Source organism: Octopus sinensis, linkage group LG15 (assembly GCF_006345805.1).
Source record: "Octopus sinensis linkage group LG15, ASM634580v1, whole genome shotgun sequence".
Classification (NCBI taxonomy): domain Eukaryota; kingdom Metazoa; phylum Mollusca; class Cephalopoda; order Octopoda; family Octopodidae; genus Octopus; species Octopus sinensis.
Window position 1 is genome coordinate 54,702,597 of NC_043011.1, and position 72,089 is coordinate 54,774,685.

General features: G+C 39.1%; 6 protein-coding genes across 9 annotated transcripts in view; 4 read left to right on the forward strand and 2 right to left on the reverse strand.

The window, feature by feature from the left end:
• Positions 1 to 2,136: 2,136 nt before the first annotated feature.
• LOC115219693 lies at positions 2,137 to 3,550 on the forward strand. The gene is made up of 2 exons (XM_029789869.1): positions 2,137 to 2,907; positions 3,020 to 3,550. The coding sequence occupies exons 1-2, from the start codon at positions 2,137 to 2,139 to the stop codon at positions 3,548 to 3,550; spliced, it is 1,302 nt and encodes a 433-aa protein (XP_029645729.1).
• Positions 3,551 to 5,355: 1,805 nt separating this feature from the next.
• Positions 5,356 to 37,757, reverse strand: LOC115219761 (helicase POLQ-like). 2 transcript variants are annotated; one of them, XM_029790004.2, is made up of 20 exons: positions 37,511 to 37,757; positions 35,548 to 35,935; positions 32,936 to 33,544; positions 31,221 to 31,539; positions 29,182 to 29,360; positions 28,089 to 28,289; positions 27,084 to 27,159; positions 24,996 to 25,093; positions 23,273 to 23,374; positions 21,491 to 21,645; positions 20,244 to 20,483; positions 18,972 to 19,113; positions 18,011 to 18,115; positions 15,922 to 16,174; positions 14,400 to 14,557; positions 13,123 to 13,221; positions 11,506 to 11,679; positions 9,044 to 9,157; positions 7,183 to 7,317; positions 5,356 to 5,973 (listed from the first exon to the last, which is right to left on the reverse strand). In XM_029790004.2, exons 2-20 carry the CDS (start codon positions 35,887 to 35,889, stop codon positions 5,749 to 5,751), a joined length of 3,726 nt encoding a protein of 1,241 aa, XP_029645864.1. In that variant the 5' UTR covers positions 35,890 to 35,935; positions 37,511 to 37,757; the 3' UTR covers positions 5,356 to 5,748. The 2 variants fall into 2 exon arrangements, with proteins under 2 accessions (XP_029645864.1, XP_036365646.1); XM_036509753.1 differs by lacking the exon at positions 32,936 to 33,544.
• Positions 36,836 to 47,329, forward strand: LOC115219763. Of its 3 annotated transcripts, XM_036509755.1 has the most exons (6): positions 36,836 to 36,989; positions 37,238 to 37,608; positions 40,810 to 40,979; positions 43,865 to 44,080; positions 45,595 to 45,673; positions 46,744 to 47,329. In XM_036509755.1, the coding sequence occupies exons 4-6, from the start codon at positions 43,926 to 43,928 to the stop codon at positions 47,305 to 47,307; spliced, it is 798 nt and encodes a 265-aa protein (XP_036365648.1). In that variant the 5' UTR covers positions 36,836 to 36,989; positions 37,238 to 37,608; positions 40,810 to 40,979; positions 43,865 to 43,925; the 3' UTR covers positions 47,308 to 47,329. The 3 variants fall into 3 exon arrangements, with proteins under 3 accessions (XP_036365648.1, XP_036365647.1, XP_029645867.1); XM_036509754.1 differs by lacking the exons at positions 36,836 to 36,989; positions 37,238 to 37,608 and adding an exon at positions 37,853 to 37,955; XM_029790007.2 differs by lacking the exons at positions 36,836 to 36,989; positions 37,238 to 37,608 and adding an exon at positions 37,853 to 37,955 and having other exon boundaries at positions 40,810 to 40,939.
• A 1,681-nt stretch (positions 47,330 to 49,010) lies between these two features.
• LOC115219762 (zinc finger protein 726-like) lies at positions 49,011 to 50,258 on the reverse strand. Its single transcript, XM_029790006.2, has one exon. It carries the CDS (start codon positions 50,256 to 50,258, stop codon positions 49,011 to 49,013), a length of 1,248 nt encoding a protein of 415 aa, XP_029645866.1.
• A 2,153-nt stretch (positions 50,259 to 52,411) lies between these two features.
• LOC115219899 lies at positions 52,412 to 58,407 on the forward strand. The gene is made up of 2 exons (XM_029790206.2): positions 52,412 to 53,203; positions 58,099 to 58,407. Exons 1-2 carry the CDS (start codon positions 52,504 to 52,506, stop codon positions 58,383 to 58,385), a joined length of 987 nt encoding a protein of 328 aa, XP_029646066.1. The 5' UTR covers positions 52,412 to 52,503; the 3' UTR covers positions 58,386 to 58,407.
• Positions 58,408 to 65,467: 7,060 nt separating this feature from the next.
• Positions 65,468 to 72,089, forward strand: part of LOC115219695 (zinc finger protein 239-like) — a 53,618-nt gene continuing 46,996 nt past the window's right edge. Inside the window, exons 1-2 of the mRNA XM_029789870.2 lie at positions 65,468 to 66,053; positions 66,727 to 66,897. Coding sequence (XP_029645730.2) covers positions 65,468 to 66,053; positions 66,727 to 66,897 — 757 coding nt within the window. The remainder of the gene's footprint in view (positions 66,054 to 66,726; positions 66,898 to 72,089) is intronic.

The window sequence follows — 72,089 nt, forward strand, 5'->3', positions numbered from 1 at the left end:
TCCTGTCGACGCATTTAGAATTTCTGCGAAACGCCGAAACAATGCTATTAAGTATGGCAAGAGTTACGTCCCTTATAATTGAAACTTAATGCACGAATCTCTGGCAAGACGAGTCGGTGCCAGACCACTTAACTCGCTAGAAATAGCAATGGCACCAATGAGACATTAGGTAAAGTAGTCCTACGTATTCCTAAGAGGGCGGATAATCATGACTAAAATGTTTTTGGTCACAAGTCTGCTGAATTAGGATTGACCTGAAGTTTCATAACAGTAGAGATGGAAGGTTGAGGTTATTCAAATTTAAAGCAGCCCAACGAATTTAACTCGATATTAAAGATAGTTTATATATATATATATATATATATATAATATATATATATATAATTATAACAATGATTAAGGGCTTAGCAACAAGTTGCTTCACCACATACCGAAAATTTAGAAATAGCAGCCAAAGGACCGCTATTTATTTTTCTACAAAATATGTCTCCACAGATAATATTTGTAACTCACATAGGTAAAAAGAAGAAAAATAATGAAATCAAACAGTCTTCGATATGTATATATATTTATAATTAATTATTTATATTTTTGTAGAAACATGAACTTTGTACTTCGTTATCCAAATTGTAATTTCGTTTTTTCACCATCGAATTTCAGAGACATCTCAGCTTTCGCGTGTAGTTTTAGAATGGGAGTTACCTCCCTTGAATCCTTCACCCACTGTTCTGAGAATTTGTATGAAGAATTTGTATGAAGAATTTGAGCATAAGCAGTATCTGAAGTCGCTAAAGATGCAATAAATTGAATTTCTCTTGATTTAGTTTGTTAGTGATATGAAAACGTGGTTAAATTAGAGCTGGTCCCCAAAGTGTTTGTTGTAGCTGTAATTGTTGTTGTAGAATTGGCTGCAGCCCCGATCATCGGCTGTGGGTTGAATTAAGAAGGGGCTGATGCTGGGTCAGTTGTTGTTGTGGTGGTGGTGGTGGTCGTCGTCGTCGTGGTGGCGACGGCAGCGGTGGTGCTGGTGATTGTTGTTGCTGTTGAAAAGTATGTGAAGAATTGTTGCTGTAGTTAGAGATTTGTGGTTATAAACGCATCACTACACATGTATCTATATGAACAGAGACGGACATTAAAAAGTCATTTTATTTCTACTAATCAGAGAGGATTATTATTATTCGCGAAAAAGGAAAGAAAATTTTTGAAATTTCCCAAAATATACATTCAGAAAGGATTTTTCTGGTGAGAACTTTCACTGAATAAATTTTCCTATTCTTTGAACAAAGTTTATACAGAAATTATTTTGTGTTTTAAAAAAAAAAGCATAACTTTGAAGAAATTGAAAAACAAAATTGCTTGAACTGAAATCTCTTACGAGTTTAATTTTAAAATACATAGATTTTAAGAAATTGTTACTCTTACTACGGTATTATACCTTAGAATTAATTATTGCGAATATCAGTGCCCAAAAATAACGAATCACTACCGAAAAAGAGAACTGAAGCAATCATTGCTGAATTTCCAATCTGATTCATCTAATAATGCTAAGCAGAAGAGAATTGCAAACGAAGTTTCACAGCTCAAGGCAGGTCTTGCAAAGTCTTTGACACCCTCATTGCATGATCTAGGATAGGTCTACTGCCAACCAGTGCAGCCAGTTCTAGCAAAGTTTGATCCAAAACTTTATGGAAATCAGAGACGTGACTTCTCGTCAAGTTGGTATACTGGTCATCCATGGTTAGAGTATTCTCTTTCAAAGAAAGTCTTGTTTTGTTTTGCTTGTCAGCACTTTAATACTTCTGCTCAAGCTGATACTTGTTTTATTAAGAATGGATATTCTAATTGGCATCATGCAAAAGAAAAAAACAAAGGTTTAAATAAGCACGCAAACTCTGCATCCCATATCCAAGCTATGGTAACATGGAAGGAACGCCAACAGCGTTTATCCACAACTACATCCGTGTCTTCAATCTTGCAAAACGATCAGTTGAGCAAAAACTGTTATTATATCAGTTCCATTGTTGATATTGTTTTCATTTTCTTTGTGCACACGAATTGCCTTTTCGAGGAAACGAAAATGAAGCTTTTCAGGATCTTTATTTGGAAGATGACACGCAGCCTTGTGGTCTTTTTATGAAATTATTCCAGTACACATCAGAGAAAGACTCTAAGCTACTGGAATATTACAGCACGATTCCAAAAAATGCGACCTCCACCTCAGCAGCAATGCATAACGAAATCATCGAATTGTTGAAAAGACACGCTGTCAGCCTCGTGGTCGATGAAATAAAATGTTTCGATGTTCCTAATTTTACGCTGAAATGTGACAGAACGCATGATTTGAGTAATACTGAAAATCTTGCAATTGTTATTAGGTACTTGCAAAACGGCAGGATTCTGGAAAAGTTAGTTGCCATGCCAACTACTCAACATTATGATGCTGAAACATTGGCCGACTTGATGATTAAGGAATTAACCAACCTTTGCAGTGACCCAAAGCGTATGTTGTTACAATGCTTTGATGATGCTTCTGTGATGTCTGGCAAAATAGGTGGCGCTCAAAGAAAGATTCAGAATCGACTTGAGGAATATATACCTTATGTTCATTGTCTTAATCATCAGTTGCATCTTGTTGTGGTTAACACAATAAAGCGGATTCCGGAGTTAGCTACGTTCTTTGACACCATTAATATTCTGCATAATTTTATTAAACGGCCAAAGATAGCTAGTCTCTGGAAAGGATTGAAGTTGCCACGTCTTATGGAGCATAGGTGGTTGGGTCATTTCACTGCCATAGAAAATCACTCCAAAATTGTTGGTTTGCTAACCGAATGCACAGATTCGTCAGATTCAAAAACGTGTATAGAGGCAACTGGAATTTTACATCAAGTTCGTTCCCCCAAGGTTTGTTTTTCTAGCCCTTGTTCTTAGCAAATTTCTGCACATAAATATAGCAGTAGACAAACAGCTTCAGAGTCACAAATGTGATATATACCATGGCCTTGGGCTTCTTAAGATTGCCAAGAGTGAAATAACCAAACCGAGAAACTCTTTAATATTTGATGAGATTCTGAAACAAATGAGTCAGTTTAATGTTATTGAGGAACGCATGTGTCGAAAAGTTGCGGGTCCCAACGTTTTTCAGATTATGTTGCTGAAGCCCTGGTACCATCACGACTGGATAACTTTTCATCACAAAATTTATTTCGCCATCATCGATGAAAGCTTGGGAGAGCTAGATAATAGATTTTCAGAGCAAAGCGATAGTCTATATTCTTCCTTGGCAAGTCTACTACCAACGTCCGAGACATTTTTGGATTTTGATGCTTTAAAACCTTTGAGCAATTTAGTTAATTGTGATAAATCTGCCTTACTTTCTGAACTTACTGTGGCAAAAGCATACATTTCCAAACAAATTATGATGACACTGCTCGATAGTTTGGGATCTTTACGTATTGCAAAGGATGCCTTACCAAATGTTTATCTTTTGTATGGTGCAGCATTAACATTGGATCTAGCACAGCTACATGTGAATCATCATTTTTGACACTAACTCGAATTATGACACCCTTTCGATGAAATATGAAACACCAGCGAAAACCAAACCTCGTGAAACTTGCTTCTCTTAATAAATACAAATCAAGTACAGAGAAGGACGATTTTCTTAAATTTTTTGCCTTGCGTTGCCGTAGATTGCAGTTGTATTAAATAAATATAACCTGATTTTATTTAATGTTCTGAATTTTTTTGAGAGACTTGGGTCATACAGTTCTCATACGACATAATAAAATAAAACATTAAGTCCGTTTAAGAGATAGTACTAGATGCTTGTATTCTCACTGGTACTACTCAAACTCCCGAGTCGACACATTGCTCATGAGCTGTCGGGTCCGTCAACCCATTGGCATTACTCCACCATATCCTGGTGGACTAATCCATCCATTCTACCTTGGGGCTGTTCTATTTCCACACAACAGAGACATAATTAAATTTTATAAACAGTATGGTTTTTAGAGTTCTGTTCAGCGGATGTATTACAAAAGACCCTTAGGAAAAAAGCTCCATTACACCAAAGCACATGATGAATAAAAAATAATCCAAATAAAGCTTTATTTCATTACTTATATGTTATATGTTTTAATAAATTGACACTAAATATTCGTAGCATGGCAACAAAATTACAAAAGCAAAACAAGGGTTTTTTTTTTTCATATATATATATAATCCATTGTTTGTTCAATTAATATTTATGTTCAGCCAAACACACACACTGTCAGTTCTAATTATGAATATTTCAACTATTTGACCAACCAAACTATCAACTTGTATTAACAGGTACTTCCTACCAAACTTCTTGTACCAACATGTATGTAAAGAGTGAGACATGGACCCTTAAGGCTGACAGTGTATAACAAGGCTGGCTTTTTGAATTACAGGGCCCAAATGAGAGGATCTCCATTCAAATTTCTGCCTCCCTAATTTCACTCAGAATGCTCGTGTCAAACCAAGGCTTTTGGTATTTTCTCAAGAAGCTTTTGAAGTCAGATCAAACCCAGTACACGATGATTGCAAAGTGAATTTCTTAAGCATCCGACCATGACTGCAATTTTGTGTACCTCATCGTCATGGACATCATCATCATCATCCTTTTACATCCATTTTACTTCTCAGCATGGATTCAATGGGTCACTTTAGATGGGTCACTTCAATGGGTCGCTTTAGATGGGTCAGAGAAACACGTGCATTATTTAGATGTGTCAATACATACATGTGTCTGTGTATGTACGTGTGTGTATGTGTGTATATGTGTGTGTGTATATGTATGTATGTGTGTGTGTGTATGTGTACATATATGTATGTGTGTGTGGATGTGTATGTATTTGTGTGTGTATGTGTGTATATGTGCATGTATGTGTGTGTGTGATGTCTGTGTTATTAAGAAGATCACTTTGCAACCATGTTGATCCAGGTTCAGTCCCACTGCACAGCACCTTAGACAAATGTGTTCTGTTAAAGCTCAGGGCCAACCAAAGCTGTGAGTGGATTTTCCAGGCAAAAACTGAAAAGAAGCCAGTTGTGTAACTATATACATGTATGTATGTATATGCATGTGTCAGTGTGTGTGTGTCTTAGTCAGGGTGTATATTCCAGGTGTGCTAGGTGCCATTGCAAATGGCAAATTCATTATACTCATTAATTTAATCATAAATCTTACTGGTAAACTTTTGTTATACCCCTGCTTGAAATTTGGTGGCACAATAACCATCATACGTCACTGGTCTCAGTGTGTGTGTGTGTGGTGTGTGTGTGTGTGTTTGTCTGGACAATGAGAAACACTCAGAGTCAATTTTAAAACTAATAAAACATCATAAAAGCAGTGTCATTTGTTTGCAGTCTTCCAAGAAAATGTCTGAAGGGAGGAAGAGAAGGGGAGGAGAATATTACCATGCTTGGGACCAGGTGGGGTGGGGTTGGCAACAGGAAGAGCATCCAGCCAGAAAAAAATCTGGCAACAAAATCTGACTGATGCAAACATGGAAAAACAGACATTAAAACAATGACAATGATGATGATGATGATGATATTGATGATATATACAAAACATACATATATATACATATATAGATGTAAATGAGATATGTGTGTGTGTGTTCATATGTATACATATGGAGTGTCAAACATGGAAATAGAAACAGGAGATAAAAAAATAAATATTTCTCTGTGATATTTGAAAGAAAAAAAATTCTACAAAACATAATCATCTAGAAGAGAATCAGGAATTTCATTTTGGATTTCATCAAAATCACTGCCAGACAATACTGTTGGCGATGTTTCGTTGGAGTCCTTGTTTTTAACGTTCGAGGTTTCTTCGCTAAGTTTCTGTTCAGTTTGTTGGTTGGCAAATTCAGGAATGGTGACCAGTTGTTCAATTTCTTCTAACAAAGCTTCTCTCTTTTCATCTAGAAGCAGCTACAAGACAAAGCAATAAACAATAATTAGATACACTGAACCCTTTTGATACCAATTCACCCAAGATCATCCTTCATTCTTATTTCTTTATTGCTCACAAGGGGCTAAACATAGAAGGGACAAACAAGGACAGACAAATGGTTAAAGTTGATTACATCGACCCCAGTGCGTAACTGGTATTTAATTTATCAACCCTGAAAGGATGAAAGGCAAAGTCGACCTTGGCAGAGTTTGAACTCAGAACATAAAGACAGACGAAATACCTATTTCTTTACTACCTGCAAGGGACTAAACATAGAGGGGACAAATAAGGACAGACAATGGTATTAAGTCGATTATATCGACCCCAGTGTGTAACTGGTACTTAATTTATCGACCCCGAAAGGATGAAAGGCAAAGTCGACCTCGGCTGAATTTGAACTCAGAACGTAAAGACAGACGAAATACCGCTAAGCATTTTGCCCGGTATCCTAACGTTTCTTATTTCTTTACTACCCACAAGGGGCTAAACATAGAGGGGACAAACAAGGGAGGCAAACGGATTAAGTCAATTATATCGACCCCAGTGCGTAACTGGTACTTAATTTATCGACCCCGAAAGGATGAAAGGCAAAGTCAACCTCGGTGGAGTTTGAACTCAGAACGTAAAGACAGACGAAATACCGCTAAGCATTTTGCCCGACATGCTAACGAGTCTGCCAGCTCGCTGCCCCGAGACCACCCTTCATTCTGTGATATCTAGGATATAAGCTTTGTTTTTTTAAGCTGAACAAAACTAAAAGCTTCCATCAAAATTCCAAGTTACTTTACGTCCTGAACATCAGATGAATAATGACAAAGTTATACGAATAAGTTCTTCATTTTTTTCAAAATAAATTGAAACAAAACAATGCATTTTAACAGAAATGGACTGAAATATCTGAGGAAATATAAAAGCCGTACCAATTTATTACAATAAAGCATAGGAATAGTTAGGTAGTGGTAGCTATAGTGGTATGAAAACAGATGTAGAAATGTTGTAGTTTATGTCATAGTATATAGTAGTGATAAAGAGGCGTGGTAGTGCTTATAGTGGTGTGATAATAGACTGGATGAAAGCTGGACGATGGAACCAATAGGATAAGAAGATAAAGCACAAAGAATGAGTGAGAGTAAGAGAAAGAGCGAGAAAAAAAAGATCATGTTGTGGTCATTTGGTAACTTATTTACCTGCGCTGAAGCGATAATCTGTCGAGCAAGTTTCTTGGACATGTGTTCTATATCTTTCACCAAATCCTTCACGCTAGCTTTGGCTACGAGTGCCAACGTTTTATAGCCAGCATTATACAGCTGGTGAGCACGGCCCTGAAACAGAAACAAAGCAAAGATATTGGTCAGTTAATGAGAGCACTTACATAGGCGTAGGAGTGGCTGTGTGGTAAGTAGCTTGCTTACCAACCACATGGTTCCGGGTTCAGTCCCACTGCATAGCACCTTGGGCAAGTGTCTTCTACTATAGCCTCGGGCCGACCAAAGCCTTGTGAGTGGATTTGGTAGACGGAAACTGAAAGAAGCCCGTCGTATATATATATATATGTATATGTGTGTGTATGTGTTTGTGTGTCTGTGTTTGTACCCCCAGCATTGCTTGACAACCGATGCTGGTGTGTTTACATTCCCGTAACTTAGTGGTTCGGCAAAAGATGCCGATAGAATAAGTACAAGGCTGACAAAGAATAAGTCCTGGGGTTGATTTGCTTGACTAAAGGTGATGCTCCAGCATGGCCGCAGTCAAAATGACTGAAACAAGTAACAGAGTACAGAGTATATAAACACACATATATACATTTAGTGTTAGGAAGGGCATCCAGCCGTAGAAACCATGCCAAATCAGATGAAATAAACGAGGACTCCATTCAAGTCTATGTTCTTTTCTTTCTTAATATTGATGTGCTCTTTATATTATGTTGCAGCCCTCCTCAGGATGCATAGGATCTTATATGATCACACAACGGTGAGTGTTTAATCCTTTAGCATTTAATCCAGCCATATCTGGCCCAAATATTCTACTAGCTTTTTTATGCTAAAACTGGCTTGATCCCACCTCTCACACCTACCCTACTATGTCATTCTAAAAATTTTACAAGTACACCATTGAAATCTAGAAGCTCTAAGATACTCTTTACTCTTTCCTTGTTTCAGTCATTTGACTGTGGCCATGCTGGAGCACCATCTTTAGTCAAGCAAATCGACCCCCAGGACTTATTCTTTGTAAGCCTGGTACTTATTCTATTGGTCTCTTTTGCCAAACTGCTAAGTTACGGGGACGTAAACACACCAGTATCGGTTGTCAAGCGATGTTGGGGGAACAAACACAGACACACAAACATATACACACAGACATACATATATATATACATATATACAACAGGCTTCTTTCAGTTTCCATCTACCAAATCCACTCACAAGGCTTTGGACACTTGCCCAAGATGTCACGCAGTGGGACTGAACCTGGAATCATGTGGTTCGTAAGCAAGCTACTTACCACACAGCCACTCCTACGTCTATGATTAATTCAAAACAATGTGAATAACTAGGATTACATTTGACAAAAGAAATCAGAATGCTAAAGGGTTAACGTGATTAACAGCAATATGAGGTGAAACCTGAAGGGTAAAATCTTTTCATACTGAGCACAACCATTCCTCTGTGTGTGTGTGCGTGTGTGCATGTGTGTGTGTGTGTGTGTGTGTGTGTGTTTATGTGTGCGCTACTGTCTTCTTGCTTTGATATTTTGTGATAGTTGTAAGCAACTGTCAACCTCATTCAAACAGTGTCTTTCATTTCCAACCTTCTGTGAGATGTCTGGTTGGGGAGATGGGAGGGGCGCTGATATTACCTTGCCTGGAAACAGGTGAATGTTGTTGGTGACAGGAAGCAAATTCCATCAGAAGCAATGATACAGAGAAACGGGGACATTAAACAATGACGATGGTGATGACGACGAAGAACTATCATCATGACCACCTCTATGTCAACTGACGATAAAACTTAACCCAGACAACAGACAACAAGATGAGATGATGCTTACCTTTTTCACTCCAGGTATCTCTATCAGTGGAATAAGATCAAGAATGGTGCTGTATGACAGTTGCTGAATGAATGGCTCAAATAAGGCACTGAGGCCCCAGAATTCTTTCATTTCCTGCAATATTTACAAAGATTCTTTCACAATATGTCAACAACACATTATTATCTACATTATTTACATTTGATGGATATTTGTCCTCATCTTGTTTGTTGTTAACACAACGTTTCGGCTGTTATATCCTCCAGCCTTCTTCAGGTGTCTTGAGGAAATTTCGAACCTGGGTTCTCATTCCTAGGGTATTTTTCGATGTTATCATTATTATTATTATTATTATTATTATTATTAGTGTTCAGGTCACTGCTTGGAATTGAACTCGGAATCTTGGGGTTAGTAGCCCGCACTCTTAACCACTACGCCATATGCCGTGGGTCAGGTTCAAAATTTCCCCCAAGACTCCTGAATAAGGCTGGAGAGTATATCAGCTGAAACGTTGTGTTAGCAACAAACAAGATGAAGACAAATATCCATGAAATGTAAATAATGTAAATAATGTACATAATTCCTCATCTCTTAAATACAGAACTACATTATTATTTGTTTTATAAATTACAAAATTCTAACTGATTAGCATTTTGATTACACCGTCAAATGTAATGCTTATTATTTCCATTGTTTTTAATTAATAATTCATTATCCCATAGCTTTAAGATTTCAATGTTGTGATTACTTTTAGAATGATATCGTCCATGCCAGTGTCACATAAAAAGCACCCGCTACTCTCTCGGAGTGGTTGGCATCAGGAAGGGCGTCCAGCCATAGAAACCATGCCAAACCAGATTGGAACCTGGTGCCACTCTCCAGCTTACCAGTTTCAGTCAAATTGCCCAACCCATTCCAGCATGGAAAGCAGACGCTAAATGATGATGGTGATGGTGATGGTGATGGTGGTGATGATGATGATGATGATGATGATGATGATGATGATGATAAAGATGATGATGATGATGGTGATGATGATGATGATGATGATTATGATGGTGATGATGATGGTGGTGATGATGATGGTGGTGATGATGATGATGATGATGATGATGATGATGATGATGATGATGATGGTGGTGGTGATGGTGATGATGTTGATGATGATGATGATGATAATGATTGTAGGGTAGCAAAGTTAGATCTGGCCAGTTTGAACATAAGACAGGAAAGATATTTTGACCAGATGTGGTCAGTTTACATACTGCTAAAGTGTTAAACCAGTGGTTCTCAATTTGGGGTGTCCATATGATCCCTAAATTACTACTGTGGATCCCCATCATTGTCGTTTAATGTCCGCTTTCCATGCTGGCATGGGTTGCATGGTTTGACTAAGGGCTGGCAAGCTACAAGGCTGCGCCAGGCTCCAATCCGATCTGGCAAAGTTTCTACAGCTGGATGGTCTTCCTAACGCCAACCACTCCCACTACACTCATGGAGTGTTTGGTGTTAGGAAAGGCATCCAGCTGTAAAAACTCTGCCAGATTGGATTGGAGCCTGGCGGTGCCTTCTAGCTTGCCAGCCTTCAGTCAAACCGTCCAACCCATGCCAGTATGGAAAGCAGACATTAAACGATGTTGGGGATCCACAGTAGTAATTTAAGGGTCCATGAAAAAATGTTACATTGGATGTATTTACAGCAAGAAACAACAAGGGTTTCTTTCTCTGACTTTTTACAGAGTTCAACTTATTTTGGGTGTTAAACAAAATAAGAATTTTGAAAGAAGAATCTATAAAACTAGTTTTTAAAAATCAAATGGCTTTAGGGGTCCAACAGAATAGAATAGAAATCAAAGGGGTCCATAGATAAAAAAAATTGGTTGAGAACCCCTGGGTTAAACGAAAAAAAAGAACTAACTTGAAACTTACATTTATGCTTGGTTTTATGTAATTTCAGTGAATCTACATTTTACACATTAACAATTAGCAACGCAGGTTTTTCATTTATGTTATGGACCTGATTTCTTGAGGATTTTAAAAGATGGTAGGTAACCAAACTTGGAATTTAAATCAAGATAATGCCAATAAAAACAATGAAGCAGACATATTATAAAATTTAAAGGCAGCTTCGGGTTTCACAGTTTGTGCAAGAACCACCATGCATATAGAGAAAAAAATGCTCTCCAAATTTCTAATATTTAAACTTTCATACATACTGTTGATACCTTGGCATTAGGAAGGGCATCCAGCCACAGAAAACCATGCCAATTCAAACTGGAGTCTGGTGCAGCATCCCACCATCCCAGCCCAGGCAAACCATTCAACCCATCGCAACATTGGACTATGGATGTTAAATGATGATGATGATGATGATACCAGCATGGAAGGTGGATGTTAAACAATGAAGATGATGATGATGATGATGATGATGATGTGCAAGAATTCAAAGGAACGTTGTTTACGCATATGTAACATGCACAAACCTTGCAGAAGTAAGAAATGCATGTAGCAAAACTCGAAGCACTGCTGACCAGATTCTGCACAAAACCTCTTGGCACTTGGAAGATTTCAGCCACTTCCCAGATGGTCTTCTGTTTCCACACTTCAAACAGCATCAGGGTTAGATAAAATCTGTTCACAGCAAATTCATCAACAGACTACAAGATAAACAACAGAGAAAAAGAAAAATTGTGGCAACGAGTCATACAGTCTTCAGATGCTGAAATTTTGAAAGATATTATTTACATTATTTACATTCGATGAATATTTGTCCTCGTCTTGTTTGCTGTTAAAACGTTTCGGCTGATATACCCTCCAGTCTTCATCAGGTGTCTTGAGGAAATTTCAAACCTGGGTTCTCATTCCTAAGGTATTTTTTGATGTTATTATTATTATTATCATTCAGGTCACTGCCTGGAATCGGATTCAGAATCTTGGGATTAGTAGCCTGCACTCTTAACCACTATGCCATGTGCCCACGTAATGTTCTCTTTCTCACACACACACTACAATGCTTACAGAAGGCTACTGAATTGTAATCTCTATGTTGCTTGAGGGGAAGGTAAAACTTGACAAACTGCTTCTCCCTCTGTTGTTGGACTACAGTGGTGTTTGTTTAAAAGAGAGAGATTATGACTGTGATAAAATAATGAAAGCAATATTTACTAAGCAAGTGAGCACTATTATACAAAGAAATAGACATAAAATATAATTGGGAATCAAATGTGAAAATATTATCAAGAGACTAGCAGAAAACAGCCTGGAGGGCAGTCTTTCTGCTATTTCAATGAATAATTTTTTTACATTAGAATAAACTGTGGGTTTTACAAATAGCAAATTAAAACTTGAAATTAAAACATTGAAATGAATATCTATTAAGTAATTATTAGTGAAAATAGAGGCAAGAGAGAGTGAGAGACTTGTAAATGAATAATATTGTTTATTAAACATTAAAATCTACTCTGCAGTGAATGCAATGAATATTTAAATTTGTGAAAAACTTGTAGTCCAAATATTCAGTAAACTTCAGAAATCAAATTTACCCGGAATTTCTTGGAACATGAATTTATAAAATATTTCCAGACAGTCAAGTCTTTGATAATTGCTTTCTGTTAGTAACTATAACATACCAAATTAATAAGCATCTTTCTCCACTATAATATATATACACACACACACACACACACACACACACACACACATACATATACACTCTCCCAAAATTGTGGAGGCACATGGCCTAGTGGTTAGAGCAGCGGACTTGCAGTCAAGGGATCGTGGGTTCGAATCTCAGACCGGGCGAAGTGTGTGTTTATGAGCGAAACACCTAAACTCCACACAGTTCCGGCAGAAGGTAATGGCGAACTTCTGCTGACTCGTTGGCCAAAACTTTCTCCCACTCTTTCCTCCTGCATCTTACAGCTCACCTACAATGGACCGGCATCCCGTCCAGGTGGGGAACCTATACGCCAAGGAAACCGGGAAACTGGCCCTTATGAGCCAGGCATGGTTCGAGAAGGAACAAACAAACTCTCCCAAAATTGCTGGCCCTGCGCCAAAATTTGAAACCTGTATTAAAATACTTTTTTAACAGTTCTTACCTGTTTCACCACTTGACCAGAAGCTTTCCGAGCTACAAAGTTCACAGTGACCCCCATGTGATTGGCAACAGAGAGTTCATCTGATTTTAGGCTACTCAGCTGAAAATATATACATACAACAGACAGCCATACATTAATACACATATATATACTGTTAAAACTGAGATGTGAATAAACAATTTCTTAGCAAATTCTTTTGGTCATTCCATTGTCTGTGGAATTGCCAACAAAATTCAATTGATATCATCACCATCATCGTCATTTAATGCCCTCTTCCCATGCCGGCTTGTGTTGATCAGTTTGAAAAGAGCTAGCAAGCCAGAGGGGAGTGCCAAGTCCCACTCTCTGCTTTGGCATGGTTTTCTCAGCTGGATACTCTTCCTAACACCAACCACTTTCCAGAGTGTGTTGGATGCTTTGTTTACATGGCACCAGGACCAATGCGGTCACAAAGTAACCCACAATACTACTCCTTCCCGACTCAACTGACATGGGGAATAGTCCTGATGGAGGTGGCTTTGTGCCAGGTGATGAGAGGTTAATGCATGATAGGGGGACAAAAAGAGGTGCCTTGCTGCTTCACTTGGAAGAGAGGGGGTGAGAGAGAGAAACAGGGACAGACAGATAGACCAACAGATACAGAGAAAAGATGGTGGTGAAGATGTGTCAGTGTATGCTCTCAAGGTACGGAAAAAAGGTTAAGGTTACCAAGGTTGCCTTACTGGCACATGTGCCAGTGGCACGTAAAAAAATAACATTTGAGTGTGGTCGTTACCAGTGCCGCTGGACTGGCTCCCATGCAGGTAGCATGTGAAAACACCTTTGAGTGTGGTCGTTGCCAGGACCACCTGACTGGCCCTCATGCCGGTGGCACGTAAAAACACCCACTACACTCTCAGTGTGGTTACTGTTAGGAAGGGCATCCAGCTGTAGAAACACTGCCAGATCTGTCTGGGCCTGGTGCAACCTTCTGGCTCACCAGTCCTCAGTCAAACCGTCTAACAAAGAGACAGATGCAGGGGTCTTTCAACAACAGAGGGGGCATCAAAGGAAGAGATCCAATATCAAATAATGAAAGGTTAGAGTGTAAAAGAGAAATAGAGAGGCAGAAATAGGTGTCTTGCTATAGAGGGGGTACATGGAGAGAGAGAGAGAGAGAGAGAGAGAGAGAGAGAGAGAGAGAGTGGTACAGGAAAGAGGCCAGAAACATGTATAAGTATAATGAAAATATACAAAGTCAGAAACTAAAGAACCTGAGCCCAACTAATAAGCCATACCTGTTTGAAATAAATTATCCAAGAAGGTGTTATTGTAGAGACAATGTCATAGGGCGTTGTAAGGGCCAGCATGTGTAAATAGTTGGACACAACCAACATCTCAGTGGACTTCTTTAAATCATTATACAGCTTGTTACTGATATCAATATCAATGGACCCTGAAATAGAAAGGTTACACAATGTACGTGTATTTAAGGAGAGTAGTGTGAAGCAGGAATAATACTACAATTACACCTACTATTGTACAGGTAACGAGAAAAAGTAAATGAGGCCAATATATATATATATATATATATATATATATATATATATATATATATATATATATCTTTATATATAAAAGAAAGGTTGTGTGTCTGTCTACTCCGATTTAGATTCCTAACTACTCCCACATTTTGCAGTGCAGTTTAACCAAAACCGGGTATCTTATAGTCGTGATTCATATCGAGCCCTTCTGGGTATAAGCGCACGTCTACAATGAGTCTACGATTTTAAAAATAATTTACGATCATTTTTTTCCATTTTAATGCATATTTTTTTAATATAAGGGAAGTAACTCTCTAAAAATGTCTACGATGAGTCAACGATTTAAAAAAAAATCTACCATAATTATTTTTTCCATTTTTAATGCATTTTTTGCTATTTTTTGGCTATAACTCTCTAAAAATGCTTTAAAGTTATTTCCCTTACAAACCCGAGCAAAGCCGGGCGATACTGCTAGTATATATATATATATACATATATATATATATAGTTGAAAAAAGATTAGAGATCTATAGGAATCAAATTTTTATGTATAAAAGATGGAAATGGAAATAGCACAGAAGTAAGTTTAAAACATTTCAATTTAGGAGGGAATTTAATAACCTCCATCTTTTATGTGTGTGTGTGCGTGTGCATGTGTGTGTGTGTTTGCCCCCCCCCCATCACTGCTTGACAATCAATGTTGGTACCATCTACTACCTGTCATTTGCATCTCTTCTCCATTACCGTAAGGCTTTGCTTCCTGATTGTGCTCCAGTCTGGACAATCCGATCCAACCCATTAGACTCGGAGGTCTGACTTGCAGTGGTTCAGTGGGCTAAAGACCGTTGTAGTGACCAGCAAGTTGTTGGTTTTACATTGGAGTGGCCATCTTCAATACCTAAAATACCTCACACGCCTGGAGAGCTCTAACTGGTGTTGCTGGAAGGGTGCCAAAGAGGGTACTGGACCACCTTAGAAACTCCACCCCGTGATCTGCAGCTGAAGGTGACTCCTTCAGCCTTTTCTTTTCTCAAGGCACTCACAAACCAAAGAGGATTTATGCCCAGACTTTCTTCCATAACATGCTAATTTACCCACAGCCAGGACTGGACAAATGTAACTACTCCAGGTCAGTGAAGACCTGGAAACAACAGTGGCCAAGAGATGGTTCCAAACTCCTCAAAACCTTGGAACTCCTGAATCAGGGACCGCTACGGGATGCAGTTTAAAGTTAAACAAAGGACAAATATTGAAAATTAAGTCAGCATTAACCTACCTTTATATACTGCCCTTCCTAAATCACTGATATCCAAATTAAAATTAGCAGAACTGGAACTGTTTTCTGCTTTATCATCAGCATTTTCTACAGGTGAAGCAGTATTTCGTTTCTGTTTAACAAGGCCCAAGTCCAGCAGGGACTGAAGGCAGTTTTTCGTTTGTTCATTCATATCACATTCCAGTTCTTTACTTTGGACACTCAACAAGCTATTAGAGATTATTGCAAAGAGACTTGAAACATCTGTAGCAATCTGTGAAGAGAATCAAAAAAAATTCTTCGATATTTTTATATAAAACTTCCACAAATAGTGTCATACGTTTAAATTGATCGTTATCATCATCATCATATTTTAAAAACGCCCAATGACAATTAGGGTTCAGCTGAATAAAATAGGAATCAAGGGTCCATAGTTACAAGAATTGGTTGAGAACTGTTGTTCTAATTCCACTGCTAATATTTTACTGTGAAACAGTATTCTATTTTCCCTTATACAGGCATACCTTAACTTAGCAACTTCAGTTGTTTTGAGTTATTTCTTTTTTGACTGTCATTTTTTTAATGAAATTAATGGAAAAAAATAAAGGAGTGGCTGTGTGGTAAGTAGCTTGCTTACCAACCACATGGTTCTGGGTTCAGTCCCACTGCATGACACCTTGGGCAAGTGTCTTCTACTATAGCCTCGGGCCAACCAAAGCCTTGTGAGTGGATTTAGTAGACGGAAACTGAAAGAAGCCTGTCGTATATATGTGTATATATATATATATATATATATATATATGTGTGTGTGTGTGTGTGTGTGTGTGTATGTTTGTGTCTGTGTTTATCCCCCCAACATCACTTGACAACCGATGCTGGTGTGTTTACATCCCCGTAACTTAGCAGTTCAGCAAAAGAGACCGATAGAAGAAGTACTAGGCTTACAAAGAATAAGTCCTGGGGTCGATTTGCTCGAGTATAGGCGGTGCCTCAGCATGGCCAGTCAAATGACTGAAACAAGTAAAAGAAATAACAAAAAAGACTCAATTTTCAAAAAGCTTTCTTCATATTATGTTGTTTCTCAAGTAAAGTTCCATGTTTTGGAATCGTTTACCTGTGTAAGCTGAGGTATGCCTGTCCTGCTTTTCGTTCAAAGAGTGAAAGATTTTGATTCCCAGTCAGTTGACAGGTTGTCATCATCATCATTGTTTAATGTCTGCTTTCCGTGCTGGCATGGGTTGGACGGTTTGACTGGGGACTGGCAAGCCAGAAGGCTGTACCAGGCTCCAATCATTGATCTGGCAGTGTTTCTACAGCTGGATGCCCTTCCTAATGCCAACCACTCCAAGAGTATAGTGGGTGCTTTTTACATGTCACTGGCACAGGAGCCAGTCAGGCAGCACTGGCATCTGCCACGTTCAGATGGTGATTTTTACATGCCACTGGCAGAGGAGCCAGTTGGGGCAGGGTGGCTAGTATCAACCATGTTCAGATAGTGCTTTTTACATGCCACTGGCATGGGGAGCCAGTCAGGTGGCACTGGCAACAGCCCACACATGAATGGTGCTCGTTGTGTGCCACCAGCACAAGACCCAGTCAGGTGGCACTGGCATCGGCCACAACTACAATTTCCATTTTAAAAAGCGCTATCCGAATCATGGCCGATGCCAGCCCCGCCTTGACTGGCTTCCGTGCCGGCGGCACGTAAAAAGCACCATCCGAATCGTGGATGATGCCAGTGCCGCCTCGACTGGCTTCCGTGCCGGTGGCACGTAAAATGCACCAATCTGATCATGACCGTTGCCAGCCTCGCCTGGCACCTGTGCAGGTGGCACATAAAAAGCACCCACTACACTCACGGAGTGGTTGGCGTTAGGAAAGGCATCCAGCTGTAGAAACACTGCCAGATCAGACTGGAGTCTGGTGCAGCCTTCTGGCTTCCCAGATCCCCGGTCGAACCGTCCAACCCATGCTAGCATGGAGAACGGACGTTAAACGATGATGATGATGATGATCGTGATTTTAATTTTTGATTTTACTTGTCTCAATTAGAATAAACCAACGGAATGGCAAATCTTTAGCTGAAAGCTTATGGTGGAATTGTGATTACCTGAAGACCAACAAGAGACAGGATTAGCAATCGAATCCCTTTGCCATCATCAAATGCCAGACTGCTGTGGCAACTTTCCATTGGCTTACTGATCAGATCTTTAACCTGAAGGAAGACAAAATAGGAAAAATAAAAACAAAAACAAAAAAAAAAACATTACAGACTTAATAAATGAATTTCATCATCATCGTCATCGTCATCATCATCATTATTGTTTTAATGTCCATTTTCCCACGTTCGTATGGGTCAAATGGAATTTTCTCTAGTTGGATGCCCTTCCTGTCATCAACCCTGACCTGTCTCCAAGCAAGGAGAAACATATCTGGCCCCCGTGTTTCCCACAAAAGACTGGAAGTGTACACCCTCACTTACACGACAATGATACTCATTTATGACCATTACATAATGTCAAGACAAGAATACACACACACACACACATATATATAGATACATACACACACACACTTACACATACATACATACATACACACATGTGTGCGCACACGCAATAGGTCTTTACCAGTTTCATCATTATCATCATCATCATCATCATTTAATATCCGTTTTCCATGCTGGCATGGGTTGGACAGTTTGACTGAGGAATGGTAAGCTAGGGAGCTGCACCAGGTTCCAATCTGATTCGACACGGTTTCTGTTGGAAATGTTCAGCTTTCTTGAAGTCGCATCGATACAACACCCACCCATATATCCTTTCCTACTCTAGGGCACAAGGCCCGAAATTTTGGGGGAGGGGACCAGTCAATTAGATCAACCCCAGTATACAACTGGTACTTAATTTATCAACCCTGAAAGGATGAAAGGCAAAATCGACCCCTTTGTACATATTCACGCCAAAGTAAATTTAAGGTGAACATCTGAATAAATTATGTAAAAATATTTTTTTTACATCTTTAAGAATCCACAGAAATTTAGTTTGCAGAACCTTAACAAAACTCCTTACCTTTTCTTTGTCCCTTGGTGCAACTATCAGAATGCTTTCTCCTGATTCATCAATACCTGCTCTACCGGCTCTTCCAATCATTTGTAAATACCGAGATCTGCTGATGAAGTTCTTACCGATATAAGGGCTGCGCAATATGACTCTAAGCAAAAAAAACAAAAATAAATATTTGAATCTTGTAATAGACGCTGCTCTATAGTAAAAACTTATTAATATATTTAATATAAGGTGGCAACCTGGCAGAATCGTTAGCACGCCAGGGAAAAAGCTTAGCAGTATTTCATCGAGTTCTATATTTAAGAGATGAGGAATTATTTACATTATTTACATTTGACGGATATTTGTCCCCATCTTGTTTGTTGTTAACACAACATTTCAGGTGATATACCCTCCAGCCTTCATCAGGTGTCTTGGGGAAATTTCCAACCTGGGTTCTCATTCCTAAGGTATTTTTCGATGTTGTTGTTATTATTATTATTATTCAGGTCACTGCCTGGAATCAAACTCGGAATCTTGGAGTTTGTAGTCCGTGCTCTTAACCACTACGGGCATATGGCACAGTGGTTAAGAGCACAGGCTACTAACCCCCAAGATTCCGAGTTTGATTCCAGGTAGTGACATGAATGATAATAATAATAATATTGCATAAACCAGTAGATTGAGAGAAAGATGTACAATTATAAATTTACAAAGTAAACTTTAAAATTTCTTACCGTAAATCCTTGAGTATAGTCCGCCCTTGAGTATAATACGCAGGGGGATTTTTAGGGAGATGTACCTCTGAAAAACCTAAACCTTGTGTATAATACGCACCCTTTCTCTAACTTAAGTCGTGCGTAATGAAGCCAGCAGCACCTGATCGAACAAACACTTCCACACATGCGTAATACAATAATGGTGATGTTCTTAACTGTTATATGGGAATGTAAATATGTTTGCAAATTGTTTTTGTTACATGTTATACTGTGTTCTGAATACTTTTATTTTAATAAATGTTGCTTACTGCAAGTTATGGATGATTCTTTTATGACTTCATTGCTTTCAGGCTTAGCTTAAGGTATTTTCATGCCCGACATCACAAAATGCGCCTGAATAAACATTGCCGGACAGCAAATGGAGACTAGGACATTGCTTAGAAAATATTTTTCATTTTTAACCTCGTATATAGTACGCACTAGGGATTTTGACTGTTAAATTTTGGGGAAAAAATGCAGATTATACTCAAGGATTTATGGTACTTTCATTTTGAATGATAAATAATTCAAAACAAACCGTTTAGCAGGAAGATTGACGCCTGCCGCCAATGTTGAGGTACAAGCTAATAAACACAGAATGTTAGATGAGTATGCATCTTCTATCAACCTCCGTTCATCACTTGTAAGCCCGCTGTGGTGGTAAGCAATACCAAAAGGAATTGTTTGTGCTAATACTGGGCACAAATGGCCATTGTTGTCAGCTTTCAAATCTTTCAGCAGTTGCTTTTTTTGAGATTTGTGAATATCTAAGAAGTTCCTGCAAATAGAGATGGCCAAGATATAGAAGAAAGGAAAAGACATTAGCTGCATTTAACAAAAAGATGTTCCATTAACCAATGAGGGAATTTTAGCTGCTTCACTAAAAGGAAGCACCGTCTTTAGAATGAAAACTGCAGGCTTATAGCACCAAACCAGAAGACTAACTTAGCTAGAAATACTAATAAAATGAATCATATGGAAGAGTATGGAAGAGAATGATGGCTGAAATGGGGTTCCTCAAAAGGATCTTTGGAGTAACATTACTTGACAGAGATTGGGGAGCAGCTACTTCTCCACACTGAAAGGTCACAGCTCTGGCACTATGGACACATGATGAGAATATCACAGAAAAGAATTGCAGGATCCTTTTCTGTTTGGCTGCCACTTTTTCAATTTCCTCAATTTCTGTTCCAATTCATTTCATATTAGGTGTAATGGTGTAGTTTTGTATGCTAATCATTGACATATAGTAAATCCAAACAAAACGATGAACAAACACAAAAAAATAACAATGCAAGGACGTGGTACATGTGAAGTATTAGCAGATGCTCAGGGAAGGAAAGAAAGGTGGTTTTATGTTTCGAGTAAAGCTCTTCTTCAGAAACAGAGGAAAGTCCAATAGAAAAGGAAGACAGAGGTAAATATATATATATATATATATATACATGCATATACACATATATACATACACACGCACACACACACATACATATATATAGATATATATCTACACACATGCACATATATACATTTGTGTGTATGTGTATCTTTGTGTTTGTCCCTCCAACATCACTTGAATACCAGTGTTGGTTTGTTTATGTCCCTGTAACTGAACAGTTTGAGAAAAGAGTTTAACTGAATGAGCACCAGACTTTAAAATCAAGCACGGGGGCCAATCTGTTCAACTAAACACTGCAAGGCTGTATCCCAGCATGGCCGCAGTCCAATGACTAAAACAAGCAAAACGTAAAATATAAATCAAAATGATATAAAGACATTGGATACCTTTTATATTTGGCCAACATTTTGGTCAGCATGGTGGCCACATTTTCACAGTTTTTCTTTGTGGAACAAAACACCAGACAGGAGTTGTCAGGAATGACTTCCAATACAAGACCCAGCAGATGGTCAGGATCTATTTTGCACATTTCTTTTTTGTACTGAAATAAGGAAAAATACAAGAATCTTTAACCCTTTAGCATTGAGGTTATTCCGTCAATGTGTAATGCTTATTTATTCATTGCTTTGAAATTTATTATACATCACCTTATAGCTTCAAGATTTCGGTGATGAAGTTGTTTACTTTTAGAATGGCGTTGTAGGGTGGATGCAGGATTCCAGCTCTAGTTGGTTTGGACATAAAACAGGTGGAATGTGGTAGCTGGACATGACCATTTTCAATACTAAAGGGTTGAAAAAAATATCAAGAGGTTCAAGCTGGTCGGCCGAGTTGCTTTCCACCATGATGCTGTGCCTTGAATGGAGTTCACAGAGATTGTCGGGTGCCTGGCAGAGACCAACATATAGGCAAAGGTGTGGCTGTGTGGTAAGAAGCTTGATTCCCAACCACATGGTTCCGGGTTCTGTTCCACCACATGGCACTTTGGGCAGGTGTCTTCTGCTATAGCCTCGGGCCAACCAAATCTGTCTTTTCTGTCTGCTTTAAGGCAGTGAGCTGGCAGAATCGTTAGCATGCCGGGTGAAATGCTTAGCGGTATTTCGTCTGTCGTTACGTTCCGAGTTCAAATTCCGCCACGGTCGACTCTGCCTTTCATCCTTTCAGGGTCAATAAATTAAGTACCAGTTACACACTGGGGGCGATGTAATCAACTTAATTCCTTTGTCTGTCCCCTCTATGTTTAGGCCCTTGTGGGCAATAAAGAAATAAGAAGCTTGCTTCCCAACCACATGGTTCCAGGTTCTGTTCCACTGCATGGCACCTTGGGCAAGTGTGTGTCTTCTACTATAGCCTCAGGCCGACCAAAGCCTTGTGAGTGGATTTGGTAGACGGAAACTGAAAAAATCCTGCCGTATGTGTAGGCATGTATGTATGTATGTCTATCTATGTGTGTGTGATTTTGTGTTTGTGTTGTATTTATCCCCCACCACTGCTTGACAGTCAGTGTTGGTTTGTTTACATCTTCATAACTTAACAGTTAGGCAAAAGAGTCTGACAGAATGAAATACCAGACTTAAACAACAAAACATGTTTACTGCTCTTGTGAAGTAATTGCAAATCTTCATCTCACCCATCAATGCAGAAAAATGAGAAGAAATTCTCATAGGGGTAGGAGTAGCTGCATGTTAAGTAGTTTGCTTATCAACAACATGGTTCGGGGTTCAGTCCCACCATGTAGCACCGAAGGCAAGCGTCTTCTACTATAACCTCAGGCTGACCAGGGCCTTGTGAGTGGATTTGGTAGACGGAAACTGAAAGAAGCCCATCGTATATATGTATATGTATATATATATATGTGTGTGTGTATGTATGTTTGTGTGTCTGTGTTTGTCCCCACAAGGCTGCTTGACAACTGGTGTTTTACATCCCCATAACATAGCAGTTCAGCAAAAGAGACCAATAGAATAAGTACTAGGCTTACAAAGAATAGGTCCTGGGGTCGATTTGCTCAACTAAAAGCAGTGCTCCAGCATGGCTGCAGTCAAATGACTGAAACAAATAAAAGAATAGCCCACCTCTAAAGAGGTCAGAGAAATCATTTAAAATTCAGTTACCAAATTTTTTTTGTTTTAAATGTGTAAAACAAAATACAAAAATTAATAACAAACCTGAAATGTGGCCACTCTGTTATGAACTAGGATCTCTTCGGAAAATTTTGGACACACACGATAGATATTGTCATCAAGCTTGATGTATTCAGTGAGTGTAACCTTTTTTAAAAAACAAAATATAGTAGATCAAAAAATAAATGAGAAAAGATTAAGTTTAGAGACCACTGCTCCTCCACTTCCCCTCTACACGCACACACATAAACAAGAGGTCAAATCTTACCAGTAAAGCCATAGTGGTATGTCCCTGGACAATAATTGGTATGTAACTCAGATTATATTTTCTTAATGTATGTTTAAGCGGCATTGACCGTGGACTCAAATGTGCTGGAGCAATGCTATGTACTGGACTATATGAGAATAAATACTTATTTATCTCACACATGTGCGTACTTTATGTAACCAAAAGAAAGGTAACAACCACTGGGGGATTGGGGAACGAGGAAAGAAGAATTATAAGATTGAGATCTCTCTCAAGGTTTTAAAATGAATAACACAGCTACACACGTTAATCAGATACAGGATAGATTCCATTTTTTCCCTCCCTTTTGAGCTTATTTTATTTTACAGATTTTTTTTTTTCGTAGATTAAGAGCAGGTATGGCTGTGTGGTAAGAAGATTCCTAAACACATGGTTCCAGGTCCAATCCCACTGCGTGGCACCTTGGAGACAAGTGTCTTCTACTATAGTCTTGGCCAACTGAAGATTTGTGAATGGATTTGATAGACAGAAACTGAAAGGAGCCCATCATGTGTGTGAGTGTGAGTGAGTGCTTGTCATCACCCCCACTAACAACCATTTGACAACCAGTGTTAATGTGTTGATATCCCTGTAACCTAGCGGTTCACCAGAAAGGAACCAACAGAATAAGTACCAGGCTTAAAAATTAAAGTAAGCCCTGGGGTCAATTCATTCACCAAAAATTTCAAGACAGTGCCCCAGTGTGGCTGAAACAAGTAAAGGAAAAGATAAAAGCTACTGGAAGCTGGATGTTTGTTGAAATTCTGTTTTCTGGATATGATTATCACTGGAATTATATAAGATTTTCGTAGAGTTTACAATCGTCTGCACCTCTCAAATCAACACCCTTTCCCCATCCTCCCACTCCTCCTCTGCCACCATCCTTGATCGAAATATACATGAGTTCACTCCCTTGGCAACTCATAATGAACTTCCTTCTTAGTATATAAATACAATAAGGCGGCGAGCTGGCAGAACACCAGGTGAAATGCTTAGCAGTATTTCGTCTGCCGTTACGTTCCGAGTTCAAATTCCGCCGAGGTCGACTTAGCCTTTCATCCTTTCAGGGTCGATTAAATAAGTACCAGTTACGCACTGGGGTCGATGTAATCGACTTAATCCCTTTATCTATCTTTGTTTGTCCCCTCTATGTTTAGCCCCCAGTGGGCAATAAAGAAATGAATATACAAATATGATATCTGGGTGTGCCTCTTTCTGCCCCCACATGGGCATATATATGCATGGGAATGGGTACACCTTGCTCAGAGTTGCACTAAACACTAATTGAGATGTTGTAGCCTTGTTTACACGGCCCTAACTTCAGTGGTTTGGCAAAAGGGACCAATACAATAAGCACCAGGCTTAAAATAAATACCAGGATCACTCGTTCAATTAAACCCTTCGTAAACCCTTCAAGGCAGTGCCCCAGTATGGCCAGAGTCTAGTGACGGAAATGAGTAAAAGATGAAAGATATTACTCACAGGTCGAAAATCATTCGTGTAAAGCTCTGCCTTCAGGAACGTCTTCAAGTCACTGATGTTGCTTAATGTGGCGCTCATACCAATTATTTGGCAGGAGTCTGTAAGAAGGAAAACCAACCATCAACAACAACATCAACAACAATATGTAGCAGATGACAAACGACAACAGCAAAATTTCTTTCAACTAGAAACAGTCAAATCATTTTTCCTACTTTGGATGTTTTGCAAACAACTTGCACGTGCAAGTGGTACCAATCGAAAGCCCCGCATACAGGAAGCCAGCATGTGTGTGGGGGTCACCAGGAGAGAATGCATGCTGTTTCAGGGCCTACCTCTCAACAGCATCATTGCGCACTGGTTCCCCTCAGATATGAGGCCCCACTTGCTAGATCAACTGGTTATCAAATAAAGCTCAATAGAGATGCAGGGTTAGTTGTGTGGTAAGTAGCTTGCTTCCCAACCACATGGTTCCGGGTTCAGTCCCACTGCGTGGCACCTTGGGCAAGTGTCTTCTACTATAGCCTTGGGCCGACCAAAGCCTTGTGAGTGGATTTGGTTGACAGAAACTGAAAGAATCCCGTGGTATATATACATATATGTTTGTGTGTGTGACTGTGTTTGTTCACCCAGCATTGCTTGACAACCGATGCTCGTGTACTTACGTTCCCATATCTTAGTGGTTTGGCAAAAGAGTCCGATAGAATAAGTACTAGGCTTACAAAGAATAAGCCCTGGGGTCAATTTGTTTGACTAAAGGTGGTGCTTCAGTAAAAGAATAAAAGGAAAAGAATTCTTCTAGCCATCACTCATCGTCTCTTTTTAACCAAATCCAGTGGCTAGCCTTTTCCACTGTAGTTTGGATATCAGTCATGGTGGTATTTACAATAAAGTTGAGTTAGGCCTAATGATAACAACAGTCACCTCACACTGTGTCAAACAAAACCTCTACATCCGACTTCAATTGGAAAATTTTACACTTTAATCTGTATATATAAAAGGCAGGATGTGGGTGTGTGTGTGTGTGTGTGTACTTGAATGTAATTTATGCACGTCTACAAATTAGCACTATGTTGCTCCAATTTTAGGAGGACATTCGTTATGACCCTAGCTGTATTTTTGTCTACTTATTTTTCCCAGATGCACAAGCGGATAGCAGTAAAAATAAATTTTCAACCAAAACTTTTAAGAATTTTCAAGTCGGAGAAATCACCATTGTTTGCAAACAGGAGTTAAGTCCCCTTCTAGCGACGAGTAAGTTTTCGTTAAGACTTTTGTTGTTTTTTTTTCCATTGAGGAAAAAAGTGTTTTGTTGATATACGGGCAACACACACACATACACACACACGCACAAACATGTATGCAATAGGTGTATGTAATATATATATATATATATATAAACCAATTTAAATGTATTTTGCCCAAATTTGATACTGATGTTACTTAGTTTGGTTTGAAATAAAGAACTTGATAAGCTTAATAATCCTAACTTAATCCCGGACAAAGCCAGGTTATACTGCTAGTATACTCTAAATCATTATCCTGTATTTTATTGTAAGTCAATATTAACAAAATTTAGGACGATGAACTGCTAGAAAGAAGAGTTGACATGTCACAAAAGATGCATTGCACCATTTCTTCAAATTTGACATTTTGAGTTTAAATTCCACCAAAGTCAACTTTGCCTTCCGTCCTTTCGGGGTCGATAAAATAAGTACCAGTTAAGCACTGGGGTCAATGTAATTGACTTACCCCCCCCCCACCAGAAATTACTGGCCTTGTACCAACATTTGAAACCAATATTAAGAAAATTTATAGATCAAAACAATTATGGTGTCAGTGGTGGTGGTGGTGGTGGTGGTGGTGGTGGTGGTGGTGGTGGTATCCAAAAGAAAAGTTCCTACCTGGAATGACAGGCTTTTCTCCTTCGTCACAGTAAATTAATTTATTCTACTTTTGAAATGTTTCTGCTCACTAATTGCTGAAATAGGTCAACACTAGTCTCCTCTGATCCTATTGATCTCCTTAATGTATAATAATGCCATAAAACCATAAGAATGTACTTCAATAGTTCAAGTCGAAGTTACTTACATCCATAACTTAAAGTTTTAATTAAAGTTGCTTCCAGCACAGCACCTCTGCGCCCACCTTCACCCAACATGTGCAGCTGAAACAGAAAGTTGAAATTTTCTTATATTAAATATATTTTACAGAAAATTCTAGATTAAAATCTACATATTTTGAATCAGTGCTTCATTGAGATAGTTGCTACAGTACTTGACAACAAACCAAGAGGTCATTGGTTCATATTTCATCGAACCTGGGTTCTCATTCCCACAGGCATACAGCATAGTGGTTAAGAGTATGGGCTACTAACCCCAAGATTTCAAGTTCAATTCCGGGCAGTGACCTGAATAATAATAATAATAACAACATCATCGAAAAATACCTTAGGAATGAGAACCCAAGTTTGAAATTTCCTCAAGACACCTGATGAAGGCTGGAGGGTATATCAGCCGAAATGTTGTGTTAATAACAAACAAGATGAGGACAAATATCCGTCAAATGTAAATAATATCCATAAGCATGTTTAACTCTTTCATTACCAACCCGGCTAAACCCGGCTCAGGCTCTGAGTACAAATGTCTTGTTTTCATAAGTTTTGAATTAAAATCTTCCACCAAACCTTAGTCACAATTTATGTTCCTAACACTAGCTGAATGATAACTAAGTTATTTTACTAAATTCTTTGTTATATTTAAAGTAATTGAAAGACATACAGAGCATCTCAAAATAAATACAGTAACGGAAGTGTTAAGCATTTTTACATTTTGTCAAATATAATCATGAACATACACATCATAATTACCATTGCTTAACCCCTTACCCAACAATTATTTTGAAAATAAATGTATTTTTTCAGACATATTTTTTAATTGTTTTATTTTACTATGATTTTGGCGAGTCTATCTTTTAACGAGTTAACTCGCCAGAGATAGAAAAAAACGATTTCGGTCAAGACGCATATATTCGTTTCTGCCGGGTAAGGGGTTAAATAAATTTTTTTTTAAAATTAACAACAAACAAAATCCTTACTTCATCAACAACCATCAATCCCAATTTGCCCATTCGATTCAGTTCAATAAATTGATTGATCAAACTGTGGGCTTTCTCAATGGTTGCAATATACAGGGTTCCCTTCTGGTGACGATTAAGTGGTGGGTATCGACCTTTGCTCCCTGCATACTCTTCTACATGGAAGTTCAGTTCAACAGCCAGTTCTGCAATGGTCTTCACCTGGGTTGAAAGACAACAAATGAGGATTATGGACTTATTTCTATCCTTAGATAGCTGAAACAATAGACTTCTAAACTTTAAAAGCATTATTCACAGCAACATCGGGTGCACCCACCTCCTTTGTTTTATTATATTCTATAATAAGTAATAAATTACTAACATGTCTGCATTGGTATTCATAGAATCTTTAAATTAATGCAGATATTAAGCAAGGATAAGTGCATGTGTAGATATGTATATATGCATGTGTACATGAGTGTGTGTGTGTTTGTGTGTTTGTGTGTGTGTGTGTTTGTGTATGTATGCATGTTGTGCGTGTAGTGTGCGCAAGTGTGTGTAGTAAATATAAAGCAAACAAGGTATCATCATCATCATCATCATCGTTTAGCATCCGCTTTCCATGCTGGCATGGGTTGGACGGTTCAACTGATGTCTGGGAAGCCAGAAGGCTGCACCAGGCTCCAGTCTGATTTAGCAATGTTTCTACGGCTGGATGCCCTTCCTAACGCCAACCACTCCGAGAGTGTAGTGAGTACTTTTTACATGCCACTGGCACAGGTACCAGGGGAAGCTCACGATCGGATGGTGCTTTTTACATGCCACCGGCACGGAGGCCAATGATAAAGTGAGGGTCAGTGTATGACACCTAAAATACAAAAGTGATAATGATGATAGTGAAATTATCAGACCACTAGCATACATTGGTGGGGAGGTAGGGGCAGTCCACTCTGGGTGGCACTTTTGGGTCTGGTATAGGCAATATGTGTTTTTTGCGGGATCCAGGAGCAGCAAATGGAAGAGCCACCCCGGGTTGTACACACCCTGGCTACACTAGTGCATTAGACATAATATGGGATGATTTTGATAATAAATATTTGTGGTCAGACTTTACCTTTTCTTGTACGATTGAAACGTAAGGTAGGACTAACATGGCATTTTTCTTCTGGCACAGCAACTGACGAAGAATGAGTATTTCAGCAACAAGAGTCTTGCCACCACTTGTAGGTAAAGAGTAAATGAGATTCTGATTGGTTGATTGTTCAGCCAATGACAAACACTCCTCCTGCCAATCTAAGATGAAGACATAAATAAACTGGTTTTGATAAAAATTGATCGGAATGTACATGGTGTTTACAATTGTTCCTCAACAAAACAGCCAATGGTTTAACAAACACACATGCAATCATAAACACATACACACACACACACACACACATATGCATACTATTTGGTTTCTGTCAACTTTTGGTCAGCCCCTTGCTATTGGTGACACATGAAAAGCACCATTCAAGCATGATCGTTGCCAGCATCCCCTTACCAGCACATGTGCCGGTGGAATGTAGAAAGTAACTTTCGAACGTGGTCCTTGCCAGTGCCACCGAACTGGCTCCCGTGCAGGTAGCACATAAAAACACCTTTTGAGCGTGGTCGTTGCCAGAACCGCCTGACTGGCCCTCATGCCAGTGGCACGTAAAAGCACCCACTACACTCTTGGAGTGGTTGGCATTAGGAAGGGTATCCAGCTCTAGAAACTCTGCCAGATCAGATCGGATTGAGCCTGGTGCAGCCTGTGGCTCACCATTCCTCAGTCAAACTGTCCAACCCATGCCAGCATGGAAAGCAGACGTTAAACGATGATGATGATGATGACTGAAAGAAGGGATAAGTATAGACAAATATAGAAGCAGAGGACATGCAAAGGTTAGAGAAGAATGAGGCTAGTATGCTTCACAGGATGTGTGCATATTCAACAGGGTACTAGCATATTGAGAGAGAAGTTAGGCCCAGGAGGAATTAGATGCTGTGTGCAAGAGAGAAGACTGCACTGGTTTGGTCATGTAAAGCAGATGGATGCTGACAGTTCCATAAAGAAGTGCCAATCCCTCAAAGTAGATGGAACACTTGGAAGTGGAAGACCCAGGAAGACATGGGATGAAGAACGACCTCATGATGCTGAACCTTTCAGGTGAGATAACAAATGACTGAGATACCTGGAACCTTACTGTACTCAAGAAGATCCATATTCTGCAGTAGAAGTGTTAAGGTCAGATTCCCCAGTGGTGAGGATTGACCTGCAAGAGTTCTCTGCTGGTGTCATGTAAAATCACCCATGTGACACCATGTAAAAGTGCCTGTGCAGTGCCACATAAAAGGCCCCATGTGGTGCTATGTAAAAGCACCTGGTGCACTCTGCAAAGTGGCTGGCATTAGGAAGGGCATCCAGCTGTAGAAAGCCTGCCAGATCAGACTGGAGTGTGGTGCAGCTCCCCCACTTGACAGCTCTGGTGAAACCATCCAACCCATGCCAGCATAGACAACGGATGTTAAATGATGGTGATGGTGGTGGTGGTGGTGATAAATAATCATAGAATTCAGTGTTTCATGCATGACATGGCTGTTTGTGTAATGCTAGGATGGAGAAGAGAAATCTAAAGTTTTTCACAAGTTGAATCTGCATCTCAACAAGTCTGTGAGATGAAGATGGCTTTGCTTATGAAGTCTTCAGTATTTCTAGCATTTTTGATAGCATCTGAATGTGCACATGTTGTGTGCGTGTGTATGGATGCATGTGCACATGTGTGTGGGGGGTGGATGTGTGTGTGTGGATGTGTGTGTGTGGATGCATGTGTGTGGATGTGTGTGTATGTATGGATGTGTGTGTGTGTATATGTGTGCGTGCGTGTGTGTGTGTTTGTCTGTCTGTGTCTGTCCCCACAACATCGCTTGACAACCGATGCTGGTGTGTTTATATCGCAGTAACCTAGTGGTTCAGCAAAAGACACCAACAGAATAAGTACTTGGCTTACAAAGAATAAGTCCTGGTGAATATTTGCTCAACTAAAGGTGGTGCTCCAGCATGGCCACAGTCAAATGACTGAAACAAGTAGGAGAGTAAAAGAATAACAGAAAATCAACAGAGTCTTGACTCACCATAAAGTTTCTTGATGCCTCTCTGCTTCTCAAAGAGTTCTTTGACTTTCAAAGGAAGACCATAGAATGGGCCGATATCAAAATTGCCAAGGCCCGTTTCCTTCTCTTTCTGCACAATTTCAAGATCTGCTTCTGCTTCAGCTCGCCTATCATGTTGCATTTTCTCAACGTATTTAGCAATGTTTTGTGAAATGTGTCCCTGAGCATTCTGGAATAGGCGCTGGTGGATGCGTTTCTTTAGAAAAGATGTACCCGTGGTCTTTGGATTTGGAGAAGTTTTGGAATTTATGTCATCTTCCTTAGAAAGGACACTTTCTTCCTAAGCAATTTGAAAACAAAGATTATGATTCAAACACGATAAGGACAAATATCCGTCAAATGTAAATAATGTGCAAATAATATGAGTTGAGAAAAAATATCATCATCATCATCGTTTAATGTCCACTATTCTATGCTTGCAATGGGTCAGATGGAGTTTATTTGAGGCAGATTTTCTTGCAGCTGGATGCCCTTCCTGTTGCCAACCCTTGTCTGTTTCCAAGTAAGGTAAGATTTTCCCATGGCCAGACATCCTTGCAGAATATTGGAACTGAATGTAACTGCTTGAATGAAACTGTCACTTATTTACAACTAAGACAATGTCAAGACAAGGAGACACAAACACATGTGTGTGTGTGTGTGTGTGTGTGTGTATGTATGTGTGTGTGTATGTGTATATGTATGTATGTATGTGTGTGTATGTGTGTATGTATGTATACATGTATGTGTGTATGTATGTATGTATGTATGTATGAGTGTATGTGTGTATGTATGTATGTGTGTATGTGTGTATGTATGTATACATGTATGTATGTATGTATGTATGTATGTATGTATGTGTATGTATGTATGTGTGTATGTATGTATGTATGTATGTATGTATGCATGTATGTATGCATGTATGTATGTGTACATGTATGCATGTATGTATGTATGTATGTGTGCATGCATGCATGCGTGTGTGTCTGTATTTAAAAGTTCTAGCAAAAGAATACTTGATACAGTCATAATGTTTAAAGAAGGATTTTCTTAAAAGTTTTAATTGTTTAAAATAATTTTTTGAGCAACAGTAAAGTGCTGACACACAATACAAAAACTAATTTCCAAAAGGTTTGTGTCGTTTTGCTTTTCAAAAAACATTTTGAAATAATAATTTTCAAGAAACTCTTTCTTAAAATTATATATATACATTTTTTTATTCTTTCTTTCTAGGCGCAGGAGTGGCTGTGTGGTAAGTAGCTTGCTTACGAACCACATGGTTCCGGATTCAGTCCCACTGCATGGCACCTTGGGCAAGTGTCTTCTACTATAGCCTCGGGCCGACCAAAGCCTTGTGAGTGGATTTGGTAGACGGAAACTGAAAGCAGCCCATCATATATATGTATATGTATGTGTGTGTGTATATGTTTGTGTGTCTGTGTTTGACTCCCTAACATCGCTTGACAACCGATGCTGGTGTGTTTACGTCCCAGTAACTTAGAGGTTCAGCAAAAAAGACTGATAGAATAAGTACTAGGCTTACAAAAAATAAGTCCTGGGGTGGATTTGCTCGACTAAAGGTGGTGCTCCAGCATGGCCACAGTCAAATGACTGAAACAAGTAAAAGAGTCAAGGAGTAATGAAGGTAATCACACTAGACACACCTGATAATGCATTTTATAGAAAACCTTTCTCACCTTTGAAGAATTTTTGATTTGTTTCTCCTCCTGATTCTTGAAATGATTCTGTGACTTCTTTTTGATTTCAAAATCATCATTTCCAAAGATTGAATCTAACATTGTTGAGATTGATGAGGAGAAAATATCCCTCTGGGAACTACGAGTTGGTGAAAAATGGTCGGCATCAACCGACTCTTTGGAAAGCTTTCTTCGGAAAGGACTGGATTCTGATACTTTTGCACCACTGGTTTTAGTTGAATCCTTTGCTGGTTTTTGAGGTGGAGACAGACTGAAAAGTTCGGTCGAATAAGTTTTGACCGAGTGAGGAAGATGCTGACCCGAAAAGAGGTCAGCGCTCTCAGGTTGAGCAATAATTTCATCTGGTGGTGTTTCATATAATCCAGGAACTGGTTTATTTCTTTGGAATTCTTCTGTTCTGTCATTACAGAATTTTTTCTGTTGCTGGACGGCATCAGCAGAATGTGTGAGCTGAGCTGTTTGTAGAGCACTTTGCTGCCTGTCATACTGTGTAGTAATTCCAGAAATATCAAGCTCTGCTAGATCAGCATCACTGTTCTCAAATAAATCTCTCTCGTCATCACAATCACCATCGTCTATTAAAATATCCTGAAAATAAAATAAAACGTTCCAAAGAAAAGTATGTAAATATTCCTATATGTTAATTTATATTCTAGTGACTACACTATTAACCGTTTAGCATTTAAACCGGTCATACCTGCCAAAATATTCTTTTCTACTCTAGACACAAGGCCCAAAACTATGGGGGAGGGAACCAGTTAATTAGATTGACTCCAGTACACAACTGGTACTTAATTTATTGACCTCAAAAGGATGAAAGGCAAAGGTGACCTCGGTGGAATTTGAACTCAGAACGTAAAGACAGACAAAATACCACTAAGTATTTCACCCAGTGTGCTAACGTTTCTTATTTCTTTATTGCCCACAAGGGGTTAAACATAGAGGGGACAAACAAGGACAGACAAAGGGATTAAGTCGATTATATCGACCCCAGTGCGTAACTAGTACTTAATTTATCGACCCCGAAAGGATGAAAGGCAAAGTTGACCTCGGCGGAGTTTCGACTTGGAATGTGATGACAGAAGAAATACCGCTAAGCATTTCGTCTGGCGTGCTAACGTTTCTGCCAGCTCACTGTCTGGCCAAAGTATTCTGCCAGATGTATGTTCAAACTGGCCAGATCCAGCCTCTCACACCTACCCAACAGTGACATTCTAACAATAAACAGTTACATCATCAAGCATCTATTTTTCACTGACACAAGAGGCCAAGCAAAAGAAGCTTACCAAGAAGCTCATGATGACCCATTTTTTCGACAGCAAGAACAGCATCTACATCCACAGAGTTTCTACTCACCAGATGTTCAATAAAAAGTACTTTTATGAAGATTTTGAGGGAATTCAGGAAAAGATTTCATTACAAAAGACCAGAGCATCTGAACCAGGACAATGCACCACTCCATGATTCCATCCTAGTAACCAACAACTTGACAGAAATAGGCATCAAATCTGTCCCTCACCCTCCCTCCAGTCCTAACCATGCTCCCTGTAACTTTTGGTCATTTTCCCAAGATGAGGCAGATGAAGGAGGCTGTGACACCTTTAGACACCCTTCGGTTTGGAGGACTTCCATGGGGCCTTCATGAAGTGGCCAGAGCACTACAACAAATGCAATGAAGTCATCATATCTTACTTTGAAGGAGATTAGAGTTTTGTACTTCTTTGAAATTAATAAATTAATTAATTAATTAGGCGTAGGAGTGGCTGTGTGGTAAGTAGCTTGCTTACCAACCACATGGTTCCGGGTTCAGTCCCACTGCGTGGCATCTTGGGCAAGTGTCTTCTACTATAGCCTCGGGCCAACCAAAGCCTTGTGAGTGGATTTGGTAGACGGAAACTGAAAGAAGCCTGTCGTATATGTGTGTGTGTGTGTGTGTGTGTGTTTGTGTGTCTGTGTTTGTCCCCCCAACATCACTTGACAACCGATGCAGTTCAGCAAAAGAGACCGATAGAATAAGTACTAGGCTTACAAAGAATAAGTCCTGCGGTCGATCTGATCAACTAAAGGCGGTGCTCCAGCATGGCCGCAGTCAGATGACTGAAACAAGTAAAAGAGTAAAGAGTAAATGTCACTCCTGGAAAAGTCTCAAAACTTCTGGAATGTAATACAGGTACACTATAAAGCAGTAATAAGTTTGAGGAATCATGTCTTTCGTTTCTCTTGTAGAGAAACCAACTTTAACCCACCTCTAAATGTATATGTTGAACTAGAGGTAAAAATTAATGAAGGTGTAGCGGTCTCTGATATCCTCACTGTTTGAGAGACACGGCAGGAATGATCTCGTTTGAGATTACAGCCATCTTTGGCCGAGTTGTTCCTGTTGTAACCACTGACCTGATTGGTTGACATGTGGCGCGATTTGTCTCTACTTATTTCGTGCCACTGGCCAAAGCCAACCAATCACGGCCTTTGGTTAAGGTCCCTTTTTCCTAGGCTCTGTTGAGCCACCTTACGTATTTCCTACAAAGGTAAATAAATCATATATGATTTTTCACAGTGTCAATAAAGGAAAACTTTTTTTTAAGAAATACCTGAGATAAAGGTGTTGATGACAGTTTTTTAGATTCTTTTCTACGGTAGCCACTTGTTTTTATTGGAGATATCACCTGTTCTGGATTTTGGGGATTCGGGATGTTTGCATAACCTTCCTCCGCAAATGTGCTCTTAAACCAAATTTGTTTCTTTTGAGGGGAAATTTTTGATGGTGAAGCTTTAGTGGCATCTTTTGGTGAACGTTGTGATGAGTTTTCTGTTTGATTATCTTCAGTCTTCCTTCTGCTTGCTGACGGAAACTGAAAGCTATAATGAGACAATGCTCTTTTCTGTACTCTCGCCTTACGGCATGGACCTTCCTCAATAACGTCATCATTCATAGCAGTCCCTATCAAGGGTGCATGAACTAACAGCAGGCAGACAGATCTGAAATAAGTTATGCGCATATATTAGCTAAACCAAAATCAAATCAAATCAAAACAAATCAAATCAAAATAGATGAACATCTTGTGAAGACCTGTTGAGGCAAGTGAAAATCAAAATCAAAATCAAATCAAATCAAATCAAAATAGATGAACATCAATGGAATTTGTATCTTTGTGGTACCAGTGCCGGTGGCATACAAGAAAACCATCCGAACGTGGCCGTAGCCAGTACCGCATCGACTGGCCTCCGTGCTGTGGGCACGTAACAAACACCATCCGATCGTGGCCGTTCGCCAGCCTCACCTGGCACCTGTGTCGGTGGCACATAAAAACACCATCCGAGCGTGGCCGTTTGCCAGCCTCGTCTGGCACCTGTGTCGGTGGCACATAAAATCACCCACTACACTCTTGGAGTGGTTGGCGTTAGGAAGGGCATCCAGCTATAGAAACACTGCCAGATCTGACTGGCCTGGTGCAGCCTTCGGGCTCCTCAGACCCCAGTTGAACCGTCCAACCCATGCTAGCATGGAAAGCGGACGTTAAATGATGATGATGATGATGATGATGATACAAGACAAATGGAATACAATGCAATATTTGCTGTAAACTCTAACAAAAACTATTTTTTGGGTTCAAATTCCATCAGAGGCGACTTCACCTTTCCTCACTGCATCCGTCTGGAAAAGTAACTGTCACTCACAAACTAGTTTCTTTGAGATTTGCCTCTAAACTTTCATCCTGTACTGATCCCTCCTGTTTGAACTTGGAATCGTGGACAGGCTAAAATTATGAAACATGGTAACATTAGCCAAATCACAAGCCCAAATCCTAAGAGAGTATTTTAGAACAGCAAACCAATCCACCCACATATCCCATCCACCCTGATAACCAACACATCTTCTGGCTCGTCTTAACAGTATCATTAACTGTATCAGGTCCTGGGCAAATCAATGCACTGGCCCCTATAATATATATTCACCGACAGCAAGCCACAGAAGATACAAATGAGAATTGAGTCCCTAGATCTGTGTCCCACTACCGGACAGCTGTGTAATGTACCCTTGCCTTAAGAAACTACAAGTTATAAGGCGGCGAGCTGGCAGACACGTTAGCACGCCGGGCGAAATGCGTGGCCGTATTTCGTCTGCCGTTACGTTCTGAGTTCAAATTCTGCCGAGGTCGACTTTGCCTTTCATCCTTTCGGAGTCGATAAATTAAGTACCTGTTACGCACTGGGGTCGATATAATCGACTTAATCCATTTGTCTGTCCTCTCTGTGTTTAGCCCCTTGTAGGTAGTAAAGAAATAGGTACTAGTTATAATCGGAATAAAAGAAGAAAAAAATTAACTGTCTCTCGTTACTTTACTCTTTTTCTGTTTAATTAACTTCGGATTAACATCAAGCACACACAGACACACAAAAAACTCCGGCCAGAAAAGCCGTCAAAACTTTAAACAAGTAAACTATTAATTAAAATATATCTTTAAGAAAACTTTTATAGGAATTTAAAAGAAAAGAATCCAGCAAAAAAACACAACGGACAAATACGATGGCTTGAAATATTAGAAAACTAACCTTTTCTTGTTTTGTTTTCTTTTGTTTTACATCAGAATGTGTTGAATTTGTTTACATTATTAGAATTGTTGGATCACATCAGCCAAAAATTTGAAAATGTAAATAAAAACTTTTTCTGCTGAGGAAAAAATGTTTGTTTCGTTTTTCAACTCTCAAATTAACGCGGGTCACTTATATCAATGACAAAATTAAATTACACTAATTTAAACACTTTTCATTGATGATGTTTATATGTGTACGTTGGACACAATTTGTGTGTGTAGGTGTGTGTAGTGTGTATGTATGTGTGTGTGTGTGTGTGTGTGTGTGTCACACCCATACACACTGATAGGGAGTGAAGGGGTGGGGCGATTTTATTTTTTATTGTTCTAAGCGGTTTCATAGGTGTAAGCAGACCGCGAAACGATTTTTAAGTAAATGTTTCTCTGATTGATGAATCTGTCAGGTAATACGACTTATTTATTGTCTTTACTTTGTTTTTTGCCACCCGGCTCTTCTTCCCTCCCAAGATGACGTCCTAAACAAGAAACAGTTCATTACAATTATCATTAAAAAAAAGCGTACGAACATCACACGATCCTATCTCTTATTGTTATTGTTTAGCACCAGTTCAACCACCCCACCAATAAAAGTTGTTCCAGTCGGTATTATCCAGTGTTTTATTACGACAGTGTATCTAGGAGTATAATCTCCAATGTATCCGCTCTATATTTGTTGGTCGTATTTGACTGTGATCATGCTGGAGCACCATCTTTAGTCGAACAATTCGACCCCAGGACTTATTCGTAGTAAGCCTAGTACTCATTCTATCGGTCTCTTTCGCCAAACTAAGTTACGGGGACACAAACAAACCAGCATCGGTTGTCAAGCATTGTTGGGAGGACAGACACAAACATATATATATGTGTGTGTGTGTGTATATATATATATATATATATATAGGGAGAATTTGCGAAAAAAACACAAGACGAAGACAGGTGGTGTGCAAAACAAACAGATGTATTAGTATAACGCTCAGGAATAGAAAAAGTCTTTTACGTTTCGAGCCTGCGCTCTTCTATATATATATATATATATATATGACGGCGGGCTTCCTCCAGTTTCCGTCTACCAAATCTACTCACAAGGCTTTGGTTGGTCTGAGGCTACAGAAGACACTTGTCCAAGATGCCACGCAGTGGGACTGAACCCAGAACCATGCGGTTGAGAAGCAAACTTCCTACCACACAGCCGCTCCTGTGTTTGAGAATTTGTTTGACAAAAACCCTTCTAGGTTGTGTACGTATATATGTATGTATGATAGTGTCTTATTAAGACAGAAATTCTGATGTAGACATTAAAATGTGGTTGAAGGAAATTTGCTTGCTGTTTACATTTCATCCAGTGATCGTGGAGAGTGGGGGGGGGCACTTAATTTGTTCTTCACAGATTTTAGTTGTTGCAAAACATCAGTATTTGTTATTTTGAACTATTTCATAATGTATTGATATTTCTTGATATGTTTGTTCCTTTCTGTTGTACGTTCTGAGTTCAAATTACGCCGAGGTCAGCTTTCACTTTCATCCTTCCAGGGTCGATGAAATAAGTACCAGATGAACACTGGGGTCAATGATATCCATTTATACCCCCGCCCCAAAATTTCAACCTTTTTACCCCTTCCTTTGAAGTAAGTGTGACACACACCACAGGTACATATGTGATAAAACAAGTTTACATATTTATATTGAGGATAATAATAATAATGATGATGATGTTTTCATATTTTTGGCCCAAGGCCAGCAATTTCATGGGAGTGGGTGAGTTAATTATATTAACCCAATGTGTCACTGGTACTTACTTTATCAACCCTGAAAGGATGAAAAGTAAAGTTGACCTTGATGGAATTTGAACTCAGACCATAAAGATAGGCAAAATGCTTAGCATCATTTTGCCTGACATGCTAATGATTCTGCCAGCTCACCACCTTAATAATAATAATAATAATAATGAGTGACAGTTGCTTAGTAATTAAAAAATTATTAAAAAAAAATTTAATAGAATTTGTCAATGTGGCTTTTCACTACAATACAAGGTCTGATCAATAAGTATCCAGATTGTTGCCATAGTAACAAAGCTAAAGCATGCAGAGTGAAGCCGTTTGACACAGATTGACCTTGGATTTTGGCTTCTGCATGCCCACTAAGTTTTAACATTCTAGCTTACTTCTACTGTTTACAGCAGTGCTTGGAAGGAACAAGTGTAGTGTGTGATTATTGCATTGACCATAACAGAAAGTTGTCATGATGATACCTGCTCAGAGGCCTCTGCAAAGTTGCAGGAAGTGTATGAAGAGAAGGGTATGGGCCACTTGGTCAGAATTATCTTTTACATGGCTCGCAGGATGGCCTGTTGTGCTTGAGGAGACCTATTGTGTCAAGTACATCAACATCAAAATAAAAGTTGTATGGATATTGTAGTTGTGATACCCATGCTGGTGGCACGTTGGGGCTCACAGAGGAAATAACAAAGACCAAGACCTCTGAGATATGCTGTGACTTCGAAGACCCGACAAATGAAGTGAGTTCATGGCTCGCAGGACAGCCTGCTGTGCTAACCTTAGACCGTAGAGTGACCCGCTGTTCTTGAGGAGACCTATTGAGTCAAGTACATCAACATCAAAATAAAAATCAAATGGAAATTGTAGTTAAGCTACCCGTGCCGGTGGCACTTAAAAAGCACCATCCGAACGTGGCTGATGCCAGCGCCGTCTGACTGGCATTCGTGTCGGTGACACGTAAAAAAGCACCAACCAATCATGGCCATTTGCCAGCCTCCTCTGGCCCCTGTAGCGGTGGCACGTAAAACGCACCCACTACACTCACTGAGTGATGATGCAACAAGGAAGGGCATCCAGCTGTAGAAACACTGCCAGATCAGACTGGAGACTGGCGCAGCCTCCTGGCTTCCCAGACCCCAGTCGAACCATCCAACCCATGCTGGCATGGAAAACGGACGTTAAACGATGATGATGATGATATGTCTATTAATCTATCGGTCTCCATTCATTTATATCTTTCTGAGTTGATTTTGTTGTTGTGTATGTCCACTCGTCTGATTTATATATTCCTACTCATACTTTGTCAAGGTCAATCTGTGCTTAGCAGCTTCACTTTATGTGCTTTACCTTCATTACCATGGCAACAGTCCGGATACTTATTGGTCAGACCACATATCTGGTCTATTGACTTGAATAGCTTAATCAGCTTGAACACTAAAGTTCCTAAGAAAAATGATATTTTTATTTTCTACTACTTTGGCAGGCTTTTGTTCCCATCAGAACTCATTTGGGAGTCCAGACTTACAGCATGTGACCCAGTGCAAACACTAATTAGGCCTATCGTGGCGATTGGTTCACTCAGTTGAGGCTGACACAGAACAGCCAGAGATGAGGTAGGTAATTGTTTCTCTGATGGTACCACAAAAGTGGCAGGTAGGATCAGCAAATATTTTTCAGAATGTTACTTTGCTAATTTCTAATTCCCCCCTTCCGTAAACCACCTGTTCTTGTCCCTTTATCATACTTTCACCTTTCTTAATACTATACTCCAATTATTTGCATTATTTACATTTGATGGATATTTGTCCTCATCTCGTTTGTTGTTAACACAATGTTTCAGCTGATATACCCTCCAGCCTTCATCAGGTGTTTTGGGGGAAATTTCGAACCTAGGTTCTTGTTCCTAAGGTATTTTTCGATGTTGTTGTTATTATTATTATTATTATTAAGATAAAGAGCGCGATTCGATTGTAAGATATTTTATTAGTTGAATGATATTTCAACAGTACGTCTGTTTTTGTCAAGTTCAAAATAAGAAGTGATAAAAATTCAAAATTACAGAAATTTAAATGTAAAGTATGAATGAGAGCAACCAGCGTCCACACGTTGATGGAATGACATCATCATTATTATTCAGGTCACTGCCTGGAATCAAACTCGGAATCTTGGGGTTAGTAGCCCATGCTCTTAACCCAAATGTAAATAATAACAACATTGAAAAATACCTTAAGAATGAGAACCCAGGTTCGAAATTTCCCCAAGACACCCGATGAAGTATGGAGGGTATATCAGCCAAAACGTGTTAACAACAAACAAGGTGAGGACAAATATCCGTCAAATGTAAATAATTCTTCATCTCTTAAATATAGAACTGTACTATACTCCAACTCACTTGAGAAGCTCTTGTTTCGCAAGTTACTTGGGGACTTCCCTAGTACTGGTACCATAAAAAAAGCACCCAGTACACGCTGTAAAGTGGTAGATGTTAGGAAGAATATCAAACTGTAGAAACCACACCAAAGCAAGACATTGAAAGTTGGCACAGTCCTCTGGCTCTTTGTTTCCTGTCGATCCATCCAACTGAAACTAGAATGGAAAAAGGGATGTTAACTTATGATGATACACACACACGTTCTTTTATTTGTTTCAGTCATTTGACTGCAGCCATACTGGAGCAACACCTTTAGTCAAACAAATTGACCCCCAGGACTTATTCCTTATGAGCCTAGTACTTATTCTATCAGTCTCTTTCGCCAAACTGCTAAGTTACAGGGACATAAACACACACACACATATATATATGACGGGCTTCTTTCAGTTTCCATCTGCCAAATCCACTCACAAGGCTTTGGTCAGCCTGAGACTATAGTAGTAGACACTTGCCCAACATGCCATGCAGTGGGACTGAACCCAGAACAATGTGGTTGGTAAGCAAGCTACTTACCACACAGCCACTCCTACGCCTATACATAATATACACATGCATTGTGTATGTATGTGCGTGTGTGTTGATAAATGACAAAAGAACAGGTGTTACATAATCACTCTCATTAGCTTACAGCTGTTTCTGCCGTAAGAAATATTGCACGCAGAGCTGCATGCTTATAGCTTTCTTGAAGCCATTTGAAAAGCCATTTATAGTGCAAAGCAATTAGATGCACAGAATTGGTTACATACAGAACAATATATTTAATAATATAATGCAGTTTGAGAGTGAAAAGCCTGTCCAGAGATATACATATACACACACACACACATATATATATATATATATATAATTGAGATTCAGTTGAATTAGGTACTTAAGTTGAAGCACCAAGTCAGTCCGGTACTGCACAGCCCGAAGTAAGGTGAATAAAATCGAAATAAGCAACAGGATATCAAGTAGTGATATCCTGTTGCTTATTTTGATTTTCTATAGATATATATTCTTTTATTCTTTTACTTGTTTCAGTCATTTGACTGCGTCCATGCTGGAGCACCACTTTTAGTCGAACAAATCGATCCCAGGACTTATTCTTTGCAAGCCTATTACTTATTCTATCGGTCTCTTTTGCCGAACTGCTAAGTGATGAGAATGTAAACATACCAACATTGGTTGTCAAGTGATGGTGGTGGGTACACGCACAGACACAAATAACAAACACACACATACATATATATATATATGACAGGCTTCTTTCAGTTTCCGTCTACCAAATCCACTCACAAGGCTTTGGTCGGCCCGAGGCTATAGTAGAAGACACTTGCCCAAAGTGCCACACAGTGGGACTGAACCCAGAACCATGGGGTTGGTAAGCAACCTACTTACCACACAGCCACTCCTGTGCCTTAGTTTGACATATCTTGTCAAATACAGCAAATTGCCATATCAATTTTTTGTGTTGTTATATATATATATATATATATACTAATATAACAACATATATATATATATGCTCGAATATAACAACACAAAAAAACGACCCTTCATTAGTTGTTGACTGTTTTTCTATTCTCGTATGCTAGTCCTTCATAAAAGAAAGATAGAAAAGAAAATATAAGGAAAAGGAATGAGAAAAGGTGTTTGAGGACATAATATATGTACATGTGTATATATATGTATTGAAAGATAGAGGGAAAAACTCACATGCACAAACACACACACGCACGCAAATATACATAAATACATGCAAAAAGCACCATCCGAGCGTGGCCGTTCGCCAGCCTCGTCTGGCACCTGTGTTGGTGGCACATAAAAAGCACCCACTACACTCACGGAGTGGTTGGCGTTAGGAAGGGCATCCAGCTGTAGAAACACCACCCGATCTGACTGGCCTGGTGCAGCCTTCGGGCTTCCCAGACCCCAGTTGAACCGTCCATGGAAAGCGGACATTAAACAATGATGATGATGATGAAATAGATAGACATGTACTTATACAGATATACATCTATGATTTTTTGCAAAGAATCTATATTAAAATATAAAATAATAAACAACTGTTTTTTCTTCATTTTTCCTTTTTTTTTTTTCATTTTGGTTGATTTTGTTCTTTCAGGAACAAACTAAATTCTTAACTTGTTCTATCTTGGGGCCACACCACTAAACATTCCAACACAATGTCGAAGAGGTCTAATAGAAAGCGGAAACTTCCACAGTGGATGCTGTCTTCGGTCAGTTCCAAAACTGAAACTACAAGAGATTCTGATGATGATCAGCTTGATGCCGATTGTGATGTTGAGTCAGAAGATAATGACACAAAAGAGCATTCTAAGTATTGGTTTATCTTTTATTAAATGTTTTTAGTTATCTCTAACCCTGTGCCTGTCCAAAGCATTTTCATAAGTTTGTCTCAAATGTCCATACTTTTTTTCAAGCTTTAGCTTAACCATTGTTTCATACATTCTGATTAATATAAAGCTATCCTTTCTTAAGTCCCAAATTCTAAATGATGAATAATTTTCCAAAGGTGGGAGATCTCTTAGGGTTATTTGCAGAAAGTGGAGCCGCAATTGCCCAGTGGTTAGGGCAGCAGGCTCGCAGTTTCGATTCCCAGACCAGGTGTTGTGAGTGTTTATTAAGCGGAAACACCTAAAGCTCCATGAGGCTGCAACAGCGGGTAGTGGTGAACCCTGCTGTACTCTTTCACGACAACTTTCTTCTTGTTTCTGCTGTACCTGTATTTCAAGGGGCCAGCCTTGTCACACTGAATCTCCTCAAGAACTATGTTAAGGGTACACACATCTGTGGAGTGCTCAGCCACTTGCACTGAGCAGGCTGTTCTGTTGATCGGTTCAATTGGAACTCTTATCACTGTAACCGACAGAGTGCCACGATTTGCAGAAAACCCACAAAACCATGATCACCTTGACCACTAGGACACATGTTGGTGGCTGAAAGAAATCAGGAATGTGTATCATACATGACCTATGGACACTAGGAAAATATGTTCTGTATTTCACATGTAATACTAAGAACAGACAAAGAGTTAAGAATTCATGTCAAACATAAAGATTCAAAGTTTTACAAAACAAATTACCATGTACATTATTTACATTTGATGGATATTTGTCCTCATCTTGTTTGTTGTTAACACAACGTTTCGGCTGATATACCCTCCAGCCCCTTCATCAGGTGTCTTGGGGAGATTTCGAACCTGGGCATTCATTCCTAAGGTATTTTTCAATGTTATTGTTATTATTATTATTATTCATCGTTTAGCATCCGCTTTCCATGCTAGCATGGGTTGGACGATTTTGACTGAGGGCTGGCGAACCAGATGGCTGCACCAGGCTCCAATCTTGATCTGGCAGAGTTTCTACAGCTGGATGCCCTTCCTAACACCAACCACTCCAAGAGTGTATTATTATTATTAGTATTGTTATTATTATTATTATTATTCAGGTCACTGCCTGGAATCGAACACGGAATCTTGGGATTAGTAGCCCGTGCTCTTAACCACTACGCCATATGCCTGTGGATACCTGATGAAGGCTAGAGGGTATATCAGCCAAAACTCTGTGTTAACAACAAACAAAATGAGGACAAATATCCGTCAAATATAAATAATGTACATAATTGCTCATCTCTTAAATATAGAACTAAATTAGCACGTATTAGCCCATGGTTGGGAATCAAGCTTCTTAACCTCACTGCCATGCCTGCACCAAATTTTTCCAAATTGCAGTCGCCATAATTAATTAGTTACATGCTGCCTTATTGCATTATTTTTGATATAATGATTGTTCATTATTAAGAAATGTAGTTGGTTTACCATATTTCCAACAGCCTTGACCGAGCCAACACAGTAATGTATATGATGAGTGAACAAGAGCTGCTACATGTTGCCATGAAAACACTTCATACGGTAAGACTAAAGTTGTATATAATGCTTGTCCTAATTCAGCATGAATCACTATATCCACCACTAATAGGGGTTGGACAATCCCCATATTATCTCACCATTCATTTCACATTGGTCACACGTTTGTTCTTTCTCGAGCCATGCCTGGCTCATAAGGGCCGGTTTCCTTGGCGTATAGGTTCCCCACCTGGATGGGACGCCGGTCCGTCACAAGTGAGCTGCAAGATGCAGGAGGAAAGAGTGAGACAAAGTTGTGGCAGAAGAGTCAGCAGAAGCTCACCATTACCTTCTGCCGGAGCCACGTGGAGCTTAGGTGTTTCGCTCATAAACACACATTTCACCCGTCTGAGATTCGAACCCGCGATCCCTCGAGCGCAAGTCCGCTGCTCTAACCACTAGGCCATGTGCCTCCACACATTGGTCACATACAGCAACTGAGAAAATCTTCCATTTCTAACCATAAATTCCATAAGCCTTCGTATATTTGACCAGCAGTGCTACATAATAGTGAAACGTGTGGAGAGATGTGTGAAGAAATGCCACTCTCAAACAGTTGAAAGAATCCGGGGTAGGGGTAGCCCCAGGAAGACATGGGATGAGGTGGTCAAGCATGACCTTCGAACGTTGGGCTTCACAGATGATTTGTCTGTAAAATTAAGTGCTTTATGGATATGAAACCATTGGTCACTCTCTGACTGGACATAGACTTAACAGCATGTCAGTACATTACAGCTCTAGCCTTTAAAGGGTGTTTCTTTTCTGGATATATGATACACTGATGATATGTATTTTTGTTGGTCTTTTTATATGTGTGTGTGTATAAAAGCACCCATTACACATTACACTCTCAGAGTGGTTGGCATTAGGAAGGGCATCCAGCTGCTGAAAATCATGCCAAATCACACTGGAGTCTGGTGCAGTATGCCAGTATAGATAACAAACATTAAATGATGATAATGATGATGATGAGGGTGATGATGATGATAAGTATGTGTGTGTGTGTGTGTGTGTACACATGACTTTTAATTGCATATATTATCCTTAGTTCTTTCCTATTTTTGATTTGATTTTAGGAAAATGAAGATCTTTGTTCTGATGAAAAACCCACCACAAAACCTACCAAAATATGTTTCAAAAACAAAACTCTTGTTAACTTTCAACCATCCAGTCATCGGAACCAAGTAAATTCTGTTGCTATTAACGATAACAGCATCGATGCTAATGACCATGAAGACAACAGTAGAAGGGTTGACACGAGGAAAGAAATCAACGAAAGTCGTCACACGAAAATTAAATCTCATAAGAAAATTAATGATTCTGTTAAAAACAAAAAATTAAAAACCAAGACACCAAAGACTTCCAGGAAAGATATTGAACCTGTTCCTCCAGATACATTGTCTGGTCACAGCCATAAAAAACCCACAAGGGTTTCAGGTACAATATTGACTAACCGAGATGTTGAGACAGATCAGATAGCAACAGACAAAGACATTCATATTAATAACAAACAGTGGACAGATGAAAATATTCAAAAGGATAAAAATGGACCCACTTTACCCTTCACTATATTCAGCTCCAGAGAAACAATCTCTCGTCAAAAACCCGATTTGTCAATTTTAGATGAAATATTTTTGTAATAAATTTGGAAATCTGATTAAATTTGATTCTTTTCTTCTTTCCTTTTAACTGCTTTTACATCCAGTTTTCCTTTTCCTCATTTTTTCTGGGAGTTGAATAATGAGTCCAAAAATTTAGACACCATTTTGTTTGGTGAATAAGATTGCTTAAAAATAATTAAGTTTCTTTCTTTAGAACTAGAAAATGCATTTTTGCTCTGAACAGTTATAGAATTAAAAACTAAGATGACGAAGACTCTGGTAAATATTAATCAAGAAAGATACCCCTTAGAGTGAATAGCTCAGAAATCAGGGAGGCTGCTTAGCATTGAGGCATCACAACTCTGATACTACAGACGTGATTAGAAATGACAAAGTAAAGAATCATGAGACAAATTCTTTGAGCCAAGCCAACTGCCAAGAGACCTAGGGGTAGACCAAGAACAAGATGGTTGAATAATATCCATAATCTCAGTTAGAGCAGGGATTGCTCTTTTTACTCTTTTGCTTGTTTCAGTCATTTGACAGTGGCCATGCTGGAGCACCGCCTTTAGTCAAGCAAATCGACCCCAGGGCTTATTCTTTGTAAGCCTAGTACTTATTCTATCAGTCTCTTTTGCCGAACCGCTAAGTTACAGGGGACGTAAACACACCACCATCAGTTGTCAAGCGATGTTGGGGGGGACAAACACAGACACACACACATACATATATATATATATATATATATATATATACGGCTGTTCAACCAGGTTTCTGAAAGAGTAATTTTTCCCTAGTTTCAAGTCTATGAGGGTTTTATCCTGTGCTTTTTAGTCAGGATTAACGTGACTGTGTCTCTCAATAAGAAACTTCAATAATAAATAAGAACTGCCAGAATGTATTCACCTGTATAATACACGACAAGAACAATTAGGCTACGATTTCTCAATGATGACTTTTTTTATCCAGTTTGTATTCATCTCGGGACAACACCTATAGACTTTTTTTTTCTCACATTGAATGATACCTTAAATATGTCCCATTTGTATAATTTTTTCATCTGATGTCAAGAGTAAATAATCCAAATAATAATAAGACAAAGAAAATTCTTCAACACAACTTTAATGATTCGTTACAATTGTTTCTGTACCAAGTCTATTCACAACACCAGTTTACACAAATATTGGAAGTGAAAATTTACGTAAAGTTTGTGGTTTTAGACATTAGAGAAGCATTTCATCAGACTTGCAACACACACACACTCATATATATATATATATACACACACAAAATAGATTTCTGTTTAGTTTCTTATTTCTTTACTGCCCACAAAGGGCCAAACAAGGACAGACAAAGGGATTTAGTCGATTACATCGACCCCAGTGCGTAACTGGTACTTATTTAATCGACCCCGAAAGGACGAAAGGCTAAGTCGACCTCAGCGGAATTTGAACTCGGAACCTAGAGGCAGACGAAAAACTGCTAAGCATTTCGCCTGGTGTGCTACCGATTCTGCCAGCTCGTTTAGTTTCTATTACCCAAATTCACACAACATATTGTTTGGCCTGCAGCTACCACAGAAGACACTTGTCCAAGGTGCAGTGCAACAAGACTGAACCTGAAACCACGACTGTAAGGCAAGCTTCTTAACCACACAACCATCACTAATAAATTTCTTGTAATAATTAGTTTGTTTGTTGTACAATAAATTTCAATTTGCAAGAGAAGGGTTTCTCCACCCTTCAGTTTAAGGGTTTCCCTCCAGCATGTATCCGTTCGTGTCTTTTTAAAAGGGTGCTTGTGATAAACGATTTCTCACAGATGTCACAGTGATACGGTTTCTCTCCAGTGTGAACCAGTTTGTGTCGGTTTAAGTCGCTGTTATTGACGAATGATTTCCCACAGACTTCGCAAGGGCAGGGTTTTTCCCCGGTGTGTCTACGTTTGTGACTTATAAGATCAGAATTCCGATTGAACGATTTGCCACACATCTCACAAAGATAGGACTTTTCTCCCGTGTGAATCTGCTTGTGGACGACCAGAGTCGAATTTTTACAGAACGAATTGCCACACACATCACAGCGATACGGCTTTTCTCCCGTATGTATTTGCGTGTGACGTTTTAAATCATGGTTTTTAAGGAAAGCTTTCCCACAGATTTCACAAGGATACGGCTTCACCCCCGTGTGTATTTTTTTGTGTGTGTTCAAGTGGCCGTTGGTGAGGAAGGCCTTGCCACACACTTCACAACAATAAGGTTTCTCACCAGAATGCATGAGTACGTGTATCGCAAGTTGTGAATTCACATAGAACGACTTCCCACACAAATCACAGTGATAAGGTTTTTCTCCAGTGTGAACCCGCTCGTGGCTTTTCAAATCACTACTATTCACAAAAGTCTTCCCGCACAGCTCACAGTGATAGGGCTGTTCTCCCGTGTGTCTACGTATGTGGATGGTAAGCTTGGAATTTTCAATAAAAGACTTTCCACATATTTCGCAATGGAACGGGTTTTCCCCTGTATGGATTCGTTTATGTCTCGTTAGATTACTGCTATCAACAAAACATTTCCCACAAACTCCACAAAGATATGGTTTCTCCCCTGTGTGACTACGTATGTGGATAACAAGAGCTGAATTATTAATAAAAGATTTTCCACAAATTTCACAGTGAAATTGTTTTTCTCCCGTATGGATTCGCTTGTGATTCGTTAAAACACTGTTATACACAAAAGACTTTCCACATATATCACAGTGGTACGGTTTCTTCTTATTGTGTATTTCTTGGTGTGTGAAAAGTTCATGTTCTGAAGAGAATGTTTTCCTACAATTCTCACACTTATATTCCGGAATTTTTCTTTCCACTGAACTTTGATTCGCAAACGTTTTAGTAAGTACAACTTTCTCTCCGCTGCATGTCTGTGTAACTGAACCTACACTGTCGAAAACGGGTGTCTTGTTACAAGACTCCAAGTAATTCACATCCTCCATATTAATTCTAACGGAATTCTTAAAAACTGAGAAATGTCAACGAGCGTAATAATCTGGATCAGCTTCCTCGCCTTGGCATCATAGAGTTGCGTCTACATGTGTAGAAAATATGCAATGTAGATATATTTTCAACTTACCACTAGAACGCTTGTGGATGATTTGGTCCTTTCCAAAATATTGTGATTTGTAAACCAAAATATTGCGATTTCTTGGCTTAAAATTGTGGATATTGTTAACTGGTGCTTTGTGGAGTAAAATAAAATATTTTGTCTATAGTGTGCGCAATCACTCTGGTGAAATGTGTGGGGGTTTTTTCTTTCTTTTTTTATTGACAGTTTAAAACCGATGACTAAGAAAGACAGACTAGTTTACACACAACTCCATATATATATATAGTCTTGTAGTCGTAATAAATGAGGGTTGTTCACAACGTATGGTAGGAAGGTGTACAATGAGTGGGATGATCACAATTCAACAAAATTCTGGATTTCAACTTGAAGGCTGCTGAAGCAGTTTTTTCCATGTTCAGCAAATTGGGGCGAAACCAATTCACGTTGTAATGTAATTTGGGGAGAACCTAAATATATGATTGATGGAACATCGACCGAAAAACATGTTATCCACAAACATTAAAACTCAACTTAACATGAGACGATCATAATAAACGTTAAAGTCTTAATTAATTAGTAATTAAATACAGACGCTTTACAGGCGGTGCCAGTTAGAATTTTCCCCACTCGAATGACACCGGTGGCATATGTTACATGTCCCTATTCGTTATTTAGATTTTGTTTGTTCCTTCTCAAGCCACACCTGGCTAATTAGGGACGGTTTCCCTGTTTCCTTGGCGTATATGTTCCCCACCTGGACGGGACGCCGGTCCGTCGCAGGTGAGCTGCAAGATGCAGGGGTGAGAGAAAGTTGTGGCAAGAGAGTCAGCAGAAGTTCGCCATCACCTTGTGCCGGAGCCGCGTGGAGCTTAGGTGTTTTCGCTCATAAACACACACATCGCCCGGTCGGAGATTCGAACCCGCAATCCTCGACCGCGAGTCTGCTACTCTAACCACAAGGCCATGTGCCTCCACAAATAAATAATAAATGCGCCCTTTTAAAGCCTAGCCAGGCTCATGGGACGGTTTCCAGGTTTCAATGGCATATGTGTTTCCCAGCTGGACGGGATGCCAGTCCATCGCAGCGTTACTCATTTTTGCCAGCTGAAATGAAGTGTTTTGCTCAAGAACACAACGCGTCGCCCGGTCCTGGAATCGAAACCACTCCATCGTTTACTGAACTTATTAAACTCGCAATTTATTCGATTCGCGTTAAAAATAAATGATTCCGGTATATATCGGGAATCGCGAACTGCAAAAAAAAAAACTAAGAATATCGTGGTTTATTTGAAATACGGAAACGAAAACAAAATATTATTTACAATCTTAAACTACAAAAAGAAACAAAAAATATTTTAAAAGAATGGAGAGCAAAACGGCCCATTTTTGGTAATTTAGAGGTACTTAATTAAGAACAACGTTAAAAAACAAACAAATTGTAAGATGATTCGCTGTATAAGTCTGCAGTAATGCAATTATCTTAAGTAACAATGAAAAAAGCAATGATTCTTTCGTTTCGCTATTTCAGGAAAACACGAAGTGTTTATACAATCTCAATTTCTGCTAGACGGGTCGCGATTCTCTCTATTTACCGATATTTCATACTTAAGGCGGCGAGCTGGCAGAAACGTTAGCACGCCGGGCGAAATGTGTAGCCGTATTTCGTCTGCTGCTACGTTCTGAGTTCAAATTCCGCCGAGGTCGACTTTGCCTTTCATCCTTTCGGGGTCGATTAAATAAGTACCAGTTACGCACTGGGGTCGATGTAATTGACTTAATCCCTTTGTCTGTCCTTGTTTGTCCCCTCTATGTTTAGCCCCTTGTGGGCAATAAAGAAATACATACTTAAATTAACTCAATTCAAAAACTAAATACATCTACGATTATTTCAAAGTTTTCGCTGGAGATATTTTAGAAAGGAAATGCACGTCTCTCTTGACAAAAAGTTAAACATACATTACAAGATGTAGAAATGTATGACAGTCAAAATAAATTTCGAATTTAGACGTAAGTATTTCGTTTCAGTTATTCTGTATAGCCAAATTATTTTTGTATATTCCCCATTATTGTTGGTTTCATTTTAATTGACGCCGCTTTTTGCAAGGATTACCATTTTCTTTTAAATTTTTAACATCATGTCACCACGCGGGAGGCGATTAAGCCCCAAAACTTTATGCACCGATATCGTTGACGATGAAAAAACTATTCGCGAGTCTTGGACATTTTGTGAACTCGTTCAACATATTTCGACAAATGATAAAGCAATTGAATGGTTGGCGAAATATAAGCTTATAAGCAATTCTGTTACATGTCCAGCTTGTGGGAACCCGTGTACGATTATCGGCTATAAGCAAGGAATTGACGGGAAACGATGGAGATGCCCGAATCATAATTTCTCTCGATCAATTCGTAAAGGATCCGTGTTCGAGAACAGTCGTCTCTCGCTGACAACATTCACATGGCTTATGTATATGTGGTCGAGGGATTATCTACTTTTCGAAATGGCCCATGAGACGAACGTTTGTATGAAGTCGATTATTGATCTGATCCGACTGGTCCGAGAACTATTAGAACGGTTCCTGGAAGATCATCCGGCAGAATTAGGTGATGTCCCACCCGAGATTGGAGGGTTCGATTTAGAGACAGGTGAACCCAAAATCGTTGAAATAGATGTAACTAAATTTGTTAAATCTAAACGTAATGAAAAGAAACATGCGAAAGAATTTTGGGTTTTTGGTGGAATCGAACGGGGAACTGAGAAATGCTTTCTAGTACCGATTGAGTATCAAAATAAAGAAGCTTTCGAAGCTGCGATTATCCGATGGATTTTACCAGGTATGGTTTATAAAATCCGGTTTCACTTTTATTTGTATTGTCTTCAATCTGCTTTTAAATTTGGCTTCGCAGGGACCATTCTTTACCCCTCCCCTTTAATTATGCCTGTCGTTCTTTAGTTTTAACGCCAATGGTCATCTCTGGCGGGTCGGTACTAAGTACCAACGCACCTGTGATCACCCTTCTAAGATACAAACTTCTTGTTTTAAAGTTATCTAAATTCTTCCATCAAAATCTCTTGATTTATGTTCCATACACCAGCTTAATAATGTTAAGTTTTTTGCTAAATATGATATTTTCGAAATTATTTAAAGCAAAGGCAATTTATTTCCACAGAAATAACAATAGGGTGTTGTGGCATAAGTACAGATTAGTGCCACAACTTTTCGTGTAACTTTCTGAAAAGGGCAATTTTTTAAATGAAACTCTGTAGAAGTATGCTTGGGAGGGTATAAATTACAATTGTTCACACGAAACTATATATTTTATGTATATATGAATGAGTATATATATATATATATATATATATATATACACACACACACACACACATATATGTCTAAATGTATTTATTATATCAGTCTCTTTTGCCGAACCGCTTAGTTACGGGGACGTAAACACACCAGCACTGGTTGTCAAGTGGTGGTAGGGGTCAAACACAAACAAAAAGACACATACATACACGCACATGTATATATATATATATATGGCAGGCTTCTTTCAGTGTCTTCTATCAAATCCACTCCCAATGCTTTGTCAGAGCTGTACAAGCCATGTACAGTGGTGCTGTCAGCCATGAGTACAGTGATGAATTTAGTGTACAGGTAGGCGTTCACCAGGACTCAGTTCTCAGTTCACTCTTATTCGTCATAGTCCACCAGGCCATAACAGAGGAATTCAAAACTGGATGCCCATGGGAACTACTATATGCTGACGACCTTGCTCTTATTGCAGAATTGGAGAAGATATTCCAGGTATGGAAGCAAAACCTGGAATCAAAGGACTTTAAAGTTAACCTGGCAAAGACCTAATTTTTTTGTTTGCAAGAAAGCAGATAAGACTCTCTTTCCATTGGGTAAACAGCCCTGCTCAATATGTAGGAAAGTAGTTGGAAGTAATTCCATTCGCTGCATCCAGTGTAAGCTATGGACACATAAGAGGTGCAGTAGAACCACAGGTAGATTAACAGATAAAGTCATCTTTGTTTGTGGCAGATGTGCGGGAACAATAAGCACTAAGGACACACAGGAATTATACTCTCTCAAATGCCCAAGAGGGCTTTCTTGAGGTTGTAGATAGTTTCTGTTACCTAGGTAACCAAATTAGCAATGGTAGAGGATGTTCTGAAGGTATTGTTTCTAGAATAAGAATAGGATGGAGGAAATTCAGAGAGCCATAACCTCCATTGACAACAAAAGGACTCTCTGGGAGTGAAAGGCAGATTGTACAAACAGCTATACTTTATAGTAGTAAGACATGGGCTCTGAATGCAAAAGACATGCGTAGACTAGAGAGGAATGAAGGTAGTATGCTTTGATGGATGTGCAACATCAGTGTGCATGAACGACGAAGTGCGGATATGTTGAGAGAAAAGTTGGGCATGCAAGAGAAAATACTATGTTGGTTTGGACTTGTGATGCATATGAACGAAGATAACTGTATAATAAAATGCCTATTACTGAAAGTGGATAGCACATGTGGAGGAGGGAAACCGTGGAAGACATGGGATGAAGTGATGAGGACCAATCTCAGGACGTTGGGCCTCACAGAGGAGATGACAATGGAGTTAGATGTCTGACGAGATGTGGTTCTTGAGAAGACCCACCCACTTCAACGAAACTGAATTCTAGTCTCCATTTGTGGGCCTGCATATGTGATTTGAGAGAGATTTGGCTGCTAAATTTAACAAGTCAAGAGACCAAGTAGTGACCTCATTTATTTACGTACATATACACTCACTCTGCGTGTCCACAATATGTCTTAGTTAAAGGACAGACTTGAGAAAACCTGGAATGTTCCGTCCACTATGAGAAAATGTTAAGTCTATATTAAACTAGCAGTATCGCCCGGCGTTGCTCGGGTTTGTAAGGGAAATAACTATATAAGCATTTTTAGAGAGTTATAGCCAAAAATGCATTAAAAATGGAAAAAAAATTATGGTAAATTTTTTTTTAAATCGTTGACTCATCGTAGACATTTTTAGAGAGTTACTTCCCTAAGCGAAAAAATGCATTAAAATGGAAAAAATGATGGTAAATTATTTTTAAAATCGTAGACTCATCGTAGACGCGCGCTAATACCCAGAAGGGCTCGATATGAATCACGACTATAAGATACCCGGTTTTGGTTAAACTGCACCGCAAAATGTGGGAGTAGTTAGGAATCTAAATCGTAGGAGACAGACACACAACTTCTCTTTTATATACAAAGATTTCTAAGTTACCTCCCTTGTTACGAGTTAGCCTCAGCAAACCTTGCTTTTATTTGAAATATTTTGCCTTTTTCTTTTTTCCAAGGAAAAGCTCTGGAACTACTTTTCTGTCCGTTTTTTTGCTTTTTCCAATAGTCATCATCATCATCATCATCGTCATCGTTTAACGTCCGCTTCCCATGCTAGCATGGGTTGGACGATTTGACTGAGGCTGGCGAACCAGATGGCTGCACCAGGCTCCTATTTGATCTGGCAGAGTTTCTACAGCTGGATGCCCTTTCTAACGCCAACCACTCCGAGACTGTAGTGGGTGCCTTTACGTGCCACCGGCACGAGGGCCAGTCAGGAGGTACGACAAATTCAAGCTGAAAGTCAATCACATTGACTTGCAGTGTTTCAGGCTTCAAGAGAAATTCTATGTTTAGACATGGACTCAATGAAAACCAATATTAAAGAAATGACTAATGTTGACTGCGATTGCTGTGTGATAGAAATATATCTTTTATGGGATTGAATCATTTTGCTAAAATAACACTTACACTAACTTCAATATAGCCATGGTGAAGGCATATAGCCTAGTGGTTTGGGTGCTGCATTCATGATTGCTTGATCATGGTTTCAATTCTCTTCTGGGTGGTGCATTGTGTTTTTCAACAAAACAGTTCATTTTACACTGTTCCATCATCATCATCATCATCGTTTAACGTCCGCTTTCTATGCTAGCATGGGTTGGACGATTTTGACTGTGGGCTGGCGAACCAGATGGCTGCACCAGGCTCCAATCTTGATTTGGCAGAGTTTCTACAGCTGAATGCCCTTCCTAACACCAACCACTCTGAGAGTGTAGCGGGTGCTTTTACGTGCCACCTGCACGAGGGCCAGTAAGGCGGTACTGGCAGCAGCCATGCTCAAATGGTGCAAGAAAAAAAATGGGTTCCTTATGACCTTTGGGGGTCCATGTAAGATTTTCTTATTCAAATTTATGTGCAATAAATTGATTATATTTCTGAAATGCGCAAAATAGTTTAACACTTTTTTTTATACAATTGGCGTTAGGAATGGCATCCAACTGAAGAAACCATACCAAATCAGACTGGAACCAGGTGCAGCTCTCCGACTTACCAGTTCCAGTCAAACCGTGCTACCCATGCCAGCATGGAAAGCAGACGCTAAATGATGATGGTGGTGGTGGTGGTGATTATGAATACCTAATGATATTTAATTATAAAATTACAATAGGATTTTTTAAAACACTGAATGGCTATGGGGGTCCACCTGAGTGAAATAGAAATGAAAGGGGGTCCGTAGGTAAAAAATGGTCAAGAACCCCTGCTCTAGTCCAGTCAGCTGTAAACAAGTATCCCTGTGATAGACTGTGTCCTGTTCAAGAAGAATGTTCTGGTTGCATTCAATATGCCATGCTAACTTGGTAACTGATCCTCTGAGACATGGGACTCTAGACAGTAATATCCAAGGGGTTGATGACTGTGAGGAATATCTCCTTTTAGATGCCATGTCCAGAATGTAGGACATTGGCACTCATACCCTGCCATGATTCCGTGTTCTTTGTTTTCTATAAGTTTCATTTCCTGATGGTTAATGCCTGTTTCTTCCAACCAGTTTCTCAACCTTGACATCCCTATCATCCTTCCCCTTTTCCTTGTGTTCCCTTCAGTCTTTCTTGCCATCATTAAATTCTCCAGGCCCTCTTCTTCACCACATGACCAAGGAATCTTAGTTGCTTGGCCCTTGACTCACAAAGCAGTTTCCTACGTACTACAGCCCAGTCTCATCACTTCTTCATTAGACACTGTCTGTACATGCTAACCTCAATATTTCCTTACTGCTAGTAGGGTGCTAAGAGCACCATCCAAGCATGATCGTTGCCAGAGTGGCTAACTGGCTTCCGTGCCAGTGGCATGTAGGAGGCACCATTTGAGCGGGATTGTTACCAGCATCGCCTTACTGGCACCTGTGCCATTGGCATGTGTAAAAAAATTGAGCGAGGTCATTGCCAGTACCGCCTGACTGGCCCCTGTGCCGGTGGCATGTAAAAGCTCCCACTACACTCTCGGAGTGGTTGGCGTTAGGAAGGGCATCCAGCTCTAGAAACTCTTGCCAGATCAAGACTGGAGCCTGGTGCAGCTATCTGGTTCGCCAGCCCACAGTCAAACCGTCCAACCCATGCTTGCATGGAAAGCGGACGTTAAACGATGATGATGATGATGACTACCACATATCCTCTGGATGGGGAATATAGCCATGCCATTCTCCCCATTGTGCAATCCCTATAGTGTTGTAGTGAATGTTAACAGCCAAGTTTATGAGCAAGATTTGATTTTTGTTTTAATCAGAATCCATTTTCTTGGAAAATGTAGGAATGACACAAACCTTCATTTCACGTCCTCTATAAAAATAACGGTTCATGACAGTTTTTTTTTTGTTTTTCTTTTTTGTCTTGTAGGTACCCTCATTGTGTCTGATATTTGGGCAGAATATCTGGAAATCGATCAAATCCAACAAGGCATATATACTCATGAATTAATAGATTATAATGATTCAGAAGACACAGAAATCCACACCAGAAATATAGACAAGTTGTGGATAAGATTAAAGAAACAATTTCAAAGAAAACATATCAAATTTCTATTTCAGTCTTTCTTAACGGAATTTACATGGAGAGCTCACTTTAAAAATACTGACAAATTTGCTGCTTTAATTTATTGTATAAAACATTTGTATAAAGTTTAATAAAGTTCTTGTTTTCTTTTTACTTGTAATTACTTTTAACCCATATATACCTCTGGTTGTGTTTTCGCAACGCAAAACCTGCTCTTACTTGTTTGGACATGAACTCACCAGGAAGCATCTGGCTGAGCTTATGAAATGTTCAGTGGGTGGTCGACACCTGTAGCTAACAGTTGCATACTGTCCTCCTCCTCCAGGTTGTAAAAGCTTACCATAATGTTTAATCCAAATACAGTGAAATTTTAAGACTTCATTTTTTTATGAGCATATATGGGTTCATTGTAGTTAACTATCGAGTCTCAGGTCATTTGTGAGATCTCTGATGAGTGCTACATGTAACATGGGATCCAGTACAATCTGCTACATGATCAACTCACTGGCAACTAAATTGGCACCCCTGTTAAGCTTGCCTGGTGAGGAAGATTGCTAGAACCCCAACAGGATTAAAAACAAGACCTGTCAAAAGGGGTGCTATGTCTTTTCATCTGATGTATTTTTGTGTGATGATTTTTTTGTCCAATTTTAAATAAACTCTTTAGAAAACAAGGTGAAATATCTCTAATGATATATTCGCAGAACTATAACAAGCCTTGTTACAAGATTGTTATTATTGTTCATTTTACTTCTTTTTCTTTCTCTCTCTTAAGTACAGTGCTGTGTATAGAGAGTGCTGCAAATTTTGTGTACACATTTTTAATTTACCCATACCGAAATGACAAAGTTCATAGTATTGACCAAAAGCGAAAGAAAAGTAGTTGATGAAAGTAATTACATCTACAATTTTTATTCATTTAAGTGATCATAATAAATCATTAGTTATATCTTATTACTTTTTAAAATACATTTTTCCACAGTATTTTACTTGAATCCTATCAGTAAAATTCTCAAAATATTTGATTTTCGTGTTCACCTTGTTTTTTAAAGAGTTTATTTAAAATTGGACAAGAAGATGTGGGGAAAGTGACATCGGACGAAAAGTCGGGTCACGGTCGAAAGGACAGATGAAACTGATGTAGGTTCAACAACTGTCTAACAATAGCACCATCCCTCAGAAATTATGGGTCGGTGTTTGACATGGTGGGAGACCACTGGGAGTGAGGCACCCTTTAGCTTTTGTTAAAACATGTCTCCAGAACCCACTTCAAACCCTAGCTTTGTCTGCTCCAATAATCAGTGATAACTTGGTCAGTTAATCCTCTGGTCAACAATCGATGCTAAGATCAGCTGTTACAGATTACATTATCTCAAAGTGTGTATGCACATGATTAGGGACCACACGTGAACTTGTATCCTCACTAAAACTCTAACCCATAGGTTGGAGTTAACTCAACCCACCCCAGGTGAATGCCACAACTAGTGCAAGCAAGATGAACCTCAAAAACAATAGAACCACTGCATGGTACCTTGGGCAAATGTCTTCTGCTGTGGCCCCAGACCATCCAAAACCTTGTGACAGAAACTGAAAGAAGCCGCTTTTACTTGTTTCAGTCATTTGACTGCAGCCATGCTAGAGCACTGCCCTTAGTCAAGCAAATTGACCCCAGAATTTATTCTTTGTAAGCCTAGTACTTATTCTATCGGTCTCTTTTGCCAAACCGCTAAGTTACGGGGGATGTAAACACAGCACCATTGGTTTTCAAGCGATGGTAGGGAGGACAAACATATACACACATATACATACATACATACATATATATATATATATATACGACGGGCTTCTTTCAATTTCCGTCTACAAAATTCACTCACAAGGCTTTGGTCGGCCTGAGGCTATAGTAGAAAACACTTGCCCAAGATGCCACGCAGTGGGAATGAACCCGGAACCATGTGGTTGGTAAGCAAGCTACTTACCACACAGCCACTCGTACACACATTTGCGGAGAATACCGCTGTACTCTGTCCCTGAATGCAAGAGTCGATGTCCCATAAGGCTTTGAAGCAGTTCTGTAGGTGTTTTGACCTTTGCCCCACGACACCAGGGCTGGCTGGGGGCCACCCACTGATATATGACAAAACACTTGCCCAACAGCATGAGCTTTTATTGAGTCAGATGTTGCAGCTCTTTTGTTTAATACCAGGCTATTGAACAACCAGCTGTTTCTATCACCCTCAGTGCTCCTCTTGAGTCAAATGTAGTAGCTTGGTTCCTTGGTGGCTATGGACAATTTTCTAACAATGGTCTTTTCTTTCATTCAAACTTTTAATTGTAATTAACTTTTAAGCTTCAAAAATACCATACCTACTTAAAGAATCTTGGGAAAGTGTCTTATACTATGGCCTTAGGCCAGTCAAAATCTTGTGTCTGAAACTGAACAAAGCCCATTGTATGTGTATATGTGTGGACGTGCATGGCTTAGTGGTTAGGGTGTTGGACTCATGATTGTAAGATTGTGGTTTCGAATCCTGGACTGGATGACACATCGTGTTCTTGGACAAGACACTTCATTTCATGTTGCCCCAATCCACTCCCCTGGCAAAATTGAATAATCCTGCGATGGACCAGTGCCCCATGCAGGTGGGGACAATCAAATGGAAATTGTAGTTGTGGTCCCCATGCTGGTGGCACATAAAAAAGCAAAATTCCGAACATGGTCGATGCCAACCCCTTCACCCCGATGGCTTCTGTGCCGGTGGCACGTAAAATGCACCATCCGAACGTGGCCGATACCAGCACCGCCTTGACTGTTGTCAACCTGCTTTAACTACTAAACTACTCACTACCACTATAGCCTTGTATACTGACTCAATCTACAAATGAAATCTGTAAGGTCAACACTCACCTTTTATTCTTTCGGACTGGACGTTCCAAATCTTTACATTCTGAATTCAAATCCCTTTATGATCTACTTTATCCATTGTTTAATTTGGTGCCTTTAGTGGGGATCTGCTCTATTGCAAGATGTGAGACCAAGTCTCTCGTCTGATCATACCTTCCTCCTTTGTTTTCTCCCTTAGCATTAAATAGCTCAGCAGTGCAAGTATGAATTTTCTGTGATTGAATCCTAAACATTAACTTTACTTGTTTTTGAACAATTTTACTGTAGCATAACCTGTTTTATATATATATATATATATAACCATCCGATTTTCTGAGTACCTCATTTCTTCTAATATATATATATAAATAACTAGCAGTATCGCCCGGCGTTGCTCGGATTTGTAAGGGAAATAACTGTATAAGCATTTTTAAAGAGTTACTTCCCTTATATAAACCGAGCAAAAATCATTAAAAATGCGCAAAAATGATGGTAAATTTTTTTTTAAATCGTAGACTCATCGTAGACGCGCGCTAATACCCAGAAGGGCTCGATATGAATCACGACTATAAGATACCCGCTTTTGGTTAAACTGCACCGCAAAATGTGAGAGTAGTTAGGAATCTAAATCGGAGTAGACAGACACACAACTTCATTTTTATATATAAAGATATACTTCACAGTATGGGAAGCAACGAGCTGGCAAAATGTTCAGTGGCATTTCGTCTGTCTCCATGCTCTGTGTTCAAATTCCACCAGGATCAACTTTACCTTTCATCCCTTCGTGGTCGATAAAATAAGTATCAGTTGAATACTGGATTGTTGTAACCTCCTTATCCCACCCCTAAGATTACTGGTACTACACTCTTGGAGTGGTTGGCGTTAGGAAGGGCATCCAGCTGTAGAAACTCTGCCAGATCAGATTGGAGCCTGGTGCAGCCATCTGGCTCGCCAGTCCTCAGTCAAACCGTCCAACCCATGCCAGCTTGGAAAGCGGACATTAAACGATGATGATGATAATGTGTTACTCTTTTACTCTTTTACTTGTTTCAGCCATCCGGCTGAGGCCATGCTGTGTGCACTTTTCTTGACATCATGTGATTGCTGTAAATGAGTGTCAGCTTCATACATGCGATGTTATTTATTTCCATCTTCTGTGCAAAAAAAAAGGCTCTGGTTATGGGAAAATACCACCTTGCTTGAAAGCAGGTAAGGGCTGACGATTGGAAGGGTATCCAACTGCGTAAAATCTACCTAAATAGATTCCATCTGCTCTATACAAGCATGGAAAAGTGGATGATAAATTATGGTGGTGGTGATACATATGATATTATTTGATAATCTCCAGGTTATAGGGTTTCTTGCTTTGATGGTATCGCCGTTGACTTCCTGAAACAACAAGTAAAGTTAAAGTTTAGAATTTGGTCAGAAAATTCATACTCACACTGCCGGCCGTCTTACTGCTAAGGGAAACAACTCTGTCTGGGCTTAATTGGTAATTTCAATGGTAAAATACTTCGTAATTATAAGAGTATAATTAAAAAAATTCCATGTTCCTGACCCTTAACACAGTTTCTGAGATTGGGACGAAGGTATCATCAAACCAGAGATTTGGTACACACAAATCTTGCAATAGAGCAAACACCGCCACTGGCACCAAATTCAATAATGAATTAAGTAGACTACAATGAGATTTGAACTCAGAATGTAAAGCGTTGGAACATCCGATCCGAAAGGATGAAAGGTGAAGTTGATCTCGGCAGGATTTGGACTCAATGCGAAGAGAGTCGGAACAAACACTGTGAAGTATACTAATTTCAAATTTTGGCACTGGGCCAGCAATTTTAGGGGTAGGGTAAGGAGATTACAACGATCCAGTATTCAACTGGTACTTATTTTATCGACCACGAAGGGATGAAAGGCAATGTTGATCCCGGTGGAATTTGAACACAGAGCATAAAGACAGACGAAATGCCTTCCATACTGTAAAGTATGTTATCCGATGTTTTAATGACTCTGTCAATTTGTCGTCTCTTACGGACGAGAGCAATTGTAATTTCTGCTTTATGCATATTTTCGATAAATCTATGCCCACTCACCCATCAAATCATTCATTCATTCATGCATACATACACACACACATGCATGCATACATACGTACGTACATGCGTGCGTGCATGCATACGAACGTGCGTACGTGCGTGCAGGCGAGCGTGCGTACATACGTGCGTGCGTACGTCTATTGGCAAGAAATCTATATCTATATATATAAAACTGTAGTTGTGTGAGTGTCTGTCCCCTTCGATTTAGATTCCTAACTCCTCCCACATTTTGCGGTGCAGTTTAACCAAATTCGGGTATCTTATAGTCGTGATTCATATCGAGCCCGTCTGACTATTAGCGCGCGTCAACGATGAGTCTACGATTTTAAAAATAATTTAACATCATTTTTTATTCCATTTTAATGCATAAAATGCATCGTATGTCGATGGCGGCGGAGTTGGCGTCCATGGTCACACCTGCACCTGTTTGCTTCTCCCCCTTCCCTCCCTCGTGAAGCTGTGGGGAAGGGAGCGTAAGGAAATCAACGTCGTAATGCGTTGTGAAGGAGACCAGCGTTCTTTTAGAACAACGACTTCATGGCTTGAAGACACCAAAACAGAAATGGCTAAGAAAGCCCGAATTGGCATCTATAAGGGAAGTAACTCTCTAAAAATGCTTATATAGTTATTTCCCTTACAAACCCGAGCAACGCCGGGCGATACTGCTAGTCTTGAAATAAAACTGAACAACGGCATACATGCATTTCGTAAGATTGTGGTTTCGATCCCCCGAGCAGGCGATGCGTTAGGTTCTTGAGCAAAACACTTCATTTCACTTTGATATCTAACGTATGGCATACAGTGCATCTGTGCGGGCAATATCAATCTGGTGGATGTTATTGAATTACAGCTCAAACATTTAATTATTATTATTATAAACCATCTGTGCATGTTGTTGAGCCAGAAGTTGAGGAACTCTCATCTGTCGTTGGAGAGTTCTACATAAATAATGCAGTGAATAATCAGATTGCTGTGATTTTTGGAGGTTTTGTGTGGTTTTTAAAACCCATTTTATAGAATACTGGTTTTGAATTAAAAATAAGCCAAGACAAGACGATGCTGCTTAGTTCCAGATCAGTGTGATGTAACAAGCCTATGATCAGAGGGTTACCAGCCAGTTTCTTTCTTTTCTTTTAAAACATTCCTGCTTTAAGACAGTATGTTGTGATGTGAGGGGATTTGCTCCTTATATTCAGCAGTTCAAGCGACCACATAGACGCATTGTCATGTCTGTAAAAGTTTTTTTCTTTTTGAGGTGAGTTGCTTATTGATTTACTGAAACTGGACATATATTTCTTCATTGCCCACAGGGGGACAAACAAAGAGATTAAGTTGATTACATTGACCCCAGTGCGTAACTGGTACTTTATTTATCGACCCCGAAAGGATGAAAGGCAAAGTCAACCTCAGCGCTGGACATTAATATAAGAAGCAATCTAGTTATTGTTTCCGATTGTATGAAATTTAAATGGGTCACATTACATCTATCACCTGTATCATTCAGGTTGGCAAAAACTGTGAACGGAGCCGCCTTGAAAGCAGCGTGATTAATTTCAATTAGATTAATTAAATATATCCTGTCTAATAATTAACTCATTAAGGTGAGCTTTGATATTTATGGATAGCATGTTGATCTACGAGTTTTAGGGTCTATGTTCCATTGCCTGCGTGTCTTATTTCTTCACTAACTACATTACACCATGAACTGGTTTCGCTCCCTAATTTGCTGAACAAGTTAAAATGTCTTTTAATGATCTTCAAATTGAAACTCAGTATTTGTTGGATTGTGATCACATCTCTCGTTGTACATTTTTCTATCATCCGTTGTGGACGGCCCTGATTTCTTAAGACTACAAACACACACTCACACACGTTTCTTTCTCAGACATCGGTCTTAAACAGTTTATCTTTTACTTTATTTACTCTTGTGCTGAGTGTACCAGATTTCACCAGAACGACTGTTAACAGTCATTACATAGTCTATATTTTTTCTACCTTACCTGGTACCTGTTAACAATATCAACATTCGTTAATATTAGAAATGAAAATATTTTAGTCTACAATACTTGTGCCACCTGGAAAGGACCCCAGGCATTCTAGTAGTAAGTAGAAAACCAATACGTATGGCATATTTTCTACACATGTAAACGTAATCTTGTGATATCAAGATGGCAAGCTGAACCAGACTATGCTCACAGGCATTTCTAAGAATTCCCTTAGAAATAATATGGAGGATGTGAATTACTTGGAGTCTTGTAACAAGACACCCGTTTTCGACAGTGTAGGTTCAGTTACACAGACATGCAGCGGAGAGGAAGATTTACTTGATAAAATGTTTATGAATCAAAGTTCAGTGGAGAAAGAAATTCCTGAATATAACTGTGAGAATTGTATGAAAGTATTCTCTTCAGAACATGAACTTTTCACACACCAAGAAATGCACAATAAGAAGAAACCGTACCACTGTGATATATGTGGAAAGTCTTTTGTGTATAACAGTGTTTTAACGAATCACAAGCGAATCCATACGGGAGAAAAACAATTTCACTGTGAAATTTGTGGAAAACCTTTTATTAATAATTCGGCTCTTGTTATCCACATACGTAGTCACACGGGGGAGAAACCATATCTTTGTGGAGTTTGTGGGAAATGTTTTGTTGATAGCAGTAATTTAACGAGACATAAACGAATCCATACAGGGGAAAACCCGTTCCATTGCGAAATTTGTGGAAAATCTTTTATTAATAATTCGGCTCTTGATATCCACATATGTAGTCACACAGGTGAGAAACCATATCTTTGTGAGATTTGTGGTAAATCGTTTGTTTCTAACAGCTATTTAAAAACACATAGCAGAGTACATACAGGAGTAAAACCCACATCGCTGTGGAATTTGTGGAAAATCTTTTGTACATAATAGTAAATTAACACGACATAATCAAATACACACAGGAGGAAATTTTTTACACTGTGAAATTTGTGGCAAATCTTTCAGGGAGAATTCTAAATTGATAATCCACAGACGTAGTCACACTGGGGAGAAACCCTTTTGTTGTGACTTATGCGGAAAATCTTTTGTTACGAACAATAATTTATTAATTCACAAAAGAAAACACTCTGGTGAGATATTACTCCAGTGTGAAATATGTAAGAAATAATAAATAATAATAATAAAACATTGTGTACAGTGCTCAGGTGCACTACAACTCATCTAAAGTGTATGTATAATCAGGTGTAGTTTCGGCGGATTTCGGAAAGCATGAGGGCCTCAAAGGATGCAGTGTCATGGCAGTCAACAACTGCCGCAGGCAGTTTATTCCATGCTTCAGCAACTCTGAGCGTGAAAAAATGTTCCCGAAAGTCATGGGAGCTGTGTTGTTTTCTGACTTTGTAGGCATGTCCACGTGTGTTAGACACATGGAGATCAAAGAGGTGTTCAGTGTTGTTGTTGGCTTTTGTAAATAACTGGAATCTCCTTGTCCACAGTCGTAGTCACACAGGAGAAAAACCATTCCACTGTGAAATATGGGGAAAATTCTTTGTTCAAAATTGTTGTCTTGTATTCCACAAACGAAAACATATTTCATTGTGAAGTCTGCAGTAAATCTTTTGTCAACAATAGTGATTTAAAAAGACATAAGAAAACACATGATGGAGGTAAACCTTTTAAATGTGAAGCATGAATCCTTTTCCAATCTTTGTGGTCAGCCAATAAGTACAAATTGAAGGTTTATCATGGTGAGATATGTTAGAAATGAGCGATTTGAAATTCTCGTCTTGTGTTCTGTAAATGTGCTCTCATTTTACAGGAACATTTTTACTAAACTATTTAGGAAATTGTTATTTGTGTATTATCAACATCTAGGTGACAATTATATAAACATTAGACAAAAAAAAAAATCATCTATGTAACTGAAATATGTAGGGAGACCATTGTAAAATAAGTCAACGTACGTTGGTCTTATGTCATCTACGAATTCACCCTGGAGTAAGATCTGTTCACTGTTATTTGTTAATGAAATTTCTTAAAGAGAGAAACATTAATTATGACTAATAAAAACACAAATGTAAAATTTTATAATTGTGAAATTAGTTGCAAATTGTTCTTAATTTAAAGCTATGGCATTAACCGTAACACAATACTGCGTAGTTAAAAAGTTTGCTTGTCGACCTCACAGTGTTATCTTACATCTCAACTATATGTATTTCTTAACTACCCACAAGGGGCTAAACACAGAGGGAACAAACAAGGACAGACAAACGGATTAAGACGATTACATCGACCCCAGTGCATAACTGGTACTTAATTTATTGACCCTGAAAGGATGAAAGGCAAAGTCGACCTCAGCGGAATTTGAACTCAGAACGTAAAGGCAGACGAAATACGGCTACGCATTTCACCCGGCGTGCTAACGCTTCTGCCAGCATCTCAACTTATATGGCTTCAGGTTTGATCCCATTGTGTGTCATCTTGGGCAAGTGATTTCTACTTATAGCCCAAGGCCAACTAATGCTTTGTGAGGAAATTTTGATGGATGAAAACTGAAAGAAGCCTCATGATCATGTTAAATGTGGTAATACATGATTATATTTTATTTAATGCTGCTTTGTGTAGCTCTAGTTATTTAATTCCTGATTGATCTAGCTTTATGCACATCAGTAAATATACTGTTTACTGTTCTTATAAGAACTATCATTTTTATAATGCTGCGAAAAACAAATTGATTAATCACAGCTGATGCTGTGGAATCACATGCATCCTAAGATGCAATGATGGTATTCATACTCCAACATGTTTCACACATTTTGTTTGTGAGGAGAATTTTCTCCCAGGACTATTTCTGCAAAAAAAAAGGTCTCTCCACATCGAGGTGTGCAAAAAAATGCACACGATTGTATATACACCTATGTACGTCTGCAAATGTTTACAATCTGCAGTGTACTGAAATCAGTTTGTAGCTAAGCTGCGAGTGTAGATATCACTGTTTGTAGTCGAGCTGCAACTAATAAAATTTGTTGACATTTCCTGTCACCAATTTGTCCTCTTTAATCTACATTTTCAAATTCCACTGAAATTAAAATCTCCTTACTTGGAAATCAGGTTAGCCTTGGTGACAGAAAGAGCATCTGGCTATAAAAACCCTGCCTCTAGTACCTGCCTGTCTAACCTTTACAAGCAGGAGAAAAGGTTAAACAAATGTACGAGGGGGTGCTGAAAAGTTCCTGGCTTTAAAGGTATCGCGAAAGGCCTCTTTGGAGGCCCAAAATTCTGACTTCTTTTACAGGGCTTAAGAAAAACTGAAGAACCGCTGCAATAGGTGTGTGAACCTGAGAGGGGAATACACTGAATAAAATCATAATTAACTGATCCTCCTGTATTTTTACCCAAAACCGAGAACTTTTCAGCATCACCTCATCTCTCTCTCTCTCTCTCTCTCTCTCTCTCTCTCTCTCTCTCTCTGTATATATATATATATATATATATATATCATCATCATCATTTAGTGTCCACTTTCCATGCTAGCATGGGTTGGACGGTTCAACTGGGGTCTGGGAGGCCAGAAGGCTGTACCAGGCCCAGTCTGATCTGGTAATGTTTCTATGGTTGGATGCCCTTCCTAACGCCAACCACTCCGTGAGTGTAGTGGGTGCTTTTTACGTGCCACCGGCACAGGGGCCAAAAGAATATGGAGACTTGTACATCCACAAAATTTACTTTATAGTTACATGCTGTATATAACTGTAAAATAAATCTTGTGGATGTACAAATCTCTATACTCTTTATTATAATTGATATACACTCCAAACAGTTTTTACCGTCCAGCAAAGAGTACACCTATTTGAAGAATTCACAGAGTGACTAACAGATCAATGTAGACACAGACGTTAGATGCTGATCATGGTTAGCCATTAACTGGAACTTAATTGAGAGCTAATATCTGCCTGGATAATATATCCCTCCAACTCTTTTTTTTTATGTGTGTGTATATATATATGTATGTATGTAATAATAATAATAATAATAATAATAATAGAGAATATAATTCCAAAACTTACAGGGGAAAATTCAATTTAGCAATTTTAAAACAAATCTCACAATATATAATATATGTATATAATTTAGAAATAATCCTCTATTATACAATTCAATAGTGAAAGAGGTTATTCACACCATATAGAAAACATCATCATCATCATCATCATCATCCTCGTTTAGCGTATACTATAAAAACCTTATTCTAAAAATCAATAAAGTACATAAACAATAAATAGTAAATAGTAGTAAAAAAAATACTACTTTTTACTACTATTTATTATTTATTGTTTTTAAAATCAAAATCAAAATCAAAATCAATCAACATCAATGGAAATTGCAGCTGTGATACCAGTGCCGGTGGTACGTAAGAGAACCATCCGAACGTGGCCGTTGCCAGCGCCGCCCCGACTGACCTCGTGTTGGTGGCACGTAAAAAGCACCATCCGATCGTGGCCATTGCCAGCCTCGCCTGGCCCCCGTGCTGGTGGCATGTAAAAAGCACCATCCGATCGTGGCCGTTTGCCAGCCTCGTCTGGCACCTGTGCCAGTGGCATTTAAAAAGCACCCACTACACTCACGGAGTGGTTGGCGTTAGGAAGGGCATCCAGCTGTAGAAACATTGCCAGATCAGACTGGGTCTGGTGCAGCCTTCAAGCTTCCCAGACCCCAGTTGAACCATCCAACCCATGCTAGCATGGAAAGCGGACACTAAACGATGATGATGATGATGATGTACTTTATTGATGTTTAGAATATGTTTCCTATATGGTGTGAATAACATCTTTCATTATTGAATTATCTAATAGAGGTTTTCTCTAAATTATATACATATATATATATATATATATATATGTAGGTCCCGGGTTGATCCGGGGTTAACCACAGTAAGTAAGGTACTCAATACATAGCAGAGTAAAATTAATTTATTATATAGAAGGAGCTTCTACAGGACTAGTACTGTTTCATTCAAGAGAAATCTTCAGGAAGCTATTTAACAAGATTGTATTAGCATTTATACATTTAGGCAGGTTTAAAGGAGTGGTGGTGGGGGACTTTTTTGGGGGTAGGCATAGCGCAAAATATCATACTGGGGGAGTGGTCAAGGAGTCAGAGGTAAGTTAGGTGAAGAATAGATAAATAAAAAATAAAAAATAAAAAATAAAAAATAAAAAATAAAAAATAAAAATAAAAAAAAAAAAAATAAAATGTGTGCACATACATACATAAACACATATACATACACACACACATACGTACACATGTGTGCCTATACATACCTACACATACACGCATACACATACACATATGTATGTGTATGCGTGTATGTGTAGGTATGTATAGGCACACATGTGTACGTATGTGTGTGTGTATGTATATGTGTTTATGTATGTATGTGCACACATTTTATTTTTTTTATTTTTTTATTTTTTATTTTTTATTTTTTATTTTTTATTTTTTTATTTATCTATTCTTTCACCTAACTTACCTCTGACTCCTTGACCACTCCCCCAAGTATGATATTTTGCGCTATGCCTACCCCCAAAAAAGTCCCCCACCACCACTCCTTTAAACCTGCCTAAATGTATAAATGCTAATACAATTCTTGTTAAATAGCTTCCTGAAGATTTCTCTTGAATGAAACAGTACTAGTCCTGTAGAAGCTCCTTCTATATAATAAATAAATATATATATATATATATATATATATCAAGAAGCTTGCTTACCAGCCACATGGTTCTGGGTTCAGTCCCACTGCATGGCACCTTGTGGGCAAGTGTCTTCTACTATAGCCTTGGGCTGACCAAAGCCTTGTGAGTGGATTTGGTAGATGGAAACTTTTATTGTATCTCCTTTGCCATCCTCTGGTACAACACCTTTTCTGTTTTGTTTGCTGGGACCTTGAAGCATACTGGCAAGCCTTCTTAGATATTTCTTTGCTGTGAGGAAGAGAGAAAAGGAAAGATATGATGGAACAGGCAGGGCCCTTCATCAGATTTAGAAAACTATTTCATTAAGAGACATCCACAAATCTAAAATTAATGGCTGACACATCTTTAAGCAAATAAACAGAATATCCATTAGCTCACAGTGACACAGGTAAATATAACATCCGATAGGCTTTTGGTTGTAAATCATATAACACCTTGAATCCATATTTATTCTAAGCTATAGAAGCAAGTGAATTACAATGATAAATAAAAGATATATTCATCGCTGTCAATCTTTGGTGAGGATAACAACTGCTGAAGCCATTTTATCTGCTTTTTATTATTTTCAACCGACTTTATATTATCGTTATGTTACCTGAAACAAACACCTGCAGCCATTTTATTGTCATAACAATAACTAAAAATGTTATAAATCATCTCTCTCTTTCTCTTGCTTTTCTCTCTGACTAGATAACCAAAAATTTCCTTTACATCAGCACACCTGTTTCTTATTACCTCTCTCTCTTCCTCTCCCTCTCTTTCTCTCTCTCTGGCCCAGTAACCATGTACCTCCTCTATAGCAAGACACCTTTTTCTGCCACCCCCCTCTCTCTGTCACACTCTTAACCTTTCATCATCTGACACAAGATCACCGCCTCCAATGTCCTCTAATTCCTCAAAAATTTCTTGTCTTGCAAGTTACTTGGTGACCCTACCAGTGCTAGGTCCACATAAAAAGCATCCAGTCCACACTGTAAAATGGTTGGCATTTGGAAGGACATCCAGCTGTAAAACCCATGCCAAAACTGACCTCACCTGTGCTAGTGCCATGTAAAAAGCACACAGTCCACTCTGCAGGGTGGTTGGTTTTAGGAAGGACATCC

Bases quoted from the DNA above. Each gene is read 5' to 3' on its own strand.
- LOC115219761 (XM_029790004.2), bottom strand. From the start codon at position 35,889: ATGAATGATGACGTTATTGAGGAAGGTCCATGCCGTAAGGCGAGAGTA. The intron at 27,160-28,088 runs GTAAGGATTTTG...TTTCTGTTTCAG, and splicing joins GATTGATGGTTGTTGATGAA to CTGCACATGTTGGGTGAAGG. The intron at 18,116-18,971 runs GTAAGGAGTTTT...GTCTTCCTTCAG, and splicing joins CACCAAGGGACAAAGAAAAG to GTTAAAGATCTGATCAGTAA.
- LOC115219762 (XM_029790006.2), bottom strand. From the start codon at position 50,258: ATGGAGGATGTGAATTACTTGGAGTCTTGTAACAAGACACCCGTTTTC.
- LOC115219763 (XM_036509755.1), top strand. From the start codon at position 43,926: ATGTCGAAGAGGTCTAATAGAAAGCGGAAACTTCCACAGTGGATGCTG. The intron at 44,081-45,594 runs GTATTGGTTTAT...TATTTCCAACAG, and splicing joins GACACAAAAGAGCATTCTAA to CCTTGACCGAGCCAACACAG. The intron at 45,674-46,743 runs GTAAGACTAAAG...ATTTGATTTTAG, and splicing joins CCATGAAAACACTTCATACG to GAAAATGAAGATCTTTGTTC.
- LOC115219693 (XM_029789869.1), top strand. From the start codon at position 2,137: ATGAAATTATTCCAGTACACATCAGAGAAAGACTCTAAGCTACTGGAA. The intron at 2,908-3,019 runs GTTTGTTTTTCT...GGGCTTCTTAAG, and splicing joins ATCAAGTTCGTTCCCCCAAG to ATTGCCAAGAGTGAAATAAC.
- LOC115219899 (XM_029790206.2), top strand. From the start codon at position 52,504: ATGTCACCACGCGGGAGGCGATTAAGCCCCAAAACTTTATGCACCGAT. The intron at 53,204-58,098 runs GTATGGTTTATA...TTTGTCTTGTAG, and splicing joins TATCCGATGGATTTTACCAG to GTACCCTCATTGTGTCTGAT.